The sequence below is a fragment of the Protopterus annectens genome, chromosome 1.part0 (genome assembly GCF_019279795.1).
Source record: "Protopterus annectens isolate FY-2018-M chromosome 1.part0, PAN1.0, whole genome shotgun sequence".
In the NCBI taxonomy this organism is placed as follows: domain Eukaryota; kingdom Metazoa; phylum Chordata; order Ceratodontiformes; family Protopteridae; genus Protopterus; species Protopterus annectens.
In genome coordinates, this window is record NC_056725.1 from 277,326,841 (window position 1) to 277,398,929 (window position 72,089).

The following is a 72,089-nucleotide window of genomic DNA, read 5'->3' on the forward strand; positions in this document are numbered from 1 at the left end:
ATCTCAGCTGTACAGTTCTAGGATATTTTCTCAAAAATACCCTTCTTTACAGCCAGTTTACACTAGGGAAGAGACAATGTGCAATTAGGAAGGAATGGCATCTATAAAAAAATATATATATATATATATATATATATATATATATATATATATATATATATATATATATATATATATGTATATATAGAAACATGCATATAGAGATAGAGAGAGAGAGAGAGAGAGAGAGAGATGTAGGGAGATCCTTATATATGTACAATAATATATAGTTATATTACCAATAAATACTGAGGTGTACACACACACACACACACACACACACACACACACACACACACACATATATATATATATATATATATATATATATATATATATATATATATATATGCGCATACATGTCCCAAAATGCCCATACAAACATATGCTGCTGATAGACCACCCACAACTGGGGCAGCATGCACAGTTGAATACAAAAGCAGCCATGACACTGACATCTGCCTTCCCCCACAGTCTAAATAAATAAGTGAACAGTACACTGCTATAAAATCATGATAGGCCATACACAGTGGCCAGACGTACAACAACCTCTTAGCAAAACAAATAAAATGTCTGAACATAGCAAAGAAAAATTCAACCAGACAGTAATTCACACATATTTATGATATGCTGATGTCTTGGCCAAAGCCTTTAAGGAGTAAACATTACCAAAAATACATGCCTTAATCACAATAAGCAATTAACACCTAATTACATAATTGAATACACAGCCTCCAATTATACTTGTCATTTAACCCCCTACAGGATAGTGTCACAATAAATATTAATACATTGAGTCTGTACATAACTATTGACTTTTTATGAATGTTTCATCACACTGAGGAACAGACATTTTCAGAAAGAGTACCTTGACTAACTACTGTCCCCATGGTGAGATTTATTCATATGTACAGCTATAGAACTGATGTATTTCTTATCAGTAATATGTCTGACATGTTCTATCAGCCTATTTTTAAAACATGCGTTACTGTCCCCGACATAAAATACTTTACAAGGCCAACTAAGAGCATTCTCTATACACCAACCTCTTAGAATGTACAGACTTCAACATGTTTCCCAGCCATTCCCCTCAGCAGGAGTTATAGCATGAAATAATGAGAGACCAGTATACCTATCCACTTCCAACAGTATGACATCTGGACAAAGCCTGACATAATTGGTGGACAGAAGTCCAAATACGCAGCCATACATGAAATATTGCTGTTATACACGGAGAAAGTTGCTAGTGTTACATGGATTGTTGTAACATATCTTATCTGAGGGATATAAAGTCAGAAAACAAATGGATATTACCATCTACATAATGCAATCACCAGAGTATGCTACTGGTTTGCCAAGGACAACACTTGTCTAGGGAACAGCCCATACATACAGGCTAACATGTGGCCATTATGTGAATGGCCCTACAGTTGAGAGCTGTGCAGAGACAGGACTTTGACAAATTGAAACCCATGCAGAAGTAGTATGTGCAGAAAAACCCTGTTAAACTAGCAGTATTTCAAACATATAACAGCAATACTCACATTCTGCTCATAAGTCTTGAACCTTCCCCACCATTTAGTTGGCTTGTCTCCACAAATCCTGCTGTAAGTGGTAGTAGCTCACACAACTCCAGCATGTCTTACTCACAAGTAAGGGAAAGGGCCAATGCCCACATCGAGTACTTATTTATAGGCATGTGTTTCCATGACATTGGCTATTGGAAGAAGTACACAGCTGCTTTGCATGCATTTAGCAAGTGGGGAACCCCAGTAGGTGCACAGGCCATCACCTGGTCATGAGCATCACCTACAAAAGCCATACTGCCACCTATTTAAATCAGCTCTATCCCTATAGTGCATAGAGAGAGAGATAAATAAATGAAACATAAAGTGGAAAAAAAGAAGTAAGAAAAAAGGTAAGTGGAACATGTAAGCAAGTAATTGAATGTAGTACTTGGTCTGTAATAATGAGAAATATGATTTGGAGGAATATATGTCCCAACAAGGCATGTTGTATTAATGTCCTGCTAAACAGCTGCTATGGCCATAGCACCTGACCCTCTCTGTAGTGGGAGACTATGGCCATAGCATCTGGCCCTCTCTGCAGAGGGAGATATAACAGGCATTCCTCTCAACTGTACAGATCTTCACAGAATGTCCACATTTTACCATCATTCATTTTTGCCCATTCCTCCTGAGATCTGTACTTTTCTGGCAAATAGCTGAGGATTGAAGTCATCAGGTAATGACAAACACCTGAGTTTAAGACTCCACTTCCTTAAGAATATTCACCGTAATGCTAAATGTATCATTCTATGAACTTCCTATGTTTGTAACAGGAATATTTAAAGTCTGTCGCTATTTATACCCCCATCATTTTAGGCATTGTCCAGATGTGATGCTCTGAGTGGTTGTGAGGTGGGATCAAAGCTCAGGAGCCTGACTCAACCTGGGAAAGGACAACTCATATATGACAACTGCAGGGGTGTCTGTCAAACAGTTGTAACTGTGTCACTGCTAGGCCAGTTAATGGGATGTTTTCCATATCCATGTTACCTGTGATTATGAGTATGACACGTTTGCCTTATAAAGCTAAAACACCTACAGATGGAAGTGCATAGTAAAGTACTGTTGCAGACATGTGTGTTGAACTGCATGTGATATATTGAATTAATAACATTCAACTGTACAGTGTTCTGCTGGACAATAAGCACATTTGTGACTGATATCTGTAGTGACATACACATATACCTGTGTTATGTCAGCCAAACCATTGGCAGGTCTGTGTGCAATGACATTTTACCACAATAGCCTACTTATGACTGTTGGACATCTTCCAGGTTATTACAGTGATGTCAAACCCTACTGTGCAATCAATGTACTAATGTATGGTGCAGCTATATTAATAGAGTATCAGTACTGATGTCTCCTTTTATACCCATTTACGTGTGCCAAACTAAGTCACATGGGTTTCAAGCATTCAGGTACATAGGTTGTGTATGTTGTACATGTGTGTAATATCAGTGTCAGTGCATACAACAGACATACATGTGTACAGCTGCTGGTTGTTGCAGTGCCCTGACACTGATATGGGTTCTAGAGTAGGCATGATATTTAGCTTTTAATCAGATAAGTGTCCACCTGTGTTATGACCCTCTGTCCATGTCTACCACTACCAGCTATATCCACACCTATATACAGTGGATATCACAAGTGTACACACCCCTATTAGAATGCCAGGTATGTGTGCTGTATGACAATCAGACCTCAGAAGATCATTTCATATTGTTTCTCATCTTTATGCGACCCCTAACCTGTACAATTCCATTGAAATACAATCAAAGGTGTTTCTAGGAAGGTGACCAACTATTGCCAAATGAAGATATGCCACGATGTTAGAGTACAGACCAAGACAGATGAATGCTGTAACTATCTCAAGAGGTGCATACACAATATATCAGTGTAAGGGTGTGCGCACTCATTCAACTGGCTTATTGTACTGAGTATTATTTCCATATGTTTTCACAGACCCGATTGTTATGTTTTCAATTTAATTGTACATGCTATAGGTCACACTACAGGTGGGAATTGATATGAAATGAGTTATCATGGTGTCATGTTCCAATTGCGCAAATACTAGGCAGTGTATCAGGGGTGTGTGCCCTTTATATCTACTGTAGCTATATGGACGCAGCAGTACCTGACCTGTATATCCAGCCTCCACCAAGGTAGAGTAATCCCCTTTGGTGGACAGCAGCAATACACAAACTGAATAATAGGTTGCTACATTGGCTGTACAGAGACACATAGGTGCAGGCAACAACATTGAAACAAGTCCACCTATACCTGAGCAAGCATGTAAGTTCACAGATGACTTCCTGTAAGGCTGACTATGATTATGAATTGGACATATCCACACCACCAAGGACAATTGCAACTATGTCTCCATATATGTTGTAAGTCTCAGATGAAACAACACAATTCACCCTGTACTGGGGATAATGAACACCTCATACACATATGCCATGGATATAGGCAATCTGTTTCAGACAGGTTAGGTGGGAGCATCACCACCCTGTCCACCCCAGTTGTACAGGGAGATATGCACATCCACCCACCCCTCATCAGTGGTGAGCATATACATATTGCTTACTGATGGCAACAACAGCATATCTCATGGGGCATAATAATATCTGTGTCTGCCTCCTACATGAGCTCAGGCATGTGCTCAGAGCTCCCTCACCCACCACAGTCACCTGCCACCATCCACACACCATCCACATGAAAGATGCCCACTGTAAACCCTCTACAGAGAAATGAATGGAGGATAGAGGATTATGCAATCAAGTGTCCAACATTGGGGGGAATAAGATAGCTCAGGGACAGGTATGTAATGCAATCTGCTATAGCCATGATAGCTTGGAGGGTTTTGGTGTAATCTGGATTCTTTGCAATTAATATCTGCTGTTGGTGTGCATTTTGGCAATTGTATGAGGTCCTGTGACCTTTTTCCTGTTTATGTCTTCCAGGTAACATGCAGAGTGCTCAACTACCAGAATTCTCTGATGAGGAAACAGACATCATCACTGTCAAAGAAAATACTTCAAAAGACCAAAAGCATAAGGTTCAGTTCAGGTATCTTTATTCTTGTGCAAGGAGACAAAAAATGCAGTTACAGCGTTTGTCTGACTAAATCAGGAATTGTCACAGTTAATATACCTTTCTTTCAAGACATTGCCCACTACGACTGACGTAGTAGATCACCAGTACACAATTCTGTTACTTTACAGATGTTTCTCACATATCTAGCTGACTCTTCAAAGTTTAAAAAAGATTTTTCAGTAAACAGGATGGCCTTGATGACCACCGGTCAATTATAACTTTCTTTCTATGTGATGTTACAAGTCTAGGTACTATGGCTAATTCAAGCACAATGCAAGTACAGATTTCTGAAGCAGTTCATTGTTTATAGTATCTAACTTTCTTGCAGCTTGTGCACTTTTTCATTAGCACGAACAGAGCTTAATGTCCATCATGAATGGATCTACAGAAATTATTATTATTCTCCATTTAATTTCCTGACCTAGCAGAAAATCACCTGCTTTCCAGTACACTTCTAAAGCATAAGCATGTATTTTGCTGTGCTAGCAAACTAGGTCAGAGTGCATCTTGCAGTGTTAGAAAGTACAATTTCAGAAAAGCATGTTTTCAGTTTCAAATAGAACTAATGCTGCATACAGAATAAAAACGTGTTAATCTTCCCTTATTTAAAATAAGCATTACACACATATGTTACTACATATTTTTCTAACATTCCCCCCCTGTTAATACTTTTTTTCTATTTCAAAAGCATAAACAGTTTGTTTCTTCTCCTAACCTCTTCCTTTGAGGATTTGCAGCTAAGAGAGTCATTCAGTTTAAACTTATGAAAGTGTTTCCTTTTTCAACAGTTCTTCAATTTCAGTACTTTGATACAAAGTCTCAGAAACTGACATGTCTATAAAATCCTTGATTAATTTTTTCATGCAGGGGATACCACAGCAAATACATGCTCCTAACAAAAGTAATCCCACACAAATGGCAATCAGGATGTTCATTAGGATGGAACCCCACCCCCCAAGCAAATTCTGGAAAAAGTCCGTCAGTGGGTTCGGGCCTGGCCTGGTCATATCTGACACTTACTGAATCACTTCCAAATGGTCATTGATCTCGTGTTTATTGTCGGGAATGAAAGCACAACACTCGTCTTTGATTAAAGCGCACGTACCACCTCTCGCCGCTAGGGTGAAGTCAAGAGCCATGCGGTTTTGAAGCACCACAGTTTTCATTGCATTCAGTTCATCAGTCATTAATTCAAGAGCAGAAAAAGTTGCATTGCTCATGACCTCGAGAAGTTTGGATAGCTTTCTCAGTTCCCAAATTGACTTAACTGCACCATATGCAGGGGCTATGCCAGCCCAGGATATGATAGTGTCACTCATGTCCATGTGTGCTAGTTTACTTTTGTCTTTCATGGAGTTATGGTTTCTCCAGCCTGCTATGATCTGTCCCATCGGATTCTCAGGTTTCTTGATTGGATTTTCAGGTTTTTTTGCAACGTTTCTGACGTTTCGAATTCTCCCATGAGGCAAAGCTGTAGTGTGTCGTATGGTCCGGACCAGGTAACCCAAAAAACAACTGCCGGACCAATTCTCAGGCAACCATTTGTATGCCTTTTTCCCACATATGAAATAACAGTTTTCTACCTTAGTATTGATATACACCTTCCCTGCATGAAACATTTTCTTATCTATAATAGACAGTTGCTTTAAAAGAACAGGATTATGTTGTATATCACTGACAGTTTTATGCAAGGACTCAAAGTATGAGTCATAATCTACATCACAAATTGTTTCTGTATTTTTAGCATTTTTAGGTTTAATATAACATTTATAAAAAAACATTACATTACATTTGCTCCAACCTACTTGAATCATATCATTCTTAAAAAAGCATACAATTCCTGTTTGTGTAACAGGTAGGAATAATGCAATTTTGTCTCTAGATTTTACAGATGTAGTCTCAAAAATCAAGTTTTCCCAGGTCTCATTGACCCCTAGGGGGACAGCAGCCATCAATAATCCCCCGTATGCTGTTGGTATAGCTGTGCAAATCCAACAATTTGAAATATTAAAAGTCTCAGCATACACATATTTGATTGCTTGGTAAGTGTTAAAGTTCGGATGCCAGTCTATGAGTGTTGAATCACGTTTGTTCAGTCTAGCTGGTGTGGCTGAAGAAAATAAAGGCCACAGCAAAAGCCACAGCAAAAAGAACATTGTCACTAATGCAGTTATTAAGATGATTATGCAGCACTGCTGAAGTCATTCAGCATTTCTATTGTCTCTGGGTCTTGTCATTCTACTGCTGCTGTGTGTTAGCAAGAGTTTTATCAAGTTCAAAGTTTTTGACTAGTTTACAGTGTGTCAAATGAATCCAAGATGAACGTTCTGCACTTTTGACTGCTGTGGGTGTGCTCGGCAGCACTTGATATGGACCTTCCACTTTGGTGTCATCCAATTCTTCTTTTTGATTGTCTTCTCCCAGACCCAAGTGCCAGGGGCTACTGCTACTTCGAATGGTTTGGTTTGGTCTTTATCTGAAAGAAAATTAAAATGTAAAAGATGTTTGTTATTCAGCATACTCCTCATATACTCTGCAAGTGTCCAATCTGCTTCCTGGTCTGTAGTCATGAGAGGTTTCCACTGAGGTATAGAATAAGCTCTTCCGAAAATCTTTTCAAAAGGTGTCAATCCTTTTGCATTCGGAACAGTTCTCATGCTCAATAGTGCCAGGGGCAAACAGTACACCCAGTTCTTCTGTGTGTCAGCCATGAGTTTCTTAAGCTTATTCTTTAAAACTCCAGTTTTAAATACAGTTATCAGTACTGACAATGCAAAGGATACTGATGTTATTATACAAGATGGGATTATACATGAATGTGACAATTTTAAAATATTTAACTATTGTAATGTACAACTTAATCCCACATATTTCAGCCTTCTATCCAAAGGTATGAAAATCATACCCACTACCAACTTTAATTTAGTTGATAGTGTGAGTGAGCTTAAACAGTACACTAGAAAGTTAAACTTAGCTTTATTATTTGGAAATAGCACTACAACTATAGAACAGCATTCTGAACTTAAGAAAAAAAGTTGTTTCATACCAGCTAACAATATATTGGTACAAGGTTATGAAAAGAAAGTTTCTAGAGAATTATATAAATATCATAATAAAGCTATCAGTAAAAGAGTTAGGAAAAATCTTACTGAAGACGAACAACATCTATTAAAAGAGCTGCGGAATAACAACAGTATTTGTATAATGAAACCGGATAAGGGCGGAGGAATTGTACTATTTGACAATTTTTTGTACAGCACTATAATACACGACATTTTACACAACACCGGCAACTACGAAGCAGTCTCTATCAATGAAGTACACATAGCCTACAGGAGAATAGACATGTATCTGGAGGATTTTTTTATGGAACAAAGAATCACTGATGAGTTACACAAATATATGTCTGTTGAATTTCCCTATATGGCTACTATTGTAGGCATTCCAAAAGTACACAAAGATATTTTGAATCCTCCTTTTCGCCCTATCATCTCAGGAAGTAGGTCCAAAACTTACCCAATTGGGGTAGTTATTGACACTTTCCTTAAACCGATATATTCCGAAATTAAACACTTAGTAAAAGATTCCTGGGAATTTCTTAAAAATTTTGCTATTAATATTGATTGCCACAACCTTATATTTTCATCAATTGATATAGTCGATTTGTTTTCCTGCATTCCCCATAATGAAGGGATTACAGCCTTTACCAACAGTATGGTTAAACATACAAAACTAACTTGGGACAAAATCCACTTGTTAGCAGAGCTGATGAGTATAGTATTAGATTACAATTACATCTTCTTTGAGGGGGAGATGTTTAGGCAGACGAACGGAGTGGCTATGGGGGCAGCATGCGCCCCCATATATGCTAATATGGTGCTACTCGATTGGGAGGAAACCAATATTTTTAATAGCAAATATTACAACAACATAGTTTATTATTCCCGTTACCTTGATGACATCTACATTTTATGGAACGGGGACAATGATACTTTCATCAACTTTGTTAAATATCTTAATGAAAGTAGCAAGTATTTAAAATTCACCTCAGAATATAATAATACTGGAGTGGCTTATTTGGACACACTAGTAACATATGATGGGACTAAATTTAAATCAAGGATACACAGAAAGGCCACTTTTACTAATTCTTATTTAGATTACAGCAGTAATCACCCAAAACAACTTAAACATAATATTTACAAAGGACAACTGGTTCGTGCACTCAGAATGACTTCTGAATATTCGGACATGATTGATGAGGTCAATTTTATCACTAGCTTGTTTCGAGATAGAGGGTATGAAGAGAAAATGATGTTGGATATTGGCAAATATGTTATAGGAGAGTGGGGAAAAAAATACACCCCTATTCTTGGGCTTTATAGTGCTGCCACACTGAATGTAGTTACTAATGAACAGAACATGACAGAAAAAAAGCCTATTAAGAAATTTAATAGAGCATGCATTATTGAATATGGTCCGCACTCACATGCAGTGAAATTAATAATGGACAGGAATTGGAACCTATTTTTTAGTGAGCCTGACATTATAAACATTCTTGGAAATAAACCTAGTTACGTATACAAAATGGGTAGAAATCTGAAATGTCTTTTTGAAAGTGGTATCAAGACCACACAAGGGATTGATTCACACACTAAGAAGTGTGGTGCATGCAATCAATGCAGGGACATACTGGAAGATACTAGTATTATCTTGGATAATATAAACAAATCTACTGTTAGATTTAAGAATGGAAATTGTAGAACTAGCATGCTCATTTACATGGCAAAATGTATGTGCTGCCCTGCGTACTACATTGGAAGAACACATAGACAGTTTAAGAAAAGAATCTATGCTCATGGATATAGCATTAGAACAAAAGATACTAAGAACGCTTTATACAGGCACATTAATAAAAGAGGCACAGAACATTATTTTAAGTTTGCTATTTTAGATACTATTAAAGTGGACCCCAGGGGTGGTAACAGGGGCGGCTCGTGGCATAGGGCTGCCGGACTGCAGCCCCCTCAAAAATAAAAAAAGAAAGAAAAAAAAATGAAAAATAAAAAAAATTATTTTTTTAAAATTCGCGGACTTTGCGCATAGACCAAGTCCCGACTTGTCGGTCTATGCGCATGCTCAAGGCAGTCCGGCCGTCCCCATAGGGGGACACAAGGAGACGTCTGTGCACTTTTACAGTGCACAGACCCGCCAGGATTATGGGTCGCGTCCGGACTGCAAGAGAAGCAGCAGGGACTCGGGACAGAGCCTTAGGGATCTCATCGGCAAGGAGCATTGGGATCTCGCGGGTCTTCAGTATTGCGCGGGAAGGATGTATGTACGTTAACTGGATGTATTCAGGTAAGGTGCCTTTTAATTTACAATGTTTATTTTTATGGAGTTTGTGCTTTTTAATTTACAATGTTTATTTGTGTGTGTATGGTGCTTGTGCTTTACTGGAGTTTGTGTATGGTGCTTGTGCTTTACTGGAGAGTGAGTGTGTGTGTGTGTGTGTAAATGCCCCAGGTGCTTATGGTGGTGTGGTAGGGAATGCCTCAGGCTTGAACCCTGTACCCTGTATGCAGGTGTTAAAGACTTGAGTTCCCTACCCACCACCATTTGTAAAAAATTTCAGATTTTTGCCTCATATTCGATCTGATCTGTTCCTCATAATATCTGTGGTTTGTAAATGTTGCAATGCTTGATATTTGATGGTGTAGTAGTAGCATTGTTGCCTCACAGCTACAGGTTCTTGGGTTTGATTCTTGGCTGGGGTTCCTTCTTTGTGGGGACTGTATCTTCTCCCTGTGTTTGTGTGGGTTTGCTTTTGTGTCCTCCCATGTTACAAAGACATGTCTGCATTATTTCTTCCTGGGCCTCTGCTGAAAATTGTTTATTTGTTCCAAGTCAGACTGTCCTGATTAAAAAATGTTAAATAAAATGGACAGGCATTTGAATTTTAGACTTAAGGGTTTCTGAATGTTTAATTCCTTGCGTATTTGATGGTGCAGTGGTAGTATTGTTGCCTCACAGCTATAGGTTTTCTGGTTTGATTCTTGGTTGGGGTGGCTTCTGTGTGGAGTCTGCATCTCCTCCATGTGTTTGTGTGGATTTGCTCTGGTGCCCTGCCATTTTACAAAGACGTGTCTGCAGTTTTAATCCCTGCTGAAAATTGGTTTTGTTCTGTCCGCAGTAAAATTGACAGGCATTTGAATTTCAGACTTCAGGTTTCTGAATGTTTAATTCCTTGCATAATTGATGGTGCGGTGGTAGTATTGTTGCCTCACAGCTATAGGTTTTCTGGTTTGATTCTTGGTTGGGGTGGCTTCTGTCTGCATCTCCTCCCTGTATTTGTGTGGATTTGCTCTGGTGCCCTGCCATTTTACAAAGACGTGTCTGCAGTATTAATCCCTGCGTCTCTGCTGAAAATTGTTTTTGTTCTGTCAGCAGTAAAATTGACAGGCATTTGAATTTCAGACTTCAGGTTTGTGAATGTTTAATTCCTTGCATAATTGATGGTGTGGTGGTAGTATTGTTGCCTCACAGCTATAGGTTTTCTGGTTTGATTCTTGGTTGGGGTGGCTTCTGTGTGGAGTGTGCATCTCCTGCCTGTGTTTGTGTGGATTTGCTCTGGTGCCCTGCCATTTTACAAAGATGTGTCTGCAGTTTTAATCGCTGCGTCTCTGCGGAAAATTGTTTTGTTCTGTCCAGTAAAATTGAACGGCATTTGAATTTACAACTTCATGTTCTTAAGAATACATAGTAGCACAACCTTTTTTTTTTTTTAGCAATTTTGGAAGTTTATAAGATGAATATTTTAAATTTGTCCCTATTTTTGGGACTGTATTCCCCAATTATTGGCTTCGTCCAGGTTTTTGTGCTAAGGTTGACAGCTATGGCAAGAACTGAATTCACTGAATATGTTTGAGGGCTGTATTCCCTCATTACTGGGTTTGTCTAGGTGTTTTGTACTAAGAGGTTGACAGCTATGGTGAGAACTGAATTCACTAAATGATAGCCATTTAAGTTTCAGTCTTCCTCTTTTTACAAAGCAGCTGATGTGGCGTAGTGGTATGTTACTCTGACTGTTTTTGCTCAGGGACCTTGGCAGTAAAATATATGGTGGCAACACAACATTTTATTCTAGCAACTTTCCAAGATTATACAAGCAATGTTTAATGTGTCCCTGTTTTGGGGCTTTTGACCCCCCCCCAATACATTTTGGCTTTTTCCAGTTTTCTTGAGCTGCAGTTGAGATGCAGTTGAGTATTGAGTAGATTTTACAAGGAACTGAGAGCTGCAGGGGAATAGAAGTTTAGTGCTTTGCCAAGTTAATACTATAGCACAACAGGCTGTATACTTGCTTTTGATGCAGAAGGTTGTGGGTTCTACTCCCACAAGGGGTAGATGCTGCCGTACTGAGAATGTTCTCCTTGGTGAAGATACTAACTATGAGTTCGTTATCAGTTTGCCATCCATTTCCTTTTGCAATATTATTACTAGCTTATCATTTTTTTAATGTAATATAGACAATTTATTCCTGCGGGGCAACAGACACTTTATTTTCCGATGAAACCATGAAATATAAAGGTGATTGCTAGCAGCAACCACTTCATTAGTTACAGATTTCTTTAATGTGGAATTATTTAGATGACTGACTTCAGAGATTGTGCATATTTACTGATAATGGACTGTAGAATTGTGCATATTTACTGATAAAGGTGGACTGTAGAATTGTGCATATTTACTGATAATGGTGGACTGTGGAATTGTGCATATTTGCTGATAATGGTGGACTGTGGAATTGTGCATATTTACTAATAATGGTGGACTGTGGAATTGTGTATATTTACTAATAATGGTGGACTGTGGAAGTCTGAGTAGACTTTTTATGATAAATGTTCTCAACTGGGCAGTTTTGCCATTATGGGTGCATATGGTTTGTTTCATTGCTTACTGGAAAAAATGTTCAAAACAAATTTAAAACATCCTGTAACAAGTGTACTGTATTGTACAAGGAATATAATTTTAGTACAATGAGGAAGGTGTATCAAAGAGCACATGTATGTTTCATATGCAAGGAGCCTATGATTCGAAAACAGCCCAAAATTAATCTTTATCTGCCACTGGCAAAATGTATTTTCTTTGAATGTGGGTTTCAATGCTGTTTCAATGAATGTGAGTTTCAAGGGCAGAGAAGTTTTAATGCTAAGTTTTCATTGTGAGACTGCATTGCTTTGTTTAACAGATGACTTAGTGTTTGTGCTGTAAAATACAAAATAAAACTTTCAAATGAAGTCCAACTCATCATAGAAGTAAAGCAGTATGCACATTAGTGTTTATGGTAAATGGAGTGAAATAGCCAAGTATAATGGTTCATTGGAATGGCTGCAGAGGCTCCATTCAACCATTGTTTTGTCAGGGGGGGAAGGGCAGCAAACTCAGACAGGCCCAGCTGAACTATACCTACCAACTTTCCAGATTTTCAAAGAATGAATAGATTTTGCTTCTTATTTTTGGTTTGTTCATAAAATTTGTAGTTTTAATTCCTAAATGATTTGCCAGAAGTCACTCTAAGTTTCAGACTTCATAACCTTCAGAAAAATGCATGTTAAAGTAAGAGCTGTTGTATCAACTGTCTCAATTTATACAAGAGCAATTTTAGTACTGTTTATATGTGCCCCAATATATTTGGCCTTGTTCTGATTTACTGCATTAACAGGTTGAGAGGCACATGCAAATAAATTGCTTTATAGAATTAGGCATAGCCAACCTCTCAACTGTCCCCAATTTTTGGCTCAAAATGTTGCTCTTCCCCCTTATAATCCCTCCGCAAAATAGCAATTTTGGAAGAAAACATGGAGGGTTTACAATTAAGAAATAACTGTAATAATCAAAGTTATAGATTACTTGAAATGCATGTAGATTCTTTTATATTTTGTCAGCTGCTCAAGGTAGCAGTACTAATATTAAAGTGTCCCTTCTTTGACAGGTAGCAGCTGTATTGTGTGTCTATTTTATATTTTTGCATCACGTTTTTGTCCATTTTTCATAAAATTGTGTTTTTTGGCAAATTAGTGACATCACTAAAGACTGAAGTTAGAAAATGACAGACATTTGAGTTTCAGATTTTATACCCTTCAGAAAATTCATACTAATGCAAGACCTATTCTATTATCTTTCTAAGTTTATTAGAGCAATATTTAAAAATTGTCCTTATTGTTGGGCCTTTGTCCCACTTCTGTGTATGGCTTTGTCCAGATTTCTTGCTCTTGAGGTTGAGAGGTATGACAAATGTGTCAGGGCCATCACAGTCAGCCAGTGAGATTTCAAATTGTGACATGCTTGTTGCACCCACTCCCCATGTAGTGACTCTGGATGTGTCCAAGCAAGGCAAGGAGTAGTTGTATCTACCTTGGATGGGGAGGACACACTGCATAAGTACTACAGTGGCTTTTCATCTGTCCTTGATTTTGCAGAATGGTCTGGTTTCTGTCATATTTTGTACTGTTGATTTATGCTTATTACTCAAAGTGCCTGTTGCTCTGTGTTTTAAGTAGCAATGCTTTAATGACCATAAGGTAAGCTTGTCTGAGATCGTAAGATGCAAGTAAGCTTTAATAAGCATACTGTTAAAGAATTGCCAACATTGAAAGCCTTTCTGTTGTTGCCATGCAGAGAATACTTGACTAGATAATGTATAAGCCTTGGGTATTAAAGGACAGGATTCCATTATTTTAAAAAGCTCATTACACTTGTTGGAGACTTCCAGTCATCTCTACAGACTTTACCCGTAAACTAAACAGAATGCCAATCATGTGTGGTCCATAACCTGTACAGTAATCCTTTAAGCAATGTATCTTGAGCTTGTTTCTTGTTTGCTTTTCATTTTTACTTTTATCATGTTTTCCCATGAAACAAGTTGTCAGGCAGCAGGTCTTTTTGGATAAGAAACATTTTTACAAGTGGGGCATCACATAGATTTCTACTTTCAGCATGTTACTTGGTACTTTAATAAAGCTGAATATATTATAATTAGGACTGCAGTGCAAGGAGAAGTGGTTTGAGTTGAGTGCTTCTGGTTTTCTTATACTTGATTTTGACTGGCATTCCAGTAATGTATTTAAAAAGTAATTTATTTTTTCATGCCTCACAACCTTTTGTTTCCATCTAGATATTAAGTAAGCTGTCATGCAGCCAATGCATTGAAATATTTTTATTCTTCTACACTTATTTTTGTCTTGATTGGACTTTCATAATGATGGTTTGCCACCCAGGGCAGCGTATTTAATTAAAGTTAGTTTTTTGTGGTTTTGTGCATAGCTCCTCCCCTTTCTGGTTGACCACACCCCCCGTTGACCCCACCCATTCAGCTGTCTCCTGCAGCCCCCCTGTGATTTGAAGTCACCAGCCGCCACTGGGTGGTAATATAAAGAATTTGTTGGCTTATAAAGAATACTGGTGGCAGTTATACACTGATGCTATGACCCCACCAGGTATTAACGACTATTTATCAGTTAAACCAGTTTTAATGTTGAATAATTGAATATGGCAAAATGTTCTTATAATTTTAATACTTAACATTAGGCATCCATTGTAATTATGCATTTTAATGTATTTTAATGCTACATCTTTCATAGGTTTGCACTACCTATATATATGCATTTATATGCACTTTTAGTATACATTTTTAGTTAATTCATCAGTTAGTATGCATTTATAGCTTTAAGGCAAGTGATTTTTTGGCGCCATTTTATATTTAAAAAGTCACATCTGTATTTGTTTTTTGTTCTGATGAAGCTCGTGTTATACGAGTGAAAGCGCTCAACTTTCTGTTGTTGTTTAAAATAAACTTTTTACTGGATTAACACGTTGATGCAGCTGACATCCTTTGCTATCATACTGGCGAGTGGTTTATCAGCGTTTTGTTTTTGCTGTGTTTGACTAGGGGGACAGCAGCCATCAATAATCCCCCGTATGCTGTTGGTATAGCTGTGCAAATCCAACAATTTGAAATATTAAAAGTCTCAGCATACACATATTTGATTGCTTGGTAAGTGTTAAAGTTCGGATGCCAGTCTATGAGTGTTGAATCACGTTTGTTCAGTCTAGCTGGTGTGGCTGAAGAAAAGAAAGGCCACAGCAAAAGCCACAGCAAAAAGAACATTGTCACTAATGCAGTTATTAAGATGATTATGCAGCACTGCTGAAGTCGTTCAGCATTTCTATTGTCTCTGGGTCTTGTCATTCTACTGCTGCTGTGTGTTAGCAAGAGTTTTATAAAGTTCAAAGTTTTTGACTAGTTTACAGTGTGTCAAATGAATCCAAGATGAACGTTCTGCAATTTTGACTGCTGTGGGCGTGCTCAGCAGTACTTGATATGGACCTTCCCACTTTGGTGTCGTCCAATTCTTCTTTTTGATTGTCTTCTCCCAGACCCAAGTGCCAGGGGCTACTGCTACTTCGAATGGTTTGGTTTGGTCTTTATCTGAAAGAGAATTAAAATGTAAAAGATGTTTGTTATTCAGCATACTCCTCATATACTCTGCAAGTGTCCAATCTGCTTCCTGGTCTGTAGTCATGAGAGGTTTCCACTGAGGTATAGAATAAGCTCTTCCGAAAATCTTTTCGAAAGGTGTCAATCCTTTTGCATTCAGAACAGTTCTCAGGCTCAACAGTGCCAGGGGCAAACAGTACACCCAGTTCTTCTGTGTGTCAGCCATGAGTTTCTTAAGCTTATTCTTTAAAACTCCATTGTGCCTCTCTACTAACCCTGCAGATTGAGGGTGATATGCACAGTGATGTTTTAAAGAAATCCCAAAATACCGGCTCAGCTGTTGTATAGTTTGGTTAACGAAATGTGTACCATTGTCACTGTAGATCCTTTCCGGTATGCCAAATCTAGGAATAATTTCTTTAACGAGGGTCTTTTCAACAGTGGCTGCATCTGGTTTACTAGTCGGAAAGGCCTCCACCCATTTGGAGAACTTATCCACAATGACAAGGCAGTACTTTTTATTTTCGCATTTGCACAATTCTATGAAATCCATACAGATAGTATGAAACGGATACGGTGGTGTAGGGAAACTCCCTTGCTTGGGCTTTAATGCCCCTTGTGCATTATGTTTATTACAAGTGTTTTCTCCAAAGCTGCAATTTATTTTTGCTTACTTTGACAGGCAAACTTTTTTAGTGTAGTTTGTAAACCCATATGTAGCGAATACCCGATTCACTAACTGTACCATCCCCCCTGTTGAGATATGGCTCTGCCCATGGCTCAACAAAGCTGCATATCTAAATAAATTAGATGGTAACATTGGTTTTCCCTTTTTGGAGATGTACAGCCCTTCCTTGAGAATTGCTCCTCATTTTTTCCATTTTTGTTTTTCAGCTTGTGTAGTGTCTGCATTGTTTTCAACATTTCTAAGTCTAAAATCTCAGAAGGTTGTAATTCTTCATTCAAAAGAAATGCTTCTGAGGCTGCTTGCTTTGCAGCTGTGTCAGCTCTCGCATTGCCTTTTGAAATCCTATCTTGTTGTTTTGTATGAGCTATGCATTTACAAATAGCTACTTTCTGAGGCATCTGAATAGAATCTAACAAATGTAAAATAAACTGTGCATGGTTAATTGGTTTGCCAGTAGATGTCACCATTCCTCAATTCTTCCACTGTTGTGCAAAAACATGTACAGTAGAAAAAGCATACTGGCTGGCTGTAAAAATGTTTACGCTTTTACTCCTTGCTAAGGTACATGCCCGTGTCAAGGCAATCAACTCTGCTGCTTGTGCAGATAAGCTATGTGGTAGAGGTTTCGCTTCTATAATCTCAGTATCAGAAACTTCTGCATAACCTGTTAGGTTCTGTCCTGTAGGACTCCTTTTGCATGAGCCATCCATGTAATATGTCACCTCGGCATCATCCAAGGAAACATCCGTGAGGTCTTTTCTAGGTAGTGTCTTTTGCTCAATTACCTGCAGGCAGTTATGGGGTATGCCATCCACAGGAGTTGGGAGCAAGGTAGACGGATTCAAAGTAGTACATCGTTCAATTGTCATGTGAGGTTGGCTCAGCAATATAGTCATACAAGAAAGATGTCTAGCAGGGGAAAGATATGCTACTTTTTCTTGCAGTAAAATGATTGCGACTGCATGAGGCACTCTCAATTTGAGAGGGTGGAATAACACTACTGAGGCTGAAGCCTGCACTGCCATTGCAGCTGCAACTACTGCTTGTACACAGTGGGGTAGAGACCACGCCACTAGGTCCAGTTGTGATGAATAATAAGCAATGGGGCGTTGTTTGTCCCCATGCTGTTGAGTCAATACTGATGTCATATAACCTTGCTTGCAATCTACAGTTTGAAAAAAACGTTTGTGATAATTTGGTAATCCTAAAACTAATAATAATGCTATCAATTGTTTCAGTTTGCAGAAGGTTAATTCTGCTTCTGGTGTCCACCGTATTAAATCTTATGCTGCCATAGGTTTCTTAAAAATCAGGTCGGTTAAAGGTGCAGATTCCAAAGCATAGTTTGGGATCCAGCTTCGACAAAAATTAGTCGTACCCAGAAAGGACATAATTTCCTTCTTGGTTGTGGGTTTTGGTGCTTGTAAGATCGCTACTTTTCTGTCCTCATCTAATGTTCTGCCATCTTTGTATATTACATATCCAAGGTATTTCACTTGTTTTCTCCTAAGCTGCAATTTATTTTTGCTTACTTTGTGTCCTTCAACTGCTAGGAATTTTAATAATGCTATAGTATCTTCCTTACAATCTTGCTGGGTAGGGGCGGCCAGCAGGATGTCATCAACATAAAGTAAAATTTGACTACCTCTCGGTGGGATAAATCCCGCTAAATTGATTGCCATCTCTTGTGAGAATATCGTTGGGCTTTCACTATAGCCCTGTGGTAGTCGCGTATATGTATACCGCTTCCCCTGAAATGTAAATGCAAACCAATACTGGCTGTCAGGGTGTATCGGTATCGAAAAGAACGCGTTGCTGATATCTACCACAGAAAAATACTTCTGTTGAGGTTTTAAATCATTCAACAAGGTATGTGGATATGGCACCGTAGGTGCTTTTGGTATTACTGCATCATTTACAGCTTGTAAATCTTGGACCATACACCATTCTCCGTTTGCTTTTCTAACTGGGAATAAGGGTGTTTTACATGGCGAATCAGGAGATTCCACCAGTATTTCCTTCTCAAGTAAAGCTGCTATGATAGGTTTAATACCTGCCTCTGCATCTTTTCTCAAGGGGTACTGTCTCTTTTGTGGTCTAAATGCTGACTTTGGCGTGATAGTAACTGGTCCTGCTGTGCGAATAAGTCCTATGTCTGACTTCCCTGTTGACCAGAGAGTTTCTGGTATGTCTAACAAAGCTTTTTCTTCCTCTTCTAATAAGAGGGCTTCTCAGCTGACTTGCTGGACTGCAAGTGTACAGCTGGATGTGTTTGTGTTATCCAGTTCAGTTTCTGTTTTTGTATTCCCTGTTCTGACAGTTCTGATTCTGTCTGTTTTTCCCATTTTGTGATTTTTTTCTCCTAGGTTTACCCATTTTAAATCTTCCTCCTTAATTAAACTAACATGTGGTAATAGATTTGATTTGTAAAGTGAAAAGAACTCCTGGGGTAATGAACAGCTAACTACACTGTTCCCTTTCATGTCCCAGTACAAACTACACAATACTAATCTGTTTGCATGATTTCTAAACAATTCTTGTTCATATTCTTTGTCAGGTCCTGGTGTATTACAATAATACAGAGTACAGTGCAACAGGTGTTGTATGTCAATACAAAGGGAGGGGAACTTACTGATAGCCACATTCATTAACTCTTCAGTTACTGCTCCAGGGCCAGTCGTAACTAAGTCCTGGCTGTACCAGTAAAATGTCTCACCTTCCATTTGCACTGAAAAAGTATTAGTTTGTCGCTGTGCTTCCATACCCTGCATTGTTGGAACTACTGCTATGCCTAATAGTTGCATAAGATCTCTGCCCAAAAGGTTTACTGGGCATTTTGCAGAAACAACAATTTTGCTTTTCTGGGTTAATCCTGAAACAGTATCTGTTACTGTAATGTTATGGGAGAGAGGCTCCCGATACAGCTGTCCATTAGCTGCTTTTACTAGTATAAAGTCATGTGATTCTGAATTTTCTGGTAGTTTGGAGGGGTGTACCAGGGTTCGTGATGCCCCTGAATCGCACAAAAATTTGACTTCCCTCCCTTCTACCAGGAGTGTCACTTCTGGCTTTGTGTCAGCTAGATAGAGCTCTAAGCTCAGTAAGGCTAGGTCTAATATTTTGTTTTCTTCGCTATCAGTAGCTTCCTGCACTTCCTCTATTATCACATTCTCTGCTCCTTCTATCACATTCTCATTTGTCCTTTCTCTATTATTTCTATCTAGTGATTCCTGACTTTCATATAGTCAGTCCTCACCTTCATCGTTTTTGTCTTCCATTGCTGCCTTCTTATTTTTCTTGCAATCCCTTGCCAAGTGTCCCTTTTTCCCGCATTTGAAGCACTCACCTTTTTTTTTTTCTCCCTTCAAAGTCCTCTGATTGCAGATCAGATTGTTTGTTTCCTTGGGAATTCTTTTTGCCCTTTTGTCCGGACTGTACTCAATAAACTTCTCCATCTTCCACAGCAAATACTTGGGCTTTCTTTTTCTTTTTGTTATTAAAATGCCTTTCGGCATGTCTAGCATATTCAAGCAGTGATTGTAATCTGCTTGTTCGATGGTCTACCATATGTTTAGTAATGAAACTACTTATGGGCGCAATACAGCCTTTCAAAAATGCATTCTTTAACTGCTGCTCATATGGGGAACCTTGTGTCTGGTCTTCAGGCACCTGCATTCCACAGTGATTGTTAAAACATTCTAATAATCTGGCAAAATATCTATCAACAGTTTCACTTTCTTGTTAGATGCATTGATTAATGCAAGTCCAGTCTGCCCTAGGCTTCCATTTCTCAGAAATTTGGTCTGTCAAACCTTTCACTCTGTTATCTAGTTCTGCGCTGCTATGTGAGAGGGGCCTAAGTGCAGCGTCACGGGGATTCCAGTTGCCACTGATCATCTGCCAGTCTGGACCTACTATTTGTCTGACTACTTTTTCTACTTCCTCTCCATTTAAGTGATAACTTAATCTCATGCCCTGTAAGTCTTCTAAGAATTTTCTAAAATTAACTTTTGGATGGGGAATTCCCTCTGTGGCTTTCTGGATGTCTTCCGGTGTCCACGGTCTGTATACTAAGAGAGTTTGGTCCTGCCCTTCTTGTCCTGCCTGAGGATTTGGTACTTCTATGAGTGGGCATATCTCTTCTTCACTCATAGCCCGTGAATTTCCATTCATTTGATATAATTAAATATCCCCTTTTAAATTACGTGTTTGAGACCTAGTCTCGATAGGATCTCTAACAAACAGTAGTGGTTTTATAGGAATAACTGGATATCGTGGAGGTGGGCCAGTTTGTTCTTTTGCTTCATATTCTGGTAAGGGAGCTGGTAAGGGAACCGGAACCAGAGGGGGTGAAGGGGCCGATGCTATAACTAAGTTATTATTCTCTTTGTCTAGAAACATTGCTTTTGAATTTTTATTCTTTTGTTCTCTTTGGTTTGCTTCCTCAATCCACCTGTGTGCCCGAGGAACTCCTAATTTACGCTGTTTTTTAACCCGACCTTTAGAATCAGTTTTTAGCTGTCTAATAAGTTTGATAAGTGAGGATCTTTCTAGTTTCCCATCAAATTCATATTTATTAACCCATTTAGTATAATATCTAATGTTGTCGGTGCGCTGTGATTGCATATATTTTGCGTCTTCGGTTAATGGTGGGCTTTGGGGTCTTTTTGTTTTTGTGCACGTATTACCCATTTTGTTTTAACCTTTTAAATGTTAGCTAACCCTTTTATTTTTAATGTGGTACCACCAAGTGTTTACAGTCCCTTCAGACTACCTGCCTACTTATTCTGTTTCCCTGATCTATGACAAGATAGCAATATTTCTGTCACTGAATTTTAACAAAATTCTCACAGAACAAATACAATCAAGTCCCTGATCTAAAACAGAAAAAAGTAGATTCACCCTACCTGAGCCTCAGCGATTGGTCACTCACTGTTCAAACGAAACCCGCCTCCAGTCGTAGATCAGAAAAAGTGGCTGGTCTTTTTTGCATGACAATTCAGTCGGAGGTCTTTCAATGAAGAAGATCCAATGTGGTATCTTCCCTGCACAGTTTCATGCAATCTGGCCCATCTGATCCCAGGCTAAACAAGGGTTTCCGGCTCCAAAGGACCAAAAAAAAATGTCAAAGAAAATACTTCAAAAGACCAAAAGCATAAGGTTCAGTTCAGGTATCTTTATTCTTGCGCAAGGAGACAAAAAATGCAGTTACAGAGTTTGTCTGACTAAATCAGGAAGTGTCACAGTTATTATACCTTTCTTTCAAGACAATGCCCACTACGACTGATGTAGTAGATCATCAGTTCACAATTCTGTTACTTTACAGATGTTTCTCACATTTCTAGCTGACTCTTCAAAATTTAAAAAAGATTTTTCAGTAAACAGGATGGCCTTGACGACCACCGGTCAATTATAACTTTCTTGCTATGTGATGTTACAAGTCAAGGTACTATGGCTAATTCAAGCACAATACAAGTACAGATTTCTGAAGCAGTTCATTGTTTATAGTATCTAACTTTCTTGCAGCTTGTGCACTTTTTCATTAGCACGGACAGAGCTTATTGTTCATAATGAATGGATCTACAGAAATTATTATTATTCTCCATTTAATTTCCTGACCTAGCAGAAAATCACCTGCTTTCCAGTACATTTCCAAAGCATAAACATGTATTTTGCTGTGCTAGCAAACTAGGTCAGAGTGCATCTTGCAGTGTCAGAAAGCACAATTTCAGAAAAGCATGTTTTCAGTTTCAAATAGAACTAATGCTGCATATAGAATAAAAATGTGCTAATCTTCCCTTATTTAAAATAAGCATTACACACATGTTATTACATATTTTTCTAACAATCACCCAGTATGTGATTGGACATTATGCCCTGTCATTTGGATGGAGAGCAGAAGATGTGCGGGAGAGGACTGCCCTGTGGAACAGTGTGGTCTACAGAGTAAATGATGTCGGCCTTTTCAGCAGAACCTATGAGCATGTGCAGCATCGGGCCACCAACCTCAAATGCCATGGTGGTCAATGGGCTGCTGCTGTAGCGAGGGACTGGCTAGCCACAGGTGGGGGCCCAGCCATCCAGCCCCCACTGACACCCACCGAGGAGCTCATCACCACACTTGGGCCACATGCTGAATGCACAAGCCATGATGCTGAGGGAAGCATTGTGGAGGTGGGTTGCACACACACACACACACACACACACACACACACACACACACACACACACACACACACACACACACACACACACACACACACACACTGGATGAGGAGCATGCAGATAAGGGCCCAGTGGGGATTAGTACACTAATGTATCAGACATACATGTATCTGTATTATATCTACATGCATGTGTCAGGCCCAATTGCAGTTGTGGATGGGGTTTTCTAATGCACAGAGATGCACATCTATGGTGAGGACAAGACATTGTGTATTATTGGGGTTAGTACTGTAGATGTGCAGACATGCTGCATCCATCCTGTACCAAGGCCGCATGTGCATCTGCTGACAATAACTCCCTCTCACAACTACCTAGGACCCTCTGGTCTGCATATGGGACAGCAGCCTGAATCTGGTAAGTATGACATTGTTCTGTTGTTGTCTGGCAATACCCCAGGCATGTGAAACGCATGCAATTTACCATGCATGCAACCATCAGTAATAGCTATATTGCTTTATGTAATAGCTATATTGCTTGTTGTGCATGTTCACTTGTATTGGGGTTAACTGTTTTGCATCACAGTGGTCACCACTGGGGACTAGCTGATGTGAATTCAACATTCCTGTAGCATACCTCACAACTTATCAGAGCCTAGATGTCTGGACAGAGGCCAGCAAATTGTGCTGGACAAATGGCCTAAGGTATGGTCATGCTTGACACATTACAGGTATATAGTGGATATAAATTATGTACATACCCCTCTTATGATGCAAGGTGTTCCTGTTACATACTAATTAGGACCATAATATGATAGCCCACACCACTTCCAGCCTTTAATGTGACCCATAACAGGTACAGTTCACTTGTAAAACCAAGCATCTGTACTCCTGTATTGCACCTACAAGGCAGGCCACCTGTGAGGGTGGCAGACATCCTATCAACATTATGTTTCAGTCAGGTATGATACCTCATGTTGCCATATGTGTTAGTATACTCACTGTGGCCTATTTGGCTATAATATCACAAACATGGGCATTATTAAGGCACATAGACCACGTCCAATCACGTATAGGTTTCAAACATATGGATATTCCAGACACATCTGTACAGAGGACTGTACAATGTTTTAACCTGCTGTATGCAAGGCAGATGCTGTTACCACACTATATAAAGTAATGGCAGTGGGGGGTGGTTACCAGCCATGTATGGTATACACATCAAAATGGTATAAGCCACATGATATGATCCTCACAAGCACACAAACAGTTGCCAGCATTAGGATTTGAACTTCTGCCTATCTAGGTATTCCTACTATAGTGCTACACAGTTATGAGATGTGCCATAGACCTTACACATTTCTACTTCTTCCAAAGGTATTTCTAAGGTGGATGACATCAACAGGTCTACTAAATTGGAGTGAAGGGAAGTGTAAAGGGTAGTACACAGGTGAAAAATGGTATGAGCCAGACAGCACATGATTCAAACACACATACATATACACTTGCCACTATTGGGATTATAACTAGGTGTGTCTACTATAGTGTTACTCAGTTACCGCATGCACTACAGAGCTTACTGAATTTTCACATTGCCAAAGCTGCTGATAAATGCACAGCTGTGGTAAAGTATTACAGGTGGCAGACAGTCTTCCTTCTGTTCCACCCATACATCATGCTAGTTCTTTCTTTCTTGCACTTCAGTTAGCATTATGGCTTGGCACTTCAGCAGGTTATTGTATCAAGACATGTGACACACCTGGGAGCCATCAGCAGTACTCGTTCATCACACGTATAGCCTTAGTACTTACTAGTTATGTCCACCCCTCCTGACATGTCTGAAGGGTAGTTATCTGTGCTTTGACCTATTAACCTGGTGCACTTGTCCATTCTGGGCCACTGTTGCAACTGCCTCATGTACACAGACAACCTTCCCCTCTAAACTCCAAACACTCACACCTGTGAGGGTTACCCATCTATCACCCAATGTGGACATAGGCACTCTCCAGCAAAGGCTGGACTAGCAGGTCAAGAGGATAAAATCAACACCTGGACCACACCATATGGAACAAGTAGCTCACCATGACACCCACTTTGACAGGCATGACATATAGTGAAAAGCCACACACCCACTTTCCCAGAGGCACTCAATGGACATTTACCCAAACAGCACAGACCAGCAAGGCAGACACCTACTCAGACACTGCGACATGGCACATGCCAAGGGGCACATATTTGACCTACAAAGTGTGCCCCCAACCTAAGCTTCTAAGGCTAACCACCTTGCACAATACAGTGATCATGGGTAACTCAATACTGAGGGACACACATCCCACTCACTAAGTTGAATATGGAGCAGGTAACAGCCAAATATCTATCACATGCCAGCATCTAACACATGACACAGCCAGTCATGTCGCTCTACAACTACGAGTATCACTCCGTATCCATGTGGGTGTGAATGACTTGGGACACACCTCCCTGGACAAAACAACAAGAGACATGGTTGATCTCTCTGTTTATGCAGTCCAGGCAGGTGTGACAGTAGCCCTGGGCAGTGTACTGCTGTCACCCAGAATGATGCTGCGGTACCATTAACAGATGATTTACTGCAACACTGGATTACATGTTATGTGTCATTCTCAGGGGATCCAGAACCTCTCTGCTTGGGATGATACAACTGACAGAACCCAATCACTTGCCATGGATGTCCTACATCTGTCACCACTGGGTTGCCAGGTACTGGCTAAGTGTCTTGCCACCCCTATGGTGCCTTATTAGGCAGTGCTCCTAATGTTATTACCACCATAACAGCTACACTTGTATGCAGTCTGAGGGTCATGCTGCTCAACAGTGGATATCTAACTCTCAGGATGCAGTCACTCATAGCAGTTATTGGAGTGGAGGTCACATGTCTGCTGTAATGGTGAGGTGGTTCACAGCAGCAGACAGCAGACCTACAGTATCAGACTATGACACATTCCACAGCTGTTAGCCCCCAAACATGGACCATACCACACCTACACAGGTGGTGTTGTCTCCATATTCTTTATGGATAGGAACACCATCAGACTAATATCCCATCATAATGCATTGGAGATACTTCCAGTGCAACTGCCTTGGGGTAATAGTGCAATCCAGACCATAGCATACTATAAGTCCACATCTATGTCCCTAGACTGTCAATGCACATTCCTCAACACCCTGCCATCTATGATGGTCCAATGAAACATCGACATAGTACGAGTGCCCCCCCATTACGTGGGAATGTAGCCAAGCACCAGTACAGTGGCCCAACACTTATGGGATTCATCATTTCCATTCCCCTAGACCAGTTCATACTGACCCCTGGTAGAGGATGCAACAACCATGACCTGTGTTGACCACTTAAACATGGGACTGTTGCTCATTCACAGATGTCAATCCCTGCATGGTGAGATTCACACAGGCTGCAATGAACATGGAACTCAGCATGTCAGCCACACCCCCCACAAAGATAAACACCTGGCAAAACCTCTCCAAAGCTGACTTTGCAGCCATGAATACAGGGGTGGATGTCTTCACTGCACCCATGGCAATGGGAAATAGCTGCAAGACTGTGGAATCATACACATAGGCACAGTACAAACAGGTACATGAATGCATGGCACTAGTCAGAGCCAACAGAACCCAGACACTGTCCTCCAAACACTGGGAGACAATGTGATTGTCCTCTGCCATTACTAAAGTGTACATTAGAAGGAGGACACTGTTGCAGGGAAAGGTGGTGTCCCATGACTGTTGAACTCTCTTATTAGCCTCAAACACAACTTTGGATTCCTCATGGAATCCCTGACAGGCATCTATGGCAGCAGAGATGCAGCAGACATTGACAACAGTCACAACAGCCTTTGATAGTTACATCAACAACCTCCACAGCATTAAACACAAGTGCTGCCAGTTACTGCACAACGCTAATACCTATCCTGAGACAGATATTGGCCACAGTCTTGGCAACACATTCAGTGCTAGCTTTACCCCTCTCTCCACCCACAAGTGAAGTGCTAAGTGAATGCGTTCTCACATGCTGTATCCCATTTCTGTTCTAGGCATCTGTGTGTCACCAGGATGTGGCTATGGAGCAAGGCCAAGGGGTATGGCAGTGTGCTAACAAATCCACCATGTCATAGGCAGGGTACAGTATGTGCACGGTAATCCCCTGTCTGTAACACAGTGATTTCATATGCCTCACAGATTATAGGGCTGCGTGTTGTATGTAGGTATATGTTGATTTACATCATCTGTTGAAGACTAGTGAATGGTACATGCTCTGGTTTGGACACACCTCCGATTGCTAATAACCACAGCCACGGGAGATATTCATCAACCAAACACACTGGGATTACTATTCACACACACACACACACACACACACACACACACACACACACACACACACACACACACACACACACACACACACACACACACACACACACTTGCCAGTACTGAGATCCATAGGTTTATTGCTTCATAGGTGTGTAGTAGGTGAATGGGCCTGAAGGCTATACAAGGCTAGCCCAAGGGAATAGTTCCCAGTATGGCTCAGAAGTATAGTCACTGGAGTGGTCCCCAGGGGTGGGTATTGTATTCCCCATCCACTCATCCAGATTTCTATTGTGGGTGACCAGTGATGTGCACTGCCTCCCATGTATGTGATTTATATTCCATAACATGGACAGTGTCTGGGTTGTGCACATGTTCTTTGAAGTGTGGAAGTGTGCTTGAGGTCTCTGGGACATGTTGTGTGGTCAAATTGGTACCTTCTGATGTAGCATTCCTGACCTCATTTGGTGAGACCTGTCTATGTAACTGAGGTAGGGATTGTACCTACATTAACAGTATGATACAGGTATTCATTGGAGTTATTGGTGTCTATCCATACAGGGCATGTGTATAAGGCATGGTATTCCCTTTATGGGGTACATTTGCAGATTCTACAGTTGTTGCAGGCATCCAGTGGGAAACATGGCAAAAAAGCCACTGTGCACATTGATTGGGCTACTGAGAGGATGGAACAAGGTGCCATGTCCTTTTACTTGCTGGATAACACACACAGTCAGGAGATGTAACACATCAAAGTACTTTCTGATGTCAGTGGCACTGTTGTGGTCAACAGGCATGTAGTCAACTTCATTCAGATCGTGGGTACTATCTGTGATGCAATATGCAGGGGAACTACCTATATAGTGGTTGTTGACTAGCAAAGTGTGTTTCTGTATGATTTGTAGATGGAGAGTGGTTTCTGAGTATTAGAAGGGTTGCCTATATTGTTCACTAATCCATACTGTCATATAGTCATTACACATGGCACTAGACATTTAGGGCTGTGGATTGTCTACACCAACTTCTATGGTGATTGACAACTGTTGGCCTTGTAATTTGGACATTTGGACATATACTAGGTCCAAAACCTGCCCCCCCACACACACACACACGCACACGCACACACACACACACACACACACACACACACACACACACACACACACACACACACACACTTGCCAGTACTGAGTTTCAAATTCCTTCCTAGCTATGTATTTTTACTACAGTGTTACACATTTATCACATTCACCACAGAGCTTATAGGCTGGGTGTTGTCCCAAGGTACTTCTAAGGTGAGGAACATCACCAGCCCTTGTAGATACTGGCATTGGGTTATGTAGTTGGTGGGAAATTCCACAAAGTATTTTACCTTACACACACATTTACATTTGCCAGGAGTAAGGTTCAAACCTCTATCTAATTATCTTTTTGGACCATTATGTTAAACATTTACCACATGCATCACTGACCTTACATGGCTTACGGTTGCCAACAGGTACATCTAAGGTGAATGATATCTGCAGGACTGCAAAGTCAGGAACTGACATGTGTACTGGGTGTAAATGGGGCCAAAATCTTTGAGGGACGGACATATATATGTAGACATATGTACATAAACACTTGTCAGGAATGAGATTCAAACCCCTACCTACGTAAATATTGCTACTACATTGTTCCATATTTATCGCACACCCCACAAAATTTACATGTTAAAGAGGTGTGCAAAGGTATCTTTGAAGGTCAGTGACATCAGCAGCAGTGCTAAAGGAGGGGTAAGGAAAGTGTTTATGATCACAAAATTAGGTCTCTACAAGAATACACACACTCTCTCAGACAAACACTCACATTTACACAGTTGGCAGGATCAGGATTGGAAAGCCTACCTGACTAGTTTGCTACACTATAGTATTATGCAGTTATCACAAGTGCCATGGCCCTTACATGTTGGACAGCTGTGCAAAGGTATCTTTGAAGGTGAGTGACATCAGCAGCAGTGCTGAAGAAGGGGTAAGGGAAGTTTAGTGAATGTGAATGGCCTCAACTACATTGATCTAAACACACACACACACACACACACACACACACACACACACACACACACACACACACACACACACACACACACACTATCACACAACTTTACATTTGACAGGACTGAGACTACAATCTCTACATGGATACTTATTTGTACTGTAGTGCTACACAGTTATCACAAAAACCACTGAGACTGTATGGCTGAGGGCTAACCAAGGGTATTTCTACAGTGAATGACATCAGCACATCATGTAATATAGGCCAATGGGATGTGTAGTGGGTGGGACAAGCCTCATAATGGGATTATCTCTGTCGCTGTCTGTCTTTCTCTTCGCCACGTCTCAGTGCATGTATGTTTGACATATTATATTATGTTGGTCTTAGATATGTGTGAGTATTCCTATCCAATGTGTGTGTGTGAAGTATCAATGGTGTACAATTTGGTGTGTGCATTGACAGGTGCAAATAATCGATATCTGTAGTCCACTGTGTTGTGAGACAAGGGCTTCATTTCTGTAGGAGTATGCCCAGTATGACCTTCTATATTGAGTGTGTGCATCCATTCCAGGGAGGGTTGGACTCCAGTTCAGGGTTTTGTGTGCTACAGCTACATCAAGCAAACTGTTTCTGCAGGATATCTGTAGACAGGTTACCAAAATGGAGACACAATGGGCTTAACATAATTGGGATACTGTAACTATTGCTGTCTGTGCTGCTTGTGTGACATGTTTGGTTGTAGCATAGATTTTCTGATGTATGTACTGTTTTAAAATGTGATTTGTTATGTCATCAACTACTGACAGTTATCATTCTTTCATCACAGTTATTTACCAGAAATACAAGATGAATGAAGCTGAGACCAATATTCTGAGACATATAAACTACACATTCTGGAACACACCTGCCATTGTGGAGGGGTAGCTACAGACAATAGACTGCTGGTTCTGTTTAAATGGTCCAGCACCTTGTTATTATGCTTGCTGGGGATCCTCTCCTTGTGCTGTTCTCAACTGCACAAAATGGCCATATCCTGCTGGGGCCATACATCTTAGCTGTACAGATACACCCAGGTTATCCAGAGGCAGGACTCATATATCTGGTCAGTTTACCTTCACATTGTGGTTTACAAGCAGTTTTTGTGGCTATTCATTCATGGGTTTGTAGTCGGGATTAGTATGGACAGACATTAGAGTTTCAGACTTCACACACTCCATGACATCCATGCTTCTACACCCTCCTCTGTTATTCTCTCCTCCACCTAACATTATGTAAGCAATATCTCAGAGGTATCCCTATAGTTGAGCCTTTATCCCAGTAGTATTTATGGCCTGATCAACAGTCTTTGCAGTAGGACATGGGGAGGCATGCTACTGGCATTTGTCAACATGGCCTTGCATTTGTTTTCCGTTTACTGTGTTAGGTTGTTAGTTGGGACCCCCTAACATTTGGTACTTTGGCACTATGGGTGAGGCATGGGCCTCTTCCAGAGGACTATAAGCTATTTGACAGTGCTGCAGGACATCTGTTACTGCATTTCTACATGAGATGGTTGCGGGGGGGGGGGGTGCACACATGCAGACTTTAACATTTGAAATGACCATACTGGTATTTTGGTTACTCTGTTGGCATCTGTTCCATATTGGATTGTGATCTATCATGCAGACAGGAGGCATATCAGTAGAGTACACATGTTAGATCTTAATTGCATTTATTTCAGTTTCAGACTTCTTACCCTTCTGAACTAGAATGCAACTGCCAGACCTGTTGTAGTATGTCTGTGTAGGTCTGGTGGGGGGGATGTTCACCATTGCCATCATTTGGGGATCTTAGCCCAGCCTTTCTTCATGGTCATCTACACCTGTCCTGCTGGGTGAGGCTGGTGGTGGATATAAGACCCTCATAGACATCCATGTGTGTGACCTATTGACACCCACGGTTCTTTGGGCCATCACATGTACTGCAGTGGGGGTTGTCACCTTGTGTAGTGCTGCCTAGCATGTTGACACCAGTATTTGTTATGTATTTCCTGCTGTCCCATACAGCTGTCTGCTGCTATCCCATTCAGCCACCCAATTCACTTGTATGCTTGCATCCATATCATACATACAAGTATGAGAACATACTACTCCATTCAGTATTTGATAGGGAGAGTGACTTACCTTGTTGCTGGGCCAGTATTGAGGACAGTGCTGAGGGGTGTATGAGGGGTGAGGGGTATGTTGGATGCACATAGTACACTCCCTATACATGGTAAAGCTCAGGTAGTGTCATGTTTGGCATGCCTTTTACTGTCAGTGCAAGTCGGAGAGAGGTATCAGTCCCTGGATCCCTACAGTGTCAGCGTGTGTGCTATGCATTGCCTCTTTTCTAAGGCCTGGGCATACTGTGCATGCCTCCTTCTGCCTACAGGAGCAGGCTCAGGATGTTCCTCCTCCAAGTCCCTCTGTGCCTGTGGAAATGGTGGGGGGCTGTGTGGCCCTGCCCTGAGCTATTCCTGCTGCAGCTGTTTCCACAGGATCATATTGTGAAGCACGGCACATACTATGAACATTTGTGTACATGTAGCTGGAGAGTACTGCAAGGCTCCACCAGATATGTCAAGGCACTGGAACCATGACTTAAGCATCCCAAACACATGCTCTACAATGATCCTGGTTTGTGCATGTGCCTCATTATGGTGTTCTTGTTCAGGTGTGTGTGCATTTCTGATGGGTGTCATCAGCCATGGCTCCACTGCATAGCCAGTATCCCCCACTAGATGGTCATATGGGATGCCCCCATGACAAACGCCTGATACAGCTGTGAGCAATGCCAGATGTGGGAGTCGTGATAGCTTCCAGGGTTGCCAGCATGCACATTCATGATAATGCCCTGGCCATCGAACACAACCTGGCAGTTGATGGAGGGGATGTGCATGCAGTCTATAGCACTAACTACCTCAGGGTATTCTGCTATACGGTGGAAGATATGCATATGTCTGGTCAGCGCCTCACGGGCAGTGGGGAAATATATGTGCTCATTGGCATGTGTCATGGCATCCAGGAACTGGTGGTGTACCCTGGATGCTGACACCTGTGAGACCCCCAATGATATCCCCAGTTTGTCTTTGGACAGTACCTATGGCTAGTATTCTTAAGCCTAGACATACCTTGGTATCCACTGGGATGGGGTCCCCTCTATTAGTTCTGTGTGTGAGGCATGGCCAGCACAGCTCAAAGATTTGCTGTATAATGTCCCTGTCCACCCTATAGCACTCCACTATCTCCAGCTCATGTAGGCCCTGGTAGGTTACCCTTCTCTGCCTCCTCACTGTGGGTTGGTTGTCAGCATTCTCCTCCTCACCACCCTCAGTCTCTAGCATATATTGATGGAGTAAAGCAACAGCAGCCTCCAGCATTTTTAGTTAGTTTTGTCAAATAAAAATCCCCCATCTGTGTACACCAGTGGTGTAGAGTTTGTGAGAAAAAACAGTCAGTTGGGTGTTTGCATAGTTTATAGTAGTGTGCTGGGCTGCTGCATGTGTAATTGGCTGATTCTGATACATTCCACCTGCAGCTATGCTAGTTCTCCTTGATTGCATTCTTAGTGCTGTTTGCCCTTCCCAGTTCCTCCATTTTTAAGCCCCGAGGCATGCCGCACGTACCCAGTGCTCAAATGTAAATAGTGCCATTTGTTCTTTTTTTTTTTTCTTAAATCCCAGTGCACAGCATGCACATCTATTTAGGCTATATACACAGTGCTCAGTCACATCTGAAACACCCCCTTCCTTAGCTGTGCTTAGCTAAGGGCAAACACGGGCCACAGAGCTCCAATGAGCTTACAGCAAGCATGATGCACCCCCTTATGAAGTCATTCAGCTCTTACACTTGCACTGTTGTATTGCTGCACCTACATGGTTAGGCACAAGCTGACACTTTGAAGAAATCTGTGATTCTGTAAAACTCCCCTCATTTGCATTCCCCAGTGTGTAGGTTGTTAGTTACTGCACTTAAACAGACCCTTTCTCTTTGACAACCAGTGCTTCTGGTATTGTTTACATTCTGCATGCCATTGACTATAATGGCAAAATGCAGAATTAACTTACAACTGACTTTTCTCTTTTATTTTTTTTTTTTAATTTTTTTTTCGGTACGATCCTGTTTGTGCGCCACTGCCCTAAGCTTAAACGGCCAAGATCGACCAAAAAAAGAAAGTTTAATTTTAACAAAAATAAACTGTTTTTTATACCAGTGGCCTTATAGTTGTCCATTGGCATGTGTGTTTGACTGTAATGCATGCTTTCTATGAGCTGTCCTACTATATTCAGTTACTAACTGAATACATTTCTACTCTGACACTGTTCCTGCATGGAGTCTGGCCAGCTTTGTGGATTGCAAAATCACCTCATTTGCATAGTTTTTACCAGCAGATGAGGTGATTTGCATCCTGCACTGATTTCCATGCAGGAACAGTGTAGGGCTGCTCATGCACATGAAAACAGCATGTACCTGGATTACAAAGCAGCCATTTTCCATGCAGGAGTGGCTACACTGTTCCTGCATGGAAATCAGCCATTCGTGAATGGGAGGGATTGAGTTATACCTAGGTATTATAAAATCAATTCAGCCTTCAGTTTCAAAACACTACTAATAGAAACAGTTTCATTAAGGCCTGGGGGCACTGTGGCATTATACCTCATTTGCCACCTTAGTTCCTTATGTTCCAAATCAACCTTATCAGTAGCTGTATATTTAAATGTGTGAGTGGGGAAGCTTTTTACATGTTTCACTAGGGCATTTCTACCATCACCCCTTGATATATCATACTGATATTGATATATCCTTTTCCTAAATTTTGCTCTTGTCTTGCCAATATGAAAACATTCACAATATTGACATCTGGCAAGATAAACTAACCTCATGCTGTGGCAATAATACATATGCATTAGTTTAATGACATGCCAGTTCTGAACTGTCACTTCAGTTCCTTCTAAAATAAATTTACGGTGGGGACATTGACCACATTTACTCATACGTCCGTTTTGACTCACCACTAGTGGCCTCTCAATAAAAGATTTGAAGCACAAATCTTTCTTATAAACAATGACACATTTGGAACCTACCTTATTGAGATATTCTGGATCTACAAAGCATAAGATAAAATTAAGGTTTTTTGAAACTCACTACAATCAACTTGAGAAAAAAAAACATTTCCCACATTCATCCCCAATTCACTAACCAATAAAGGCTGAAAATTTTTCTCTTTCTCTTTACTTCATTGAAGATGTTGTCTAAAAAGGGTCCTGGGTAACCATATTTTTCCAACATCACCCTTAAAGTAAGACATTCATCCTGAAACATATTGTTGTTACTCATCATATGAGCCAACCTCACACATTGCCCCTTGACCAATGATATTTTTGATTAAGGGGATGGCAGGTATTGAAATGGAGTAAGGAGTTAGAGTAAGTGGGTGCTCTCTTATAAACTCTATCCTTGAATACAGTAACATACAAATAATGGACCCTATTCTTTTGCACCTCCATTGTAAATTTGAAAGTTGTATGTTTTGTGGCAGATGAGTTTTCCATCAAAGAAACTGAATTATTGGCAGGATGTGCATTTATACTTGGGCATTAAAATACAGTTGTCTCTGCAACCTAAAAAGAAACATTGAACTTTGCAGTAGCTTGTGGAAAAGGCAGTATTATCTATACCAAGACACACAAAAGTGCAGGAGTACAGCTGACTGTCCACAAAGGGATCAGGAATGAAATTAAATTACCTCAGAATAAGGGCAAAATAATAAGAGAGCAGATGGGGGAATTACAAGCATTGTTACAAAATTGCTGTATCCAGTCATTCTTACAAACTCATGGATTTCTTTCTCCTCAGCCAATGACAGATTCTTCTTCTTTTTCTTCTTCTTCTTCTTATTATTATTATTATTACTATTACTATTGCTATTGCTATTACTATTACTGCTACTATTACTATTACTATTGCTATTACTATTACTATTACTGTTACTATTACTATTACTATTACTATTACTATTACTATTGCTATTACTATTACTGTTACTATTACTATTACTATTACTATTACTATTACTATTACTATTACTATTACTATTGCTATTACTATTACTATTACTGTTACTATTACTATTACTATTACTATTACTGTTGAAAACACTATGCATGGTATATAGTCATTAGTTTATTCTGTCTTTTCTGTGTGGGCCATGAGAAAGGATTCTAAAATTGTTAATGAATTTGAAGAAGAATGCAAGCTAAAGAAAATGGAAATCACAGTCCCCTAGACTGATGCTTCCCTAAATATTTCTAAAGCTTTTACTGCAAATAATATAACATATCAGAGTGAAGATGCCATTTTCCAGGGAACAGATGCACACGTTAGTTCATAAGAGGAGTGCAGAGCATCTTACTTGGACATAAACAGGAAAACTTAAAGTTTAAAGTGACTTGAAGTTGGGAAGTACGCATAATACCATCTATGAATTTTTGGATGTAAAGTGTGTGTTGTTTCTGCATTTTATTTTCTTGATAAGGACAGCCCGATTATTTCTCAGAGCTGAACACTCCCGCTGTACCATCATAAAAGCCTGAAGTCACGATGCCTCACTATTTAAACTAATGCATAATTTAGTATATCATAAGGAGTTTCTTACTTCCTAGAAAGGAATGTTGCCATCTGAGGTTTGCATTTGAACACATTGCTTTGAAACCTAACATATGTGAAGATGTAGTCGTGAAATTACATTGTACTTAAGAAGCTGTTCTTCTAAAGAAGTAAGTTATATTTACTTATCCACAACACAGATACATGTAAGTCATTGTTCAATACCTGCCAGGTCAATATTTGTGGGTGTTGGTACAAAGAAGAACTGAATAAAAAAGTGAAACAAACAATAAAAACCAGCATGCTTCAATTTTTTTTTCCATAGGAAAAGGAAGAAAAAAAAAAACTTGCAACTTTAACATGAGGACTTCAACTGGAAGTGAAATCAATTGAAAAACAAACACGCTTCATAAGATGAGCAATGCACTTTAAATAAGGAGACATTGGCTGACTTAGGAGCTGAAGTGGCTGCAATGTCCTAAACATTATATAATAATCAAAGAAGAGCAGCAAAAGATATAGAATTAAAAGTCCACCATCATTCCTGCCGATGAGGGCAATTATGAAACTTAAGTAATACATTGTTAAGCAAACATTTGGAAAAATGAAAGTGCATCATTCAGAGTATATTGCAAGTAAGGCAGGTGATTATTTATTTATTTATTTTTTGACTAGCAGTCAAAACAATCGTAATAAACTTTTCTGATCAAAGGTTAATATGTATTCCATTGTATGTGTGTGGGGGGTGGAACTAAACATTCCTAAATAAGCAGAGTCACCCCCCCAAAAAAAATGATAATTTCAATGATTATGTTTAGCTTTATATTTCCTGATTTATGACATGTATCAGTGGTAGAGAATAATAAAAAATCCATCCCTGTGGAACAACACGGTAGATGCCCGTTGACAAAACTGGGCATAGTAAAATATGAGCCGGATGGCACAAGTCTGACACTGCTTACAAAGGAACTTAAGCTGTTATCATTGAAAACCATCCAGTTCTTGACAGAGCAGTGCTGCATGTTGAGCACACTACCTTCTGTGGTGATGATGAAATAGGGACCTTAAGTCCCATGGTATAGAGGTTTTGACCCTCTCTATACCCCATATCTCTCAAGTTTGATTAGTGTTTCAGGCCTTCTGGGTTCCTTCCAAGAATAGAACACCAGCAGTCAGGAGGCACAAATGACTAATTAGAGTTGGGGACCTGACCATTGAAAAATAAATTTTCTATCCCATGGAGGTAAAGCACTGGCTGAGGAATGTGAGATGAATGCATCAAAGCTGAAGGTTGGACTTTGGATATGTGTATCTTGTTCTCAGATTATGAGCACTGCTGCATAAATTACAAAATGCTAAAGTGACAAATATTTATCATTGGCTAAGAAGTCAGAAAAGCCTGAGAGTTTCTCCAGATTATGCCGGAATTCTAACAAGTGTTAAAATATGTGTCTTAATTTGATAGCTTTATTTTATTTACTCTTTGATGACTGTTTTAGTTCCACTAGGCCAATGTCCATTTTTTAGGGTAGACCTGAGTTGTTATTTATACTGAAATTTGATCAGGGCAGCAAGGAACTTCCCCTACTATTTTTTGACAAGTGTCATATAATCTTTTACACCCACCTAAGATATCACCAATTCAGGCAGATAACACCTTGATTTAATGTTTCATTTGCACTCACTTATACTCCACTGATTGTCAGTACTGGAAAAGTAAGCCTCCTACCTGGTGTAGGAATAGAACCCAGCACCAGATATGGATAGTGTTATCTGCTGAGTCAATTACAATAGTGCAGACAGAACAAAAGAAATTGCAACACGCACCCTGTGTCCATGGTGAGAGGTCCAAACCGCCTGCTGTTCTTGGAAGCATGCATGGATCTTGTTAACTATACTTTATGGTCTCTTTCAATAGAAGATCACTTGTCAATAATTATTACTTCTTTTTTTTTTGTTCAAATATTTTTATTAAATTTAAACACGTCTATATTACAAACAGTCTAATGTAAGTTTAAATGAATAACTATATACAGTATATACAACTGGCCTAATAAAAAATTTCTATGTAAAAAGAGACAATTGATATTTCCATATATCAAATAAACAGAGTGGTTATGAACATTCAGTCAAATTATAGATGGTGCATTATTTCTTAGTTTCAATTAAGTCATTGACTTTAGTCCACAGATTATCCATCCATTTTCTGGGAAAGATTCTTGTTTCTTTGACTTTTATTTCCATGTAAGCTGATTCTTGTAATAATAATAGAAATTCTTCTATGGAAGGTGGTTCAGATGATTTCCATTTTCATGTCAAACATTTTCTTGCCACTGCTAAGACAGTTAGAAGAATAATTATTACTTCTGAAAGACTGTAGTAGCTCAGACTCCCATGTATTACAAGTAGAGGCTAAAGTTGCTTTACTAATTCCAGGCAATGGCAAAGATTTTTTTCTGAGAACTAGCATGAAGAAAGGTTATGAAATGACTGATCAAACTGCACTATTTGCTTTAGCAAGTATCTGCAAAATATGAGGTTGAAACTGCATAATTCACCCATGTGTTATAACAGAAACTGAATATTTTGGCATATATTCCAATTGTACTTGTTTTAAGCCAAGTCCAAGAGGACATACGAGTTTCTATAATTGAAAAGGAGTTGTTCCTTTCACTAGTGAATTACAAGGAAATGATATGAAAATCAGTGAAACAAATGAAAAATCATATCACTGCTAACAATATCACTGCTAACAATATCACTGCTAAATACATTATTGTTCCTATAGATCAGGGAATCTCCTTATTTGATAAAAATGATGATATACTTATCAACATAATGATGATTCACTCATTTATTATGTCTTCATTGCCCATAGATAAATCCCATTCTCACTAATAATAATAATAATAATAATAATAATAATAATAATAATAATAATAATTATAGTTCCTGCTTATCTGTTGCTTTCCATCAGTTTTTCTTTACTTAACTACTTTTCTATGTCATATCTCTCATCCATATCCATAAATATTTTGTTTCACCTTTTCTTTATGAGCCAGTCACCATTCATTTCAGTACTTTTTAAAAAAAATGTTATGAAAAGGTGATCTGAACAAAATCTTTCAAAATGTACTATTTTATATGTTTGGATCTGCAAAATATATTTCCCAATTAGTCTTTTTGTATATTTTGACTGCCCAAGATAAAAAAAAAAAAAAAAACTTATGATCAGAGAATCTCATATTTACACTCCACATCACCTTTTCTATATATATATATATATATATATATATATATATATATATATATGGAACAAATAGAGTAATGATGTGCTTTTGGTCATTTCTCCATTCACTATATGTATTTTTGCTTCTTGGGTGTTTTCCTTCAATGTAGTATTACTCCAATCGCTCTTATCCATATTCTGTACATACCCTTCTGTTTCCTGCTTCCCTATCACCATTAATTTTTAGCCCAATTCCTAACTGTCTTTCTCTCTCCCATACTGCATTGCACTATATCCATTCATAATCACTACCCTCCCTAATAGTACCTACCTATCTATTCCGCATTGTATCTTATAATTTTCCCAGATAAACCCTCATTTCTTCTTATTTTGACTATATCATTATATTTTAAGGATTTTTTAAGTCCTCATCATCTGTTTTTTTGCTGTGCTGGCCCTGGGCTACCTCTACCTTTCCTCTTTCTTCCTCTGGCAACCCTTGTGTGGTGTGCCTGGTGTGGACCTCACTCAAAGGAAATATTCTACCTCCCAGCCAATTTGCTCTAGCACATCCATCAAACCTTGCTCTCTCCACTTCTACCTGACTTAATGAATAACTCTTCCTGAACTCAACCCCTTGTGTGTGGTGGCCTGGGGTGTGTGTGGCCTAAAGGAAGGAAACTCCAATGATATTCTACTGCCCCTCATCTCCATCAAACCTACCTCACTTCTAACCTTAGCTACCTGACTTAATGTTCTACCTTTCTTCCTGGCTAACCCCTTGTGTGTGTGGCCACTCTCCAGGGAAATAACTCCATATCAATCCCAAAGACCATCCATCACTCCTTGCTGCCTTCACAAAGCTTCTACCTGAAACCATGGAAACTCCACACCCCTTCTTCCTGGCTTAATGGTGGCCTGGTTGACCTGGTTTCTCTGGTGTATTCTACACTCAAAGGAAATATTCCCTACTTAGCTCCCACTCCTCCAACTCCCTCCAAACCTTGCTCTACCTCAAACTTTTCTACCTGACTTCCTGGATCTCCCTCCTGGTGATAACCCTCTTGGACACCTGGTGTGCCACTCCCACACTCCCAGTGGATTGCTACTCCAACTCCAATGTGCTGCTCTCCACAAGCAACCTAGCTCTTCCCTGCCTCCTTTCTTCCTCCAGCTTCTTGTCTGACTGGCCTGGTCTTTCCACCTACCTAGCCTTTGTGGCACTACACTCCAATGGCTCCCTCCCTACTCCATCCAAACCTTGCCTCCCATCCTGGCTTCTCTTAGACTTATGCTGCCTTTCTGCCTAAGCTATTGCCTTTGTTGGTGGGGACCCTTTTCTTCTGTACAACCTGGTGGACACCAGCCAATTGACAAAGCACTACCTCCAAACAATATTCCTCCACACTCCATCCTGTTGACTTGTAACTCATCTTTCTTCTACCTGACTTAATGAAACTCTTTCTTCCCTGGACCCAACTTCTACCTGTGTTCTGGTGTTCCAGCCTCCCAAGGAAATTGCTCCTGCTTAGCAATCTTCCAACTTGCTGCCTCCTGCCATTAGCAAACTCCAGCAAAAACTCTTTCTTCCTTGCTTCTACCTGACTTCTTGACTCCCTTTCTTCCCCTACTGGACCTGGCTAACTCTCTAAACTCAGCCAATTGCTCCTGCTATCCTACACTCCCAGCCAATGCACTCCCAGAAAGCTTCTCTATGACTTAATGAACTCTTTCTTCCCTGGCTTCCCTTACTTGTGTGTGGCCTGGTGGACTTACTACTCCAATTGTATGGAACACTCCCAGCCAATTGCCTTACTTAGCTCAAAACTCATTGCCTCCTGTGCCAAGTTTCTACCTGACTCCCTGAAACTCTTTCTTCCTGGCTAACCCACTGCTCGCTCTTTCTGTGGGACTAGCCTACTGTCTCAAAAATTCTTGTGGAATTGCTCTGTCAGGAAATATCTAGCTGCTCAAATGACTCTTTAGCTCCTCCTACTTGACCTTGTGAAACTCTTTCTTCCTTCTACCTGCCTTAATGAAACCTGGTGGTGGGCTGGCTACTCAAAGGAAATATTCCTACACTCCAGCCAATTGCTCTAAGGCGCTCATACCTCTGCTGCCCCTCATCTTAGCAGCTCCTTCTGACTTAATGAAACTCTCTCTCTTCCTGGCTGTGTGGCCTGTGTGTCCCCTACTCACAACCTACTCAAAGTGAACAGCCAATTGCTCACTCTTTGCTCTACACTCCTTTAAACCCCTCCTGGCTTGCTCTACTGACTTAATGAGAACCTTGCTGCCACCTTTCAGACCTTGAACTGTTGTGGTGCCATTTTGTTTTGCCTGATGACCCTTTTGTCTGTCTAGGCCAGCCCCAGCCTCTGTCCTTTGTCTTCTTCCCTCTCTACCCTCTGTTCTTCCCTGCAGGCTCTGGCTTCCTCCCTTCACTTCCCCTTCACCTTCATTCTAACTGTGTGCTTCCCCCTGTTTCTGCTTCTGTCAGACCTGTTCTCCCCCCCCACCCCAACCCTAGTGCTACTCCCTCTCTTCCCTCACTCACCCTATACTTTCTCTCTTTCTTTTACTCTCACTCTCTTCAGCTTTCTTACACTTTCCCTCTATTTCCTTTTCCTCTCCTTTCTTCTTCACCCACTCATTCAAACTCCCTCTGCTTCTCTTCTGTTTACCACCTCACTGATAGGTTTCTGATTCTCTTCTGTTTACTTCTGCTCTTCTGGTCTCTTCCCGGTTCTTCCCGCGTTTCTAAGCCTCTCGGTCCTCTGCCTCCCTACCCTACCCTTGCGCCCCAATTCCCCCCCACCCCTGCACCTTTACCACCTAACCTACCACACCTACCTCTTTTCTGCCAATTCCATCACACCACCTGGATTTCCCTTACTCTTTCCCTCCATTTCTCCAAGCCCCACACCAATCCTCTCATCCACCTCCAATTGAATCTGTAACCAATCCTCCCCACCCTCCCTCTCTTTATATTTCCCTTCCTTTCTCAACCTCACAGCCTCTGTATATTTAAGCAACACCTCCACACCTCCCCTTTCCCTACTCTTATTAATCTTCCCAGTCCCCTTTCCCAGTTCACCTTATCCTAGCATACAGCTTCCACACACCTTAGCAACCCTTATACCTGTAACTTATACTACAATGTATAAACTAACACCACATGCATAACTGCATACACTCTTCCATATAATGCTACCACCTTACTAACTTCAACACTATCAATATACCTCTGAATACCCTCTCCTAGCACTATTTCCCTTCCTCTACCTCCTCTTTGGCATCAATGCCTTTCCAACTTTCACATATTCCATAAAGACTTACTGCAACTACAAACACCTTTAAATACCTACATTCTACCCCCAATCTCTGCACTTAAAAAATCCAAATACTACAAACAAATACAACATATTTACAAAAATTACACCTCAAACCCTTCTCAGACCTTAAGAGAATTCTTTCTGTCCCAAACCCAAACTCTAGATCATAAACTAATAATCAGAACTTTAAATTAAGTCCCAAATGCTACATCTCCATTCTCTACTCACAACACTCACTCTCTATATCACAACTCTCTTAAACAGTAGCTGCCAACATAAAATAACAACTTTAATCACTCTTAGAACACTACTCCTCTACATACACAGCTAAAACTCAACAAAAATACTACTTCTACACATAACACTGAAATCTGGCCTCCTGAAAACCACTTCCTGCTCTTACAACACAAAAAAAAAGGACAGAAAGCCATCCTATTTAAATCTAGCCCCTATAGAAATAAAAGAGACAAAAAACCACCCTCCTGGCTATCTAGAAATTCTGATAGAACAAACAAAAAAAAAACTCAGTGGAGATCTTAATTTATATTTAAATCTAGCCTATCCCTATACACTTTTTTCCAAAATCCAATATCCTTGTGCTTTATAAAAAGCATCTAACCATTATGATTGAAAATAACCCTAAACTGTTCAATAGAATCGCTTAACAAACTCCCTACTAGCCACATTAACCTTTGTAGGTTTACCACAACAACCTCCCCTCCACCACTAAGATACATAACCTGACAATAAAGAAAGCATCCTAAGATCTTGCCAAACCCAACAATCACTAAACCATTTAAACAATAAATAAAGCCAACAAAGATATACCTCCACTTGCCTCAGCACCAAAAATCAGCCAAAACTAATCCTAACATGAAAACTCACCCTAGATACCCAAACATAAAATGAAATTGGAACTAAAACTCAACCGAAATTTTATCACTCAGCATAACTGGAATCCCTTGAAAAACTGGTCCCTATTGAAAAGCACCTTCTACTTTGTTTGCAGAATTAACTTGAAATTATAAACATCTTTGAATCCCACTGCCCAAGGGTCTATATTAGGTCCCCTTCTGTTTTATTTGTTTATCAATGACCTACACCAAATAGTTCCACAAGCTACATGCATTCAATATGCAGATGATTCCACACACTCATTTCCAGCCAACAAACAGTATCTAATCACTCCCTTACACAACAACACATGTTTAACTCCGTTGGTTTTCCCAATTCCCAATGCTGTCTCCTCTTAACCCCAAAACTCCTCTCCTCTTTACACCCTCTCGAGTAAATCTCTCTAGACTTTACAATAACACAATAAAATGGCACACATATATCAAGACCTCACGACTAAAGAATTAAAAAATTTTACCATGAATATACTTAACTTTGATACCATATTGTGCTCAAACCACCTTATCTCTCCCCTCTATACCTCCCCATATTTACAAACCTATCAAAAAAAATTCTGAAATTAGAGAACTCTTCTTAATATATAGCAAGTTGCTACAAAAGCAACCCATTCAAAACACCATTGTATCAATCTAATACTACTACTACTATGCTGGCTTTTTCAGCACCAGCTTAAAATCAATCAATTATTATCAAATGCCAAATTCTGCTGCAACTGACCTAACAAACACCTATGCTATCTACCCTTATCCACCCCTACCTACCCTAAAATAAAGAAGATCTGCACACAAACACTTTCTAAATTTGACAAATCAAAACAACAAAGGTGACTCCCTCTTTTCCAACACTGTTGTGAAAACCTAACACTGGAACCCCTCTGAACTTACCACTATTCCCTCTCTCTCTTCAAAAAGAAAATTAAAAAATCACCTCAAATCTCAATGGATGTGCCCCTGCACTAATCCTGACCAATCAAGCTATGCCATCAGACCGTCCCTCATATCAAAAACCCCAACCCCCTTTCTCTTCTCACTCTCTCCTTTCCTCTCCCTAAAAAATAAATATATATAAATATTATATTTTATATTTTAAAATGTAAACCTCTATTCCTTACATTCTGGAGAAAATACCAGGACAGACTAACTCTCTTCTTTCATAGAAAATACTTCTCCTTAACTATCCACTACCAACTTTCAGAATCCACCATCACTGAATCTCCTGCTGTCCTGCAACTTCTTGTCTCCTTCTTCATTGCTACTTCCCACTACCTGACATCTATACAGTACTTTTATGCTACTCTTCAGCCTATCCTCTATTCTTCTCCTCCTACGGTGCCATCTTTCATCCTACCATAACTCAATATCTCGCAACATTTCTCAAACTCTGTCCCAACCACCTATCCATACTACCTTTTTATGCTCTCCACACATTTCACCAAACCTTTTTGATAGTGGCCCTCATCTTTATTCCAAATATAAAATGATTAACTGCACTTCATCTAAAACCAAAACAAACTTAAGTGCAAGAATCCTCTCCAAAAAACAAGTATGCATAATTCCATAATATACTAAAATTCTTCTAGGGGGAGCTATGCACCCTAATTCTGGCCCCACCTATCACAATGATCACAAAGATAATTCTTTCCCATGTCCTTTTCTAACCCAGCAACTAATCCCCAATCCTGGTGATCTAATTTTTGCTGCAATAAATGTTAGAAACATGAAATATAACTGCTAAACTACATGCCTGGATTACTCAACATAAGTCTGTTGTTCTCGTTGCAACTAGAACTTGGCTTAAACCAGCATAAGCAACTCTGAAGTTATAACTGCTGGCTGTGATATCAACTGTAATGATCATATAAAGAGAAAAGGTGGTGGTATTGCTTTGATATTTCCCAACTCCTACCAGGTTTCTTTTACAGTAAACCAATACCAAAATTCAGTTCAGCAGAGCATTTTATTGCTTTCCTCAAAATACACAATTATAAACAGATGTGTATTACTGTGTTTTACATATCTTCTGGTAACAATATAGTTATACTGGAAGATATCCTACATTGGATATCCATAAAATTTCTACAAGAAAATTACTACTAGGTGAAGTGAATGTCAATTAGTTGGGCATAAATTCTAACTCCCCTATATCTAGCATGAAGTTATGTGGTTTCATACAATTAATTAATAGCTCCACACATTATAGCAAGACATCAAATTCCCTATTAGACTGGATCCTAGTATCAGACCCTAACAAATACTCTACCACAGGCCGATGTTAGACTCTCTTAGTGACCATCTCCCAGTCTATACAACCAGACATCTCACACATCCATTTGTAAAACAACATGCAACCTATTTAAGTTTAACCCAAAAATGTTCATTACAACATGATCATTTGTTAACTGGAACTTCTTAAAAATCCTCCCCTTAGATGATGCTGTAAATGAATTCAATACAACTTTTCTAAATATCCTAAATAGCCATACACCTCCTAGAAGGAAGAGATTAATACAAATAATGCAGTTTGGCTATCCACAAAGAGTAGAATGTTAATTAGACTAGAGAAAAAGCATGGAAAGAATGGCAAAAATATAAAACAGCTCAGTAGTTTGAAATCATCATAATGCTTCACAATCGTACAAATAAATGAAGACAAAAACTATACTATAATAACTTTCAGAATAATACTAAACACAATCCTAAACTTTTTGGACATCCATTAAAGAAAAATTACATCCTGACCAATAATACAGCCCAAACACCTCTCCCAGTGACTCACAAATAGAAACTGCTATACAGTTCAACTCTTATTTATAGACAGTATAGAATCTGTAACCAAAGATTCCTCAGTATCTAATCCTAACCCTGTCCAACAGCCACATTCTCTTTCACCTTCAGACTTGTGATCACATCCTATATAAAACTATTCCTAAACAAACTTATACTGTGGTCCACTTCAAATGATTACCTTCCAAGTGATACCTGAACATAGGAGCCATCTATGCTGTCTCAATCCTTATAAATGCATACATACAAATATTTGAAACACAGGCATTAATGCCCTTCTAGCTTGCCAATATACCAAAACACTTGTTCCTATAATAAGTGTCCAGGTTGCTCTTAAAAATATCTAAACTAGTACTTGCTTTAATGCAATTTGGTAGTCTGTTCCATGCATCAGCTATTCTGTCAGAGAAACAGTTAGTACACTTCTCATTTCAATAGACTCTTTTTTTAATTTCTCCAAGTCTTTTGGATTTCTAATACCATGACGGGAATGGACCCGATTCCTAAGTCAAATTACGATTAAAGTTCATGAAATTACTATTGTTTCACTCTTTGACAATAGCCAAAAGTACTCTTTGAAGTACCCGCAATGTGCCCAGTAATGACTCCTTCTGAAATTCGTATGGTGTTACATGAATTGGTAACATATCTAGATACGATTGTAAATTATTTTTTATAAAACCAGTTGCTCTTACTAGTAGTGGAACTGTATGGGTATCTTTCTTCCACATGGCTCTCGTTTCTGCCTGCAGATCCAGGTATTTTATGATTTTGTGTCTCTCTATACGCTAGACACCGTAGTCACTGGGTGTGGCGATTTCAATGATCAATGCTACTTTTGTCTTCTTTTCTTGGACCACTATATCCAGTTAATTAGCATCTGTCTTTTGAACTGTTGGTATTGGGTGATCCCATGTGACATAAACTTCATCATTTTCTATGATTCTTTGTGGGTCATGTTTCCAGTGTTTTTCAGCAACTTTGATACCATAATATTTGCACTATCTCCAGTGTAGCAGTCTTGCTACATTATTATGCCTCTCAGTATACAGTCCATCTGCAAATAGTGCATCGCAACCAGCAACAAAGTGTGTGACTGTTTCCAATTCAGTTTTACAAAACCTACATATGTCTGTTTCTCCCACATGTTCAATGAACTTTGTAAACCAGTTTGTATGTAGCCCACTATCTTGGGCTGCCAATATTAACCTTTTATTTCTTGATGTGAATTCACCTCTCCTTAAGCATTCCTGTATTAATTATTGAGCAACATGAGTCTCTTCCAGAAGTTTTCTATACTTGCAACTATATTTATGTTTTTTCCACATTTCTTGCCTTCTCATCTGGTCCTTCACCTTATAGTCTTTCTTTTGTTTTTTAGCACATTCAGTTGCTGTCTGTTTTTTATCTACTTCTGGTATAATTTCCATTCCTGCTTGACGTCGATATGCTTCTGCTAAATTAAGCAGAGATGTCATCTTAGATTTATTCTCCTCATGTTTCACAACTTTCACTATATTTGGATCCTGTGAGGTCAGTAGATATGTGTAGAGTCCCATGTTTGTAGATCTATACTTGTAACCAATTTCAAGGAGGCCCATCCCTCCTTCAGAGCAGGGAATATATAATCTCGGTATATAGTGATTTTTATAAATCATTTGGTAAGCATGAAGCATCCTTCTTGTTTGAATATCCAATCTATCCAACACTTGTTGGGACCAGTCAATGTCTCCAAAACTATAGGACAGGAAGAGCAAATTGATTTATGGCTTGGATCTTGTTCCTAGATGTCAATGCTGTTTTCAGGATTAATTTAAGTCTTCTAAAGTACTCCTTACTGAGCTTTATTCACATTTGTTCATGTTTTATTGCCAATCCTTCATCAATCCCCAGGTATTTATATACTCCATCTTGCTCAAGTTCTTTTATATCACATTCATGTCCCAAACTTATGTTTTCCTGATGTTGCAGTTTTCCTTTTTTAAAGGCTGCTTTTGCACATTTATCAAGACCAAATGACATTCCAATATTATCTGAAAAAGTTTTAACAACCTGCAGCTGTGCTTTCAGTTCCTCATCTGATGAGCTATACAGCTTTAAATCATCGACAAAGAGAAGATGAGAAGTCATTAGACTCTGTTGTTTTCTAGAAGCCAAATTGTAGCCATGGCCTAAGCTGTTAAGTAAACAGCTTAATGGATTAGTGGCAAGGCAGAATAGTAACCGTGACAGAGAGTCACCCTGGAATATCCCACTTTGAATTTTTTTCCCTGGGATAATAATCTGTCCTTTATCATGGCTTAATTGCAAAATGGTCTGCCACTGTTTCATGGTTACTGTAATGTAGTCAATCAGTATAGGGTGTATCTTATACATTTTTAAGCACTCTTTTATCCATGAATGTGGAATACTATCAAATGCTTTTTTGTAGTCAATCCATGCCATACTTAGATTCTTCCCCTTCTTACAGTTCTCCACTATAACTTTGGTTAACAACAAATTATCCATTGTTCCATATGACTTTCTTTTATTGCCTTTTTGTTCTACTGCCATAATTGAGTTTTCTTCTAAATGACTATAAACTCTGTCGGAGTCAATTCCCATGCATAGTTTGTAAATTGTTGGAAAACTCTTCTGCATAGGCTGTCTGATGATTCTGTAGTACTTTTTGATAACCCCAAACATTCAAAGAGGTAGTTGTCTCTAAATGCCCTATATACCCAAATAAGATCTCTTAGATATCTGCAAGAGACACTGTACAAGTTCAGATATTTTACTCTTTCATAATAACTTACATTTTCACATCCATGGATGCCCTTGGTATATTTCTGCTGTACTCTTTCCAGTTATTCATGCTTGTTTTCTTGTAGAGTTTTCATATTGTTATTCCATACTCAAGTTTTGTAACTAACAAATAATGACTTCATCTTTTTTGATTTCCTAGACTGTATAAATCTTGGTTTATACAACCTGTAGTTCTATAACTATCATTAATCATTTGGTTGATATGATTAGAAAAACTCATAGCTGAATCAACCCATATACCCAGGTCTATAAATGAGCCCACAGTTTCAATCACTGTGTGCTGTATTGAATATTCATCTTTCAGTTTATGTCTCCCAAATCTCATATGCTTAGTTTTTGATATATTTATCAGCAAATAATTCTTCTGTCCCCAAATATTCAATGTATTCAAGTTATTTTGCAGTCATGCTTTATCTGTAACACATGTAATCAATCTACCCAATTTCAGGTCGTCTGTATATAGACTGTAGAACACCTCAGATGAAAAAGTTAGGTATGAAAGATATGATCTAAACAAGCAAGGGCCTATGGCAGAGCTCTGTGGGACACCCTGACTGTAGCTAAGGATTTCAGCTTTCTAGTTGCTGTATGATACTTGCCATGTCCTATTTGTATGCCATGCAGCTATCCATCTTATCAAGAGTACATCAATACCTAGTTGTACTAATTTATTAATCAGTGTTTTGTGTATGACCCTGTCAAATGCTGAAGTTAAATCTATATAATTTACATCACAGCAGAATTTTTCATTCGTAGCTGTTATTATATTGTTATAGAACATCATGTTACAGGTGGTAATAGTATATTTTCAACATATGCATGCTGCTATATGGTTTCAAGTCCCAACATTTCCAGTTCTGACAATAACTTATCCAGTATTACCTTCTCCATTAATTTTCCACAACATGAAAGTAGACTAAAGGCTCTATATGATTCTGGGTTTGTCCTACTCCCCTTTCCCTTAAAAACAGGTTTAATAATTACATGTCTCCAATCTAGAGGAATCTCCCCATATTTATATGACCTAGTGAAAAATAGATATAATGGTACCATAAGTTTTTGCTGAAGTGTTCATAGGTCATGGCTACTAATGCCGTGTCCTCCCTCTGCTTTCTTTGGATGCAGTTTGGGCAGTTTCAATATAATCAAATTTGATTCCAGTATCTGTGGTTACCTGGATGTCACTAGGACAACTTATCACCCCTTTTGTGGAGCCAAACTGTTCTGTATAAGATTTTGTAAATATAGCTATAATCTGTTGTGTCTGAGAATAAATTTTGGAATCTGCAGAGTTTAGCAATTTGTGTGTCTTTACTCCTTCCACATCTTATGTATCTATAAAAAGGCTTCCTATTCTGCTCAATATCTTTATATATTTTTTTCAAAATTTTCTTGATCTTTTCTCACGCTATGCTTAATCTCTTTGTCCAGCTTGTTTATTTTAGTTTTGAAAGTTGTAGTTCAACCTCTCTGCAATTTCTTTTATTTTTGTCTCTTTTACCTTAATCCAATATCTTGTTCTTATGGAAATATATCCCCCCTGATGATGTAAGCCTAAATCCTGAGCTTCTTTCTTTTTTGGCTTTTCATGGTTAGGGGTCACAGCAGTGGATCACCTGTCTACTCATGATTGGCAGTAGAGTTTTATGGTGTCGAGTTGCCAGCCCAGCGCCCAACCTTTCACAGAAGGCACACACATGCACACACTCACACCTAGGGCCAATTTAGAGTATCCAATCCACCATGTCTTTGGGATGAAACTGGAGCACCCAGAGGAAACCCGCATGACCACAGGGAGGACATGCAGACTCCACAGAAAAGGCACCCCAGCCAAGGATTGAACTGGAGAACTTCTTGCTGTGAGGTGGCAACACTAACCGCTGCACCACCACGGCTGCCAGTATGCCTAGATCCTGATGTTAAATATTTTTTTGATTTTTTTGCACTCAAACAATTTCTTTTTCAAAACTTTCCACATTCCATCTGCAGTTTCTCCACTGAGTACCTCAATCTAATTAGTTTTACATAATGACTGTTTTGCTTCCATATAATCTGGAATTATTCTTCTGTGCATTGGTTTAGATTTCAGTTTGGCAGAATTATCTAGCAATAAATTAACCTTTATAATTCCATGATCACTGCACATTAACAGTGGTAAAACTTTACTACTTGACATAACAGTGATTTCTTTAGGAACATAAACGATGTCTAGTATGTTGCGTCCCCTGGTAGTTTCTTTTTTACAATTTGAAGCAATTGTTGTTCCTGAATCTACATTGTGAATCATTTCCTTACTAACATTGTTGAATCAATATTATTCCAGTATGTTTCTTGTAAATTTAAGTCCCCAGCTAATATTATTCTTCTGTCCTGTGTTTCATGCAAGGAATGTAAGAATTTCTCTAGGTCATCTGCACTTGACTTTGGTAGTCTATACACTCCAATAATTGTTATATGCACCAGGGTTGTTTTTATTGTCACAGTTACAAAGTCTATAGTATTGGTGCTATCACTGAACATGTAATAATCACAGGTCTCATAACTATCTTTAATCCCTATCATAATACCGCCACCTGTTTTTTTTTTGTTAGAATGTCTGTTACAGTAAAAACATTTACACCCTGACAGAACTGGTTTCCAGTCATTGTTCTTAAACCATGTTTCGCAAAAAATAACAACATCAATCTTGTGGGAACGTAGCAAATTTTCCAATAAAACTTTATTATTAATGCTTCTAGCTTTAACAACCATCAGAGATTCATCAAATCTTGTTATCTGTGAACTGTTAAATTTTTGACCTGGCAAAAATCCTGCCTAGTGTTTGTCAAATATTGCAAAATATCTGCTGCAAAAATTCTCTTCCCTGATCTTGACAAATGCATGTGATCCTGTCTGAATACATGTGCCCAAAACTAGGCTTGGATGCTCTACACATTTCCATTTTTTAAAACAGGACATTTTTTTCCATGTAGGTATTTACCCCCTAAAAATTTTAATTTACAGTAGCCTGGCTATCCTTTCTATAGGTTATTTGTGATGAATATGTTTTAACACCAGTACAAGCTATACTATCCAAGAGGGCTGTCATCAGTACCCTACAAACAGTCAGAAAATCCTTGAGGATTACATCATTTGTACCAACATGAGCAAAAATGAATCTGAACTTCTTTACATTAAGGCATTACAAGGCTTGTCTCATAAAGGTTCATAGGTTCATAGGTTCATAGGTTGGTACTAGGCTATCAGCCCTAGGGCCTATATAAGCCTGCCCCGTGAAATTCTATTTATTTTCTTCCCTTCCCTTTTTACTTCCCCCTACCCCCCTAGCAGCACAACAACTGATGATTTTGAATTTCCTTCCAATCATCAAGTCAATCATCAAGTCAAGGTTTGAGGGCCAATATCTTCAATCTTTGCTCCTGGCAAGCGTAACAATAATCAATGTTCATTATCTCTGCAAATATAAGTATCATTTCCCCTAATAATTGAATCTCCAATTACAAGAATATCCTTGCTCATCAGCTCTGCAGAATCTTCAGCTTCTAATACAGTAATATCTGCTCTAGTAATTGTTATGAAGAATAGATCTTCATCACCATTAGAGTTATTAATCCCACTGTTTTCATTGTGTATTAAATTCAAATTCAGCTGGTATTTTAAAAACACAGCATGAGCCATGTAGTCATCTGTCTTTCTCTTCCTTTTTCTTACAGTAATAAATCAATCCAGGAATTACACATTCCCTGTCTCTAGAAAAAGTCACAAATTATCAGTCTGCACAAAAGAGGAAATTCAACAGACATTAATAACTTTAGACCTATAGCAATGTTATCTCCCCTCACCAAAACACTTGAAAATGTATTCAAAAACAATTGCTAGACTATCTCCTGCAGGAAAAACTTCTATCCCCCACACAACTTGGCTTCCATCCTTCAGATAGTACTAGCACTGCCCTTCTAATCTATATACATATTGTCAATAAAGCTAGAGATAATGGTAAACTAGTCCCTTCCTTATTTCTAGACTTGTCTAAGGCCTTAGACACAGTTTGTCACAACACAGTTTTACTTCAAAAGTCCTTACTAGATCTCTCTAAGCCTACCCTTCTGTGATTCAAAAGCTACCTATCCAATAGGTATCAGTGAGTAAAATGGCACTCCACACTCTCTCCTTACCTCCCAGTCACCACCAGTGTACCACAATGCTCTATCCTTGGTCCCCCTCCTCTTTAACATTTTCACCAACACCCTCTATACATCAGGCCACCTAATAAAATACACAGATGATTCCAGTCTCATTTTCATATCTGAAAACATGGTACACCTACAAAAATTATTCAGGAAACTTTAACAGCCATTGAAACCTGACTTTGTCACTCACAACTCATGTTCAACCCCCCCCCCCAAAAAAAAAAAGACCAAACTACTACTTTATTTCCTGAAAACAATCTCTCATGAAAAAAAAACAAAAACAAATCTAAAGTCCTCCCTCTTGATAATCCAACCATTGAAGTCACTTCTCATAGCAAATTATTAGAGGTGATAGTGGATGATAATCTAACATTCAACCTGCATATACAAAATTGCATAAGAAAAACTCATCAAACTAGGGGTGCTTTATAGAGCCAAAAACTTTCTAACTGATGCAACTAAAACTACATTTGCCACTATTTATCTTCTTCCCACACTTCTTTATGGCATTCCCATCCTCACTAACCTCCAGGCTTCACAAAAATTAAAGTTTGAACAATGCTATAATGAAGCTGCTAAATTTACAGCAAATAACCATTTCAAAACCCACCACTTTATAGTACTAAGAAGCCTAAATTGATTAGAACTGCTTCATCAGTTAAAATATACTCAGTGTCTTCCCACCTATAAAATTATCCAGCATCCATTTACCTGTCCAGCAGGGCTGTGGAAATGTTGACAACTAAGAGCCAATCATATAACCAGTGCACAACCACTTTAGCACCAAAAAAATAAGGGGTGTATTCACAGTCACATGCACACTCAACTACACCCAAGACAACATCAGCCATGTAGGATACATCACAAATATCATTGTAGTCAGTGACAAAGATCAGCAGAATTGTGCCATGTATGCTAATGTAAAAACATATGTAGCTGTACGTGTAAAAAAGCAAGGCAGAACAAGAGCAGCATATGAAAATGAACTGTTTAGCAGCAATGGCTAGATGTGAGAACAACAAACAAGCTACATGCTAAGCCATCTTGAGGTTCCCCAGTCCAACTGAATGCTATAACAGCTGCCAATAAATGAATGAGCAATAGGGAATATCTGCAAATCACACTTTGAATGAACAGTTTGAAGACACTCCCATAAATCATCAATATCCCCAAACCATAATACACACATACACATAAAACAGCAATACCTTACAGATATAGGTGGATAACATGCATATCTGCTGTGTACTCAGGCTGGTGATTGCAGCCTTTTATTTTCATATGGGGAAAGCCTCCATTGTAATCATGCTTATGGATCCATATGCATACATATTGGTGAAGGCTAACCCTAACTTTCATATATGTGACATATTGATACACAGATGCTTTCAAAATAAAAAAAAATACATGAAATATGGGTTAGACCTTACACACAAGATAGTATAAAAATAATACAGTGATACTGAGCACTGCTGTCTAAAAGAGCAACACAGACAACTGGCCTCATGCTAACTTAAATTATTGTTATCAGCTGCAGTCAGACAGCTATACTGAACAGTGAAATTATCTCAGGACAAGCAGCTACTGTAATTCAATACACAAAACCTACCCTGCAATTCTTCACTGCAGAGATACTAGTGGCCTACCTAAAATTGAATAACTGTAAAAATCTTTGTATTTTGATCTTATACATCTCCCAAGGCAATAACATTCCAACACTAGAAGATATTCTCGCCTGGACAACAACTAATATTAAAAACAAAACTATCACCCTAGGTGACATTAACATCAATTGGCATGACTTTTCAAATCAAGACCCCTCTACCAGCATTAATCTATACAACTATACAGAGCTAATCACTGATATTACCAGACCAAACTATAAAAATGACAAAGGCTCAATCCTTGATTGGATCCTGGTTTATGACCCTAACAAAATCTCCTCCTGTGGCACACTACCTAAAAGTATTAGTGATTACTCACCAGCCTTCATAATACATAAGACCACCCCAATTCTAAATCAGCACCAAGTCAAGCATAGTAAGGACTATTCAAATTTCTCCTCCACCATATTTAATGAAACCTTACAAAGTATGAACTGGATGCCATTAAAATATCTTCCTCTCAATGATGCTGTTGAATTTTCCAGTTCAACATTTCTTAAGATCTTAGATAATGTCGCCCCACCTCAACTAAAAATGGTTAAGGCTAAACATCCCGATTGGCTTACCAAACACACAAAGCAAATTATATCCACTAGAGATAAAGCCAGGAAAGCTTGGCAAAAACACAAAAATCCATCCGACTTCACTCAATATAAACAGCTACGTAATCAGGCAAAACGTCTAGTGATTAAAAATAAAAAAGAACATTTCCAAAATCTTTAAGACCAATACAAACAAAACCCTAAAAAAATCCGGTGTGCAATCAACTTTCTACTTCATCCAGTTACAAACAATAGCCCTTTCCTAAATCCAGATTTAACTTCCGTTGAGATAGGCTCTCTCTTTAATTCTAACTTCATTGACACCATTGCAAAACTGTCCTCCACTTTCCCACCAATAAACCCCAACCCACCTAATATTCCATCATCACTGTCCCCAACTAACCATCTAATTACTTTCTCATTCACACCTATACCTACCTCCACTACAAAAAAACTCCTTCTGAAACTCAAACCTTGTACTAACACACCAGACAATTTACCTGCTGAGTTTCTACAACTATCCACAAGCTCCATTACCTACCCTATCAGCATACTCCTTAATAGGTCCATTAAGGAGTCCATTATACCAAACATCTGGAAAAAAGCATTTGTTCTTCCTCTACACAAAGGCGGGAACAACTCTGATATCTCAAACGTCTGACCCATAGCTATCCTGTCCCCCATCTCCAAAGTATTAGAACATGCATTCACGTTCAGCTTCTCAAATATCTTGTTAATAACCAACTCCTTTCCCCCGCCCAGCACAGCTTCAGGCCAGGGAATATTACCTGTACTGCTCTCATATCCTTTTTGGACACAGTAAATAGGGCTTGTGACACCAGTTACTCAGTTTTCTCACTGTTCCTTAACCTCTCAAAGGCATTCGATATGGTCTCCTATCCCCTTCTACTTACCAAACTTTCCAACTTAGGTATCTCACCCCACACCCTAGACTGGTTCTCTAACTATCTCACAGACAGGCAACTATGCCACCGTTTCTTAAGACAACTACATGTCCACCCCATGGATTGATACTAGGTCCCCTCCTATTTAGTATATTCATCAATAACTTCCATGCCACTCTTACCTATGGCACTGTTATCCAATATGCTGATGATTCCATAATCATCTGCACTGCCAAATCCATTACTGAGCTGCAATGTCTTACCCAAGATTCATTTGCAGCTACCAGAACTTAGATGTCAAACAACTAACTTGCTCTAAACACCAATAAAACTAAAATTCTAATATTCACCCCCAAACAATACCCCTCTCAAAAGGAATGAATTCTCTGTCCAATCCCTAACTAATACTATCACTGAAGTCATTACAAGTACTAAACTGCTAGGAGTCACCATCAACTAAAATCTAACATTCAACCTCCATATCCACAACAACATCAAAAAAACACATCAGAAACTAGGTAACCTTTATAAACACAATCCCTTCCTTAACTTCACTGCTAAGAAAGTTGTAGCCCCTTCCTTTCTCCTTCCATTTCTACTATATGGTGCTCCAACCCTCACCAATTTACAGTCTTACCTGAAAACCAAACTTGACACATGCTACAATAAGATCGCCAAAATTTGTAACAAACTCAAAATAATCACCCCATCACTGCTTATCTCTGTCAGCTAGACTGGCTTGAACTGCCACATTACCTGACATATCTACAATTAACTGCTGCACATAAATGTATGAACAAACCATGACTGTGCCCTTCTCTTTCCTTCTTACTAACCACATATCACCCCAACAGATCTCTTAGATCTGAAAACAAATTGATGAAAGTTGACAAACCAGATCTCTCAGCTGGTCAAATGCTGTACTCTTTTACTGCCTCAAAAGTATGGAATGCCATCCCACCTTCAGTCAGAACCATCAGTAATTCTGCTCTCTTCAAGATGTCCCTCAGAAAACATCCTTCTTCTCTATAGCACTGCACATGTGCCAAAACAAAACCTCCTTAAAAACCTACCTCCTCCACTACAATCCTTTCATCATTCCATCACAATGCTCATATAGCTGTTCCACTCCATCTTGCCATAACAACTGTATGACTTCTTACTCTGCCTGCTAAATCATAGCTACTAACACCTACAAACCAATAACATTTAGTCATACAACTCCACCGTCAATGTTAATAATTTTACACAATGTAGAAGTGTATAAACTGTTGATATCATATTATCTTCAGTGTGGCTGTATGTATTCTGTCTTAGTCTTAATTTCTGATATTTTACTCTATTGTAACTGTATTTTACTCTATATTGTGTGTTATTTTTATTGTATGCTTTGGTAATATATGTGGAGCTTTTCTCCCTGGGCCTCCACTGAAAATGGGTTCCCCTGGGCCCAGTGGACCTTCCCGGTAAACACATGTAATAAATAAATAAATACATAGATAAAATATTAAGTACTATTTGCACAATAAATAATTGATGAGGTTTCTTAGCATACAGTGTTTTGGAATCACAATGAACATCCGTGTAAGTTCTTGAATCTCATCGCAATAGCTTGTCATAAGTATATATTTCTCCACTTAAATAGCCAATAACTATTATTGTATAGGAACATCTGGAACATGTTCCCAATGCCTACCAATAGCTACCACCCTATGTGTGACTCATTTTAATGTTAAAATGTGATAGTGACACATTTTCTTATCATACCATTGCTAACTGCAAACAGAGTTGTACCTCAGTGAGCAATTGTCAGAAGGTGTTTTTGTTTCAACCAATTTCAAGGAGATGCTGAATGAGAGGATGATGCAGCACATATGAACCCCCAACTGGACCAATAAGGAGATACTCCAGATGATGACAGTGGACATGGGACAAAACAAAGGATGCTGGCATGCCAGAGGAGCTTTGCATATATCAATGTATGTAATCAGATTGCAAGGCAGCTCCAAAATCCACTTGAATCTACAGGAGCAGTGTGCAGGTCTGGCATCCATATGATGATTTTAACCCTAGGGACCAGGATGACCTTCACAACAAGATTGCAGAGGTTTGACACTAGTCCCTGGATGCATATACTAAGTGCCATAATCCATACCTTAATACCTAGTATCTACTGTTATTTACTGAAGATATGTGGTGAGATAACGAAGTGGGGTCCATAAATATTATATATATATATATATATATATATATATATATATATATATATATATATATATATATATATATATACATTATTACCAGTAAGGTAATTGTAATGAAAATACCATTTACTACTTAATTATTGATGACCATATAACTGCACACCCTGAAGTTATCTGCAAATATGCTGGGCCAGAGATGCAAATGTGTATGGTTTTTAGGTAAAAATGTCTTATTAGGGACTGCATGTATTTGAGACTGCCTATTAAGTGTGATACTCATTAACAGGAGCTGCTCCACCCTGAAAACAACTGTGATGTCCATTAACTCAACTGATTAAGCAATGTAAAGGGAGGTTGATTATCTGTGCATTCAAATCCTGCTAATACATTTGTTATGCAGAACAGTTATGGACATTTTTTATGAACTTTTTGTACCATGAGTATGTCACATGGTTCTGTGCTGAGGTATGAATTAATCTATACATGTCTTTCATTGGGAGACTGCATTAATACCTACAGTCCATAGGCTGCTGATGACAACACATTACTTCATTATCTGCAAAACTTCGAGAATGCACTATATGCAGTACTTTCTTAACACAGAAGTATGTGTGATTCCCTTGTAATAGTTACTGAAAGATAAAAAATGTAAGCTTAGTCCTAGATGTTCAGTACTAACTATCAACATGCATTACTTTTTTGATTGAGTTAGAAAAATGTGCTGCAGGTCACCATGCATTTCAAATGACTGTTGTAATCACACTTGATTTATAACAAATTTGGGTATGTAATCATGAGACTGTGGTATAGCTGAAGGTTTAACACTAGGTATTGTTAGTAACTGCACTTCTACTTGATTTTTGTTTGCAGGTTGGAATCTCACATCAGTCCTGTAATGCTGCTTGTTATTCATGACCACACCTCTTAAATGTTCATATTTTTACTTTATATTTTGCGTCTGTTTCTCATACAATTTTTGATTTTCTGGTGAATCACTGAGGATTGACGTCACTAAATAATGACATATATTTGAGTTTTAGATTTCATATCCTTCAGAAAATGCATGCTAACACAAAATGTGCCATTCTAACTGCTTTCAAAGTTTATACAAGCCATATTTAAAATCTGTCCACATTTCTAGGCCTTTGTCACTCCATTATTTTATGCTTTGTACAAATTTCTTGTGTTAAGATGTTGAGAAGTATGTTTATAACCTATGTAAGGTATGTAAGGTAATCTCTGTGCTGTAATACATGACTGTTTATGTAATGGATAACTACACATTGACTTTGAGATTGTTTCATATCATTTATGCTGTTATCAGGGATATCCTTGTGCTTCCATTGCAAATCATGTCAGTTGCACAACAGGTAGCACATCCAGCTATAATGCAGCAGGCGTTTGGGTTTTATCCCACACCAGATAAACTGTGACACTGCAGTGCAGGATAAGGGAAGTACTGCACTTCTGTGTGTGCCATCCTTCAGACGAGATGCTAAAAATGAGACACCGTCTGCTTGAGTTGGTGATAGTTCAAGTGGATATAAAAGACCCACAACACCTATTGAAAAGAGTAGGGTCATTTATTTTGAAACATATTTACAACATTTACAATATTAGATACATTATGTTTCTCTATATATACATATTTCAATCCTTACTTATACGTAAACTTGATATTTTCTCAAATTCTTGACCTCCACACTATTTTCCAAAGCCAAAATCTTATTTTTTCCAGTATTATTGCCAAATCCTTTTTCCTATTAAACATTCCCCCGGGTTTCTGTAAGCCTTGCACACTGTGCATGATTAGTGCAGGAGCTCTGCCGTGCAATCCAGGAATAACCTGTAGGGGCATGCATGAACACTCCTGCACTAGTCCTGCACAGACTCAGCCCCTGTATGCAAATTACCCCATTTGCAGGAGAACTCCATGCAAATGAGATGAATTTGCAATCCAGGAAGCTGGAAACCGGGCATGCAGGACTAGTGTAATCTGCAGAAATGTACTCCACCAGTAACTGAGTACATTTCTGCAAATTACAAAACGGAGCCATGACAGCTCCAAATAAAGGGTGGATATCATGTATAAAGCATGCTAATGGCCAACTATAAGGCCATTGGCATAGAAAACACTTGGAAAAAAAATCTACTTTTATTTTTTTTAGCCGATCTCGGCTGTTTAAGCATAGGGCAGCAGTGCACAAAAGGGATTGGAGGTAAAATAAGAAAATAAACCTAAAATAAACATTCTAACTAAAATCACATTATACTCAATGGCAGGCAGAAGACAATATGGCCAATGAATAGTAGTTGCTAAGGGGGAAGGTTCAGTGTGGGACATGTAACTATGCATTAGCAGGCAATCCTATGTAAATGAGGGGAATTATAGTGAATTCCAGATTTCCCCTGCATGCTAGTCAGGTCCCAACAGTGTAAGAGCAGGAATAGCTTGGTACAAGCCTAGAAGTTAGCTGACATCATGGAGGGGTATCAGGCATACTGTAAGCAGATTGGCACCCTGTGGCTTGAGTTTTCTCCAAGCTTAGCACAGCTAAGCAAGGTTTACTATTGTTTGTACGAACTACATTCTGTCAGCAGCAGTGTGCTGAAAATCAGAATGTTGAGCACACAAACAATAGTTGCTGAGATAGTCAAAGACACTTATGCGAATGCACTACTGCATTCGCATAAGTGTAATTCGGCTATCTGCACGGAGATCACGATTCGGTGGAGATTGGAAATTCGTCCATATCCCCACTGTATTGCGATCTTGGAGTTAGAATATATAAGTAGAGGGGTGTGCAGAGGGGCTTGCCCCCTGCAAAACTGTGATATGTCATATAGGAGTCTGATTTACATCAGCTCCTATACGGCTATCACATGCTGGTTTCGGCAACAATGTTGAATCAAATATGTTGGGCATTTGGTTCAACATTGTCACCACTTGTTTTTGTCATTTTCGGTGTTACTATTCATTGTTTTGAATGGCAAGTGTTTTGCTGTTCAAAGAATCAATAGTAAACCACTAAGCAAGGGTGTTTGTCTGAGGTTGCCTAGCACTCTTTACATTGCCTAAGCGGGTGTGCGCACCACACACATGGTTTTAAAGGAAAAAAAAAAAAGTAAACCAGGAAATAACAGCTCTATGTACATTTGAGTACTGTGTTTGCGCAGCGTGCCTCCGGGCTTAAACAGGAAGGCAATGGGAAGGGAAAACAGAAGTAGGAAGGTAATCTAGGAGAACTAGCATAGTTTGCAGGTGAAATGTATCAGAATCAGCCAGTTACACAGGCAGCAGACCAGCCTAGCCCAGAACACTACTATAAACTATGCAAACACGTTTCTCTCTGGTTTTTCCCATACTCTACACCACCGGTGTATACAAGCGGGGAAGTTTTAACAAATAAAACAACAAAATGATAGTGGCAGCAATAGCTATCATACAACAACATGTGTAAGAGGCTGAAGGTGGTGAGGATGTGAATGCTGTTGACCGACCCACAGTGAGGAGATGAAGAAGAGTGTACAGACCCAGGGTAACCTACCAGGGGCTACATGAGCTGGAGATTGTGGAGCACTATAAGGTGGACAGCGAACTCTTACAGCAAATTGTTGAGCTGTGCCGGCCACACCTAACATACAGAACTAACCGAGGGAAACCCATCCCAGTGGATACCAAGGTATATGTAGGCCTAAGAATACTAGCTACAGGTACCTTCCAAAGGCCAACTGGGGATATGATGGGGATATCACAGGCATCACCATCCAGGGTACTCCACTAGTTCCTGGATGCCATGTCAGCACATGCCGGTGAGCACGTATATTTCTCCAACACCCATGAGGTGTTGTCCAGCAGTATGCAACTGTTCCACCAAATAGCACAAAACCCTGAGGTAGTGGGTGCTATAGACTGCACACACGTATGCATCAAAGCACCACCCAGTGAGCAGGGTAGGGTCTACATCAACCACAAGGGCCTCCCCTCCATCAACTGCCAGGTTGTGTGCGATGCCCAGGGCATAATAATGAATGTGTGTGTGTGCTGGCTGCCCTGGAAGCTATCACAATTCCCACATCTGGCATCTGACACAGCTGTACCAGAGATTTGCCACTGGGGACATCCCTTACAGTCACCTAGTGGGGGATGCTGGTTATGCACTGGAGCCATGGCTGATAACACCCATCAGAAATATACACACACCGGAACAAGAACTCCATAATGAGGTGCATGCACAGACCAGAATTATAATAGAGCATGTGATAGGGATGCTCAAGTCATGGTTCCGGTGTCTGGAGACATCCAGTGGAGCATTGCAGTACTCACCAGCTACACATACCCAAATTGTCAGTGTATGTGCCATGCTACACAATATGATCCTGCGGAAAGAGCTGCAGCAGGAACAGCCCGGGGCAGGGCCAGACAGCCCCCTACCATTGCCAAGGCCTGCATAGGCACAAAGTGACTCAGAGGAGGAACAACCTGAGCCTGCCCCAGTAGGCAGAAGGAGGTGTGCCCAGTATGTCCTGGCCTTGGCAAAGAGGCAATGCATGGAACATACACTGAAACAGGATGGACCCAAGGAATGACACCTCTCTCTTACTTGGACATACAGTAAAAGGGATGCCAAACATGGCACTATTTGTACTCAGCCATGTGTAGGGAGTGTACTATGTGCATCCAACATAGGCAGCCCTGCAGCACCTCCCTCAATACTGGGAAACCCATGAGGTAAGTCACTCAACCTACCAATTACTGAATGGAGTAGAATGTGTTGTTACCTGTATCTATGGTATGGATGAGAGAATGCAAGGGAATTGGTTGGCTGAATGGTATGCCAGCAGATAGTAGACACCTACAGTGGCACCATGAGATCTGTGAAAAATACTGGTGTCACCATAGTAGCCAGTACTACACAGGGTGACAAAACCTACTACAGGAAATGTGCTGGGCCACATGTGTGTCCATATGACTCACACATTCTAGTCAGGGAGGTTCACATACCCAACAACAGTCTCATCCAGCATGACAGGTGTAGACAAACACAAACAAAGGCTGTGCTATGGCCTCTGAATGATGCCTATGGGTAACCTCCCCCCCAGGCCTACACAGACAGACTACAGCAGGTCAGATAGTGGGATGTTAGTTATGAAGGATATGAAGTCAGAAACTAATATGTAGGTCAATCAAAATTAAGACCTGTAGTATAGTGATATGCTGCTAGTCAGTATGATTGGTTAGAATACAGAATGAAATGAAGTACCTGACATACCAGTACAGTCACAGCAAATGTGTACAAGTGCCAGGTGTGCCCCCCTAATCCTGTGTAAAAATGTAGTAACAGTCAGGTGTGCTCCCCCAGTCCTGTGTAGAAGTGTAGTAACAGTCAGGTGTGCCCCCCCCAATCTTGTGTAGAAATGTAGAAACAGTCAGGTGTGCCCCCCAATCCGATGAAGAAATGTAGAAATAGTCAGGTCTGCCCCTGATTCTGTATAGAAATGTAGAAACAGTCAGATGTGTCCCCCCACAATCCTATGTAGAAATGTAGAAACAGTCGGGTGTGCCCCCCACTCCTATGTAGACATGTAGAAACAGTCAGGTTTGCCCCTTCCCCCAATCCAGCGTAGAAATGTAGTAACAGTCAGGTGTGCCCCCTCACAACCACTGTGTAGAAATGTAGAAGCAGACAGCTGTGCCCCCTCCCCTAATCCTGTGTAGAAATGTAGTAACAGTCAAGTGTGCCCCCCTCCCACAATCATGTGTAGGAATGCAGAAACAGTCAGGTGTGCTTCCCCAACTCTACTTAGAAATGTAGTAACAGTCAGCTGTGCCCCCCAAACCTGTTTAGAAATGTAGTAATGGTCTGGCATGTGCCCCCCCCCCAATCTGATGTACACACGTCATAACAGTCAGGTTTGCCCCCCCTCAACAACCCTATGTAGAAATGTAGCAACATGTATGTGTAGGTACAATACCAGTGGAGCACAGATGCACAGATGTGGCCAAAGTAGCAGGATAGGTTGTAGCATTTGCACAATATGCAGGTATGTGTGTGTTAGGTTGGTGTGTTTCATATTGTGGGAGAGTGGTCAGTATATATGCATGTTGAGGTAAGACCTGGTAGCCATTGCCCACTACTGTTGATGACAGGGACAAGTACTCACAACTGCAGTGCCAAAGACAATACCCACCAGTATAACACATGCTAGCAGTAAGCCATTGTAAATGTATGGTGGGAATATGTGTCACCATCTGAAAGACTGACATGGCATGGCTGTTGGGCTAGATATACAAGCAGTACACAGGGGGAAGTACCCCAGACATACAGTATATATTATGTCACTGTGAAATGGAGACACCCTTGGAATTGTACATACAGGTATGCATCACATCATCTGGTCCTGTAGTAGGGGATACCAGTGTTGTCTGCCCGAACACTTGCAGATCACAAAGGAGGTAGGACTGATGTATTGGGAAACAGCTGATGTACCTGCACATGCCAGCACAACTGGAATGCCCAATGCATATATGTGTGTCAGATGAAAGTAGTGTCCATAGCACACATGCACCCAGCTCACACTAACACCACCCACAGGTACCTCTCTGGTCGTATCCCTGCTGTGGGGAATGGGTACAATATGACCCCACCTGTATATGGCAATGGTGAATGAATGCAGCATGCATTGCAGCTGTCTCCTGCAGGTGTGCTGCTAGTTGTAGGTAGCACCCTGCCAGCATCCACACCACCTGAACAAGACTGATAGACAGTATTGGCATGAACACCTGGCACACCTACACTGTCACCCCAGGGGAATATACTGTATGGTGGTCTGAGACTGTAGGACTGGCAGAATGCAACAGTCTGCCACATCTGGCCCACATCAATACCTAATGGCCCACAGGCCTCTGCCAAGGGCCTGTGTCTCACATGTACTGACAATGCATGTTATGTCATAGACACCCAAATAACAACATAACACACACCACATAAGCCATATGCAAGGCCATGTGGACAAACCACAGTAACATGTCCACCATGTCCTACTGCATGAACTTTGGACCAACACCAACACACAGCTGTAATGGGGTGATAACCTTAGGGAAAGTATCAGAGAATGTATACATAATGTATAGAAGAGGATAGAATAACAGGGGAGGGTTGGAGCATGGGTAGAAAGGAATGTGCAAGATCCAACACAAAGCTGTGTGCACACATTATCTCTGGCTGCAAACACATAAATGGGTGGCTACATACCTGCCCATACACCACAATAGGGGTAATGTCCTGACTCATGGCCCCTGAATCTGGGTAACCTGTGTGAATCTGTACAGCTGTGAGGGATTGCCACAACAATATAAGGCCATACTGTAATGTCAATGGATGTACAAGTATGGGATCCTCTGCTAGCACTGTACCAAGGCAATGAACCGGATACACAGACCCAGCAGCAAGTGTCTGCAGGTCCCCCTCCAGAATGGCATAACTTACCATGAATATGTAGGTGTCTGCCCACAATACTGCACACAGCTGCAGTCACCCTTGTCCCCAAGACATCACTGTGAGCAGGAATGTCCACCTGACAGTACATGAGGACAGAAAACATCATGATGTATAACAGTACACATGTCTGAATATCTCTGCTAACAACAGTACCATGTAGCTGAAGCAGCACAAACACAATCACCTACAGTACAGACTATCCCCTGCACAATCTGTCCCCATATTGCCAAATGATTGAAGGATACCCTGCAGAAACAGTTTTCTACCTGTAGATGTACAACACAAAGGTCTGCACTAGAGTACAAACTACCTGGAATCGATCCACGCATGCAGTACAGAAGGGCATACTGGGCATGCTCACACACAGAGAAATTAAGGCAATGTCAGACAACAACATACTGAAAGGTAGGGGTTCTATTCCCACACATGGCAGGTGTGGATGTTTGTGTGTGTTTCTATGTCTGTGTAGGGAGCAAAGCTTTTTAGGCTAGTCACACTCACTACAATTTAAATGCCCTACTTTGGCAATCCTGCTGATGTCATTCACTGTGAAATACACTTTTGGGGAAGGAGTACTCCAGTAATCTCTATGGCACATCATATAACTGCGAAGTGCTGTAGTGTAATAAACTAGTTAGGTAGGAGTTCTAATCCCAGACATGGCAGGTGTGTGTGTGTGTGTGTGTGTGTGTGTGTGTGTGTGTGTGTGTGTGTGTGTGTGTGTGTGTGTGTGTATGTGTGTGTGTCTGTGTTTGTCATTCATATCCTGTGTAGAGGTGGCTGTGAGTGTGTAACAACTGGACTCATTGTGGAGCGGGTTTTGCAAATTTCATATATGGTGGCCCTAGTATATGTCACAATTTCCACCATACAGGGATAACAGATGTGAAATAGCAGAGAGACTGAGGTGCAAATCCATACCCCTACATGTAACATCAAGGCCAGCCGAACAAAGTTACCAACCCTTGTATTACCCAGAGAACACTCTCAACCCATGTCTCATACACACACACACACATGCACACACTTGCCTAGGCAACAACCACTATGTTGGTAACACCCTGCATATTGCCTACTGATAGTAACTTTTGTGTGATTGCAGTGGACTACAGAGGGCATGCCACCCTGTCCATCAGTCCAATAGACACATATATGCAGACAGTGCACCTTCCCTGTGTTCCCCACTGGACACCTGCAACACCTGTGGTGCCATCAAATGTGACCCACAAAGGACACACCATGCCTGAAATGCATGCCCTGTATGGACAGATGCCATTGACACCAGGGAATACCTGTATCATGCTATCAATGTAGGTGCAGGGTCAACCTGCTGTCCATTAACAGTTCCCTCCACATGAGGCCAGGACTGGCACATCTGATGATAACAATCTGTTTACACAACATGGGCCAGACACCCCAGGTACAGTTCCACATGTCACTGTACAATAGTTACCAAGGTGACTGGATGGTGAATACAATACCCACCTGTGTGGGCAAATCCAGACACTACACACCTGAGCCACACTGCAGACCATTGTCATGTGGCCTGATGCTAAGGTATACCCACCACCTAGTCTTGTACAGCCATCTGGCACAGTCGACCACTACACAACCGTGAAGCAATGCACCCATGCATGTCAGTACTGGCACCCTGTATCTGTGTGTGTGTGGTATATGATGCCTATGACCACATTCACACTCACTACAACCCCAATTGGCATACTAAAGCATGTTGTCTGGTGTTAGACTCCTCCACATACCCTTTTCCCATATAACCTCTTTATAACCCCTGTGGTGCATGTGATACCTGCACAGTACTGTGTTGTGGTAATCTAACTAGTGATGAGTTGTATTCCTGCCCCTGCCAAGTGTGTCAATGTGTGTGGGTCCCTGTGAGAGTGTGTCTGTGTTGACGCAGATACCTGTTCATGCGGACAGGTACATGTACTACACCTACCGTATCACTAACATATCACTGTTGCAGATGTCACTCACCATCACATATACATTTGGAGGGTTCTGCAACATGTATCCTTTGTGGTGCATCCAATAACTGCATAGACATGTGATAGCAATACATAGTCAGGGATTTGATACCCTATACTGGTAGGTGTGTGACACAAACATGCTTAAGTTTTACTCTCCCACACTTCCCTGACTTATCTTTGCCTCTGTCTGCCTCTCTCATTCCCTCTCTGGTAGATGTGGAGACTTAGACCTGCTTTACTTAGGCAGCAACATGTGTATTGTAAGTAATGCTCATCATCAGCTGATGGTCTCTGCATGAATTGCAGTCTTCCTCTAGCTGATTGTATGTGGAACAGTTGTGGTAATATTCCCATAGCCAATTGCGTGGAAACACACTCCAATATTTTGGAACATCATGTTGGTGTTGGGCCTTTTCATTCACTGTGAGCAGGAACTAGATCTGTTGTTTGGCAAACAGCATCACAGATGGATTGGGGATTTACCTCTAACAACATACACTGTGGAAAGAGAGCAATGGACAGGAGGGGATGTGCCTGACCTGACTACAGACTGTAAGTGCTGCTATACTGCATTTGGAGAAATGTTGGTTTAACAGGGTGTGTGTGGATATGGCTGTCCTACATGTTTTAACACCTGTCATGTCAGTGCTATGTTTATGAGGAATCCCCATCTGTAGGGTCATCTGCAGACTTGGGCAGTGTGTGGTGTCTTGTTTTTCTTGTGTTACCCACAGAGCACCTATCTGTGAACTGCAGAAGGTAGTGTGAGGATTGCAGTAAGTAGATGGTGACAGCCGTGAGAGTTACTGACTTCATATCTCTCAAAGGACATATGTTGCAATAACCCCTGTTACAACAGTAAATATATGAGGTTATCACAGCAACATGTCACTATTGGCCCTGTGTTTATACCTCCAGCCTCAACTCTGTCAACCTTTGTACATATGTCATGCAGTAAAAGGTGCATATGTTCAGTACACCATAATTATTGACATCCTGATAACAAGCCACTGAGATATCAGACTGCTACACATGTTATGTATAGTAGGGGGTATATTTAAGGACATAACCTGGGCATTCTGTGGTTGTGTGTACAGTACTGATGTCTGTGTACTTTTGGTGATTGTTGACATTGTGTGTATTGTGAATAGGTACCTTGGCCTGTGTACATACTGTGGTAGATATCATTGTTCTTGGTCCTGTTCTATCTGATGTTACATGCTGCTCCACTGTATGTTACCCTATTGGCTTACATTTTTGTACGTCCAAAAGCACACATGTCCCATTCCACAGACAGGCATTGGACCACATTGTGTAGAGGCCCAGTATATGTAGGGTTGGTGTGTGAGTGGCACATATGAGGATGGTGTTGATCAGATAGTCCATATACTGTAATATTACGCTAGCTTACCATATGTGGCTCTGGCTGTGTTCACATTGGTTATGGTTATGCACTTTCACAAAGGTGTCTGTTACTCTGTGCTGTGACATGCCTGTAGAGCCTGCTATCTATGCAGGTACATGTGTATTCCCCCATAGGAAATGTAGGCCAGTGTTGAGGCAGTCTGCCTGTAGCCTGCACAGTACTTTGTTACATGCCTAGCAGCTTAGTGCACTTACCCAGTGAGATGTCATGTCCAGATACTTGCTAGATGCACTGCTGCTGGGACACCATAACAGTCATGTATGTCAGACAAAGTAGTGGGATGCTGTACATATGTATGTCACTAACTAGTGTGTAGTAAGTGGCCATGGCACCTCTGTACCAGTGGTTATTATGTGTCAGGACAGACAGGGTTGTATGAATGCATAACCTATGGGGGCAAATGTATACCAGTATTTACGTGATATACCCATCTACATGGCTGTTAACATCCACATTGTCAGGCTTGGTCCACATATCCTGCACTAAGGGGTTCTGTGTATACCTCTGGAATGACCAGTGTGTCAGACGGTCCACATATACTGGCCATATCTCTTTTGTAGTCCACAGGAGCATTACTGTGCTAGCAGTGGTACTGTACTATGATTTCCTTAGGATGTCTGTCAGTAGCCAGTGGCGCACATGTTAAAAGAAGATGTGACCTCCCACACACACCATGTCTGTGAAGACAATCCCTATTACAGTAGCAATAGTCTACAAATTTCCCTGCAATACATACATGACATTGCGTTGCACTAAGAGGTTGGGACTACTGGGGCTGAGGTAGGGCTTCACTCCATGTTCAGGACATATGGTGAACATATATGCATATATAATTATCCATATAGCTATATAGATATATACACATATACATATCAACATACATAGATGGATTTGTAACACTCAGATATATACATATACAGAGCAATATATGTCTACACATAAACAGATAGAGATACATATGCACATAGACGTATGGATATCAACATATATATTGACAGTAATAGGTATATCAGACTAGGTATGTATGCACATATAGTTATAGATATCTACATATATACCTACATAAGTAGGCATATCAGTACACATAGGATGCACATACATATATGGCTATATATACGTATATGTATATATATATATATATATATATATATATATATATATATATATATATATACACATCTATATATACATATATGTATGTGTGTATATATATATATATATATATATATATATAGATATATATTATATATATGTACATACAAAGAGATGTACACATGGTCATATATATGTTGTACTTACAAATGTGTATATAGACATATGTATGAGTATACATATGTATGTACATGTAGACATATATAGACCTATTATATGTATATAACCATATTCCTGTCATGTGTAAACCTCACCGTTGTGTATACTCTTCCAAATGCATCTCACCGTATGTATCTATGTGTACATTATGATAAAACAACATATGTGATGCTGCAGTCATATTAATAACAATGGCTACACGATTTAGGAAGTAAAGGCAATTGTTCAATACTACTCAATATGTGTATTGACAGCTATATTGGTAAAACAACACCTGTCTTCACAGTGGTCATGGTGTAGTGGCTAAGTGTTGTGACTTTAGTGTACACAGTCCTGAGTTCAAGACCTGCAAGGGCTGTTCATTTTGTTGCTGTGCAGAACAAGGGCTGTCGGATACAGAGTGGTTAAGGCAGTTTTGAGCAGCTTTAAGTCAGTTTGCATGGGTTTGCATGAAGCTAAGTGGTGCTAAGCTATGGGTAAACGTACTGGCACTTACACAGTGTAGACTTCGCTTACCAGTGCGCAAATCAGCTCAGCTGTTATACTGTAGCAATGTTGATACTTGCTAAGCATGGCTTAGCCCTGGTAACCATGTCACACCACCCAGTCTGATAACATATCAGGGTAATGACATCTGTAATATGTGTATGTAATGCCATGTACAATATATGCACCTATGTGCTGTCATTACAGTAGCACTGGGTGTGTGTCATGTGTGGGACACAGATGTATATGAGGCCTGTACAGGACTGTTATCCATGTAAATATGTTACATACAGCGGTAGTTGCCCAGAGTACATGCTGTCACACTGGCATGTAGTGTATCATGGCACTACTACTGTTGACAGTGCTTACCCAGGCAAGAGCAGAGTGCTAAATGTAGTACTGACAACAGGCACATCTGCAGGCATAGCTGGACACTGAGGCCTTCCTGTTGTATCCCTGGTGTGTGAGCTGTGTCACAGTATATACCCCTTACTGGGCAATGATCCATCATTTGGAATGTAACTGTAGACTACCGTCTGTACAACACATGTTAGTGAGGGCTTCTGACATGTAGCTATGGCATATATACTGTTGTCAAACATATATCTGTCAACACACGCATCCTACTGCATAACTACTTGCCAAGCTGATGACTGTCAGTTTCTGTACAGATATGCAGATGGCATGTATCCAACTGGGATATGTACAGGAAACCTAAGCTTGATTGACA